Source organism: Denticeps clupeoides, chromosome 1, assembly GCF_900700375.1.
Source record: "Denticeps clupeoides chromosome 1, fDenClu1.1, whole genome shotgun sequence".
NCBI classification, from domain to species: Eukaryota; Metazoa; Chordata; class Actinopteri; order Clupeiformes; family Denticipitidae; genus Denticeps; species Denticeps clupeoides.
In genome coordinates, this window is record NC_041707.1 from 3,649,577 (window position 1) to 3,720,170 (window position 70,594).

Here is a 70,594-nt window from a genome sequence, read left to right on the forward strand (position 1 = left end):
TTGACTCGACGACCTCAGCGGTTACTGAACAGATTAGCAGATTTTTTTTTTTTAAATGTGATTTTTATATTTGTACCTACCTGATTTGTACCTACGGCAGGAAAAACGGGCCTTCCGGGCACCGCCTGGTTTGTCATTTTGCGAGTGCGCTCATCAAAGCCACAATTATGATGAAACGATTCGGCGTTCTTCTTATTCTTCTTCAGCAGTCAAGGTGCACTGAAGAACGGAATACGTTCATCTTTTTACGTCGTAAATTCCCGCTTTTATTTCAATATAAGTATAATTTGTAAGGCAGTTTCAGGTTTGGAGTGAGCGGAGAGGGTGGAGATTTAAATTTATGCTGATTATTTACCAGTCACCTTGGTCTTTGCCTCAGTGAGAAATTTGTTTAGACTAAAATGAAAATAAAAGGGCAGAACGATGGCTTTTATATATATATATATGTAAATTAGTACAGCCTATATGATGACAGTATATATGGCAGTATATGACAATGAAGAAGTATTAAAGACACTTTTTTTTTTTTTTTTGTGTCACTGGATGGAATTAAGAATGTCACTCTTGCGATGTTCTCCGATCGTGCTGGGAGAAGATGGATCATCGAATCTTTTGGGTGATTTCATTTGACCATATAAATGGAAGTTGCACATTTACTTATAGCTGCATACTTTATAATGTTTGAATAGTGTGAATATTTTGGAGGAGCGGATGGAAAAATTTGCTTTACACTGCAGTTACATGTAATAAGTAAGGGATTTGTTACCTCACTTCATGCAAAGCAAACCAAGTTCGACCTTTCACCCAGAAGTTTTTCATAATGTAATTTGTTATTAATACATTTTGCTGGAAGCCTGCCTGCAATTTTTCTAGATCATATATCTTAATTCCTTCGGTGAGAAACAATTCTCCATTCAGTGACATGAAGGGTTACGAATTTAATACGTTTCTAAAAAACCCACTCAGTGCTGTGTGTGTGTGTGTGTGTGTGTGTTTAAATTCCCTCAGTCACCAGAACCGTAGAGAAACGGCCCGGCTTTCGAATCGCATTCGGAACAGGGGTCCTCCAGGGTTTTACTACGTCTTTTTATTCTCTCTGCGAGATTCACTAAACAAACCCCGCTTGCCACGTTGTAATGATCTCCGGGCCGTCCGACGAGCCAAATGCCAGTATTTACAGACCCGAATGAATGAATTTGCCAAGGTGAGATCGCGGTACGCTGCTCTTCTGCACGCCCGGTTCGCACCGGTTTTTGCCCGAATCCGCTCGTGTATTTTTATTTGTAATCACATCAGATTTGAATGGCATCATCACCTTTGAATCCTCAGCATCACCAGCTGTGGGGGGGGGGGGAACATGCATGCATGCATCCTTACAGCGGGTGTTAATGGTAAAAATGCAACGTTTCAAAGACATTGCAATTCCATTGCTGTGTAACTCATTAATTCATGTTTTTAGTGATCATTTCGTACTGCAACGTACCACGATGCCTGGAGCTCGATCTTGGGCCTGCAATTGATCTGTCCTGATCATTTACTTTGCGAACGCACACGTGAAGCCCATTTCGATTTGCAGAGAGCTAATGTATTCTTCCAATTAACCCCAACCTTAGAATGCATTTATTAGCCGAAGAAGCGAACAAAGAAGCACACCTAGTCCTGCTACCCACACAGATGCGATGGGGGCGGGAGCTGATTTACATGCCGACCGGCGATCTTAATGTGGATATTTATTTTAATTTCATTTCTGCGCCGCGCACAGGCGGCTTTTGTGCCGAAGTCATATTAACCCCCGGCTCATTAATATTCTGGCCTTGACGTGGCGCGTGTACCCGATGAATATTCATGAGGCTACCACGCCCCCCCGCCCTGCCACGCCCCGGCCGTTATGTCGGCCGAAGAGCGCAAAAACTAAGACTGGCACGGAAATGCCCTCAAAACACTGCCTTTACACTGAAGAATTATACAGCGGTACGCTTATTGTTTTGAATGATCAGTGTCGTGCCGTGTGTGACATCGTGGGCCTGGGAAATGTGTTGCTTTGAAGCAAATTGCTCCATCGGTTTAGTTCGTTAAACTCATTATTAAATTCATCAGTGCTTGGAATAATCTGTTCACTTTTCACGTATCTGCAAACTATTCTAACATATTAAAGTTTGCAGCGACCTTCATAAATATCTTCTAAGCTTACTGGACATCAGCAGCAGCCCTTTTCATAGTTATGTAAAAAAAAAAAAAAAAAAACTTGCACGTTTATTTGTTTACTCTTTAAGGTGTATTATTTGGTACATTAAATCAGCAAATGTTAGAGGTGTCCACTCCAGTAAATTACACCAATTACCGGTAATCTGATTACAGTAACATTGTGTGTTTTTGTTCAAATCTGCCCTTGATTTGCATGTGATTTTACGAAAGTAGAGGTTTCGAAACATGGCTTGTCGGATGCATGTGGATTCCTGACATATTTGTGCATGTTGTAGGTTGTGGGCCGTGGCGTATTGCATTTCTCCCCCTTATGTCCTCCACTTGCACAAAAGCACGTCGATATAGACACAGCAGTACACAGCATGACGGTCACATATTAAATACATTCAGTCCGTCTCCATTTCTCTGGTCTTTCCGGTGGGACGCCGTGGCTGCTCCTCTCCGTCCCAGCCCAGGGCAGCGCCTGGTCCTCTGTGCTGCCGATACAGCGTCCAGGGGGCCATCTGTGCATTATGCGCATGAAAGCTCCGCCCCCATCGTAAATTCCCCGGCCGTCTGTCGCGGCAGCACGGGGACGCTGCGTGCCGGTGGGTTCTGCCACTCCGGAGCTGTGGGTGGCGCGCCGGGCTTTTTTCGGCACTTTGTGGCGGCTCTGTGGGCGTCGTCCCGCAACCCTCCGTTTTGTTCTCAGAGCAGGTGGCCCCGTACAGCGCTGGGCCAATAACTGCCGCCGTGAGGTCGGAATGGGAGGAGTGAGCGCGCTCGGGAAGTGCGCATGCAGTACGCAAAGACATCCTAGGAACATCTTACCAAACATCCGGCCAGAACACCGTCGTGGCGGAGAGACGCCGGGTTGGTCCGCACTTCCCGCGCCCGTCGGGCCTACAGGCGTCACTGTGTTAAAAACGCTGCCGGAATTCCTGAGGTGGCTCCATCTTGCTCACCGTTGTGCCGGAGGGGGAAAAAAAAAAAAAAAAGGAGGGGCTTGGGGGGGGGTTCTCTCCATAGCAACCGGAAATGGTTGCTTGGATACGGCGTTGAATAGCGAGGGAGGGATGCATGCTTTAACGCCGTCTCGTTCAGCCTTTTTGTCTCCCAGGACTAATTCAGGCACTTGACCTTGTCTGTGACGGGTGCCCGACGCGACGAAGGTGATCGCACGCTCTTGACGGCTTTTTTATTTTATTTTATTTTTTATTTTTTTATTACGGCTCTGCCAGGTAGAATTCCATGAGCACCTACCATGTTTGCCCCCAAGCGGACGTTCCGAGTTGACCGACTGTCACTTGCTCTCCGTCCCCAGAATTCCTTCTCTCCCATGATCCCCCACAGCACACAGTGCGTCCGTGCCAGTGTTATGTAAAGCAGCCCAACGTTGGCAGCAGAGGTGAGGCACATGGCGAGGGGTGTGGACCGTGAGCCTCTGTTGTCAGGTGGCCATCTCCAGGACCTGGCTTTGGTTTCCGTGTCCTGAAGGACCTGGTGTTGGGTGGAGGGGACGCCAAACCCAAGACTGTGGCGAGCGAGCGTGGGGGGATAAATAAATAAACGTTTGCTGAAATTGTCACTTTTTGAACTAGGCGAGTCTGCTGATTGGAACGTTCCGGCGTGTTGGTCCATCCAAGAAAAGGTGCTTGTGTTCCAGAAGCATTTCGACGTGAAAAGTGCCAGAATTCGGAATTAAGTTCCCACCAAAAAAGTAAATTTTAAGCAAGCTAAGTCCGCTGTGACTTCTCGCGCTCTTCCGTTATCGGGCTCCGCCACTCCCACTTTTTTTTTTTCCCCCTTTTCTCCGATTTTCACCCGGTCCGTTTTTTTGGCAGTGCAGCATGTAAGGTGTTGCGTTTTTGGCGAAGGCGGCTGCTGGCAGGGGAACAGTGAGCCAGCCTGGTACCATCTGGACCTCTGCCAGAGCTCCATGGGAGAGAGACCCACACTGGAGGTCGGTGTGAACAGGGACGCGTGTGTGTGTGTGTGACAGAGAGAGATGGGCATGATGGGAAATTAGCAGGAGGAGGGGAAACGGAGCGATACTGTAGGTTGGCACAAACCTGACTTCTGTGGATGCTGGTATGTGTCTGCATGGTTTTGGCTTCCTGTATTTTCCCCGCTATTTGTTTGTTTTTCCTCCCCACTTTTTTCATTTTTTTTATTCTTTTGGACCGAGGGCTTGTGCGTTCATCTGCTGCCCAAAGGCATCACCGTATGAAAGCCAAAGAGAATCTGCCTATCCCTCTGCCACAGTCATCTGTTGCATCGCTCTCTCGCTCCTCCACCCACTCCTCCTTCGCGGCCGCCTTTTCTGACCTTCGTTGTCAGGTTTTTTTTTTTTTTTCAAGTTTGGGTTTTCAAGTTTATTTAAATAAAATAAATTTATCTTGGAAATAAAATAAAGCAGCTGATGAACAATTCTCTACGTGAGGCACGGGACATTTTAATTACACAAAGTTGCTTTATCCCCATAACTAGTGGTCAGAACTATGAACAAGTGTGGCGTGTATGTAGTACTTGTCGTGCCTTATTACCAGGTACTTCAATATAAAGTTATGTTAAAAGAACAAAACAGGAAAAAAAACTATTGCACCAAATATTTCAATGTATAATAGGTGTAAAAACCGTGCAATAAATAAAATGATGTTTATGCAAAACCAATATATTCAACTAAAATGACCAAGATGGTGTGATGCACAAGACTATTAATAAACTGAACTAACCCTAACCCTGAACAGACAGGGTTGCAATAATAATTTGCTTTGAATTTCATTGAAATTTGTAAAAATTTTACATCACGAGAGGTAACCGTGTTTCTGATACCTGCAGAACCTTCAGTTTTTTTTAATACATTGAAATTAAAATTCCACATTATTTGAGTACCCATCTTAAATATTAGGACATGTAAAAGTGCTATTTTGTTTGATTTTTCAGAGAATTGCTCTTATGCCAGCTCTGATCTGAAGTGTGTGTGTGTGTGTGTGTGTGTGTGTGTGTTTGGACCATGTGCTAATACCAGCTGGTACATGCAGTGAAATGGCACGGGTTTGAAAGTGCTCAGGAACTTTGATGCATGTTCGCCTGCCCGCTCTTGTGTCGTCCTCTGGCTTTTCAGAAATAAATTCTGGTTCATTCACGCTGGGATTAAGAACTAATATGCGCTATTTATATACAAGTGTAGCTATGATGGGATCTTGCAATTTAAATTTAAAAAAATGTGCGTAGTCCGATGGCTGAATTGCTAAGAAATCTTATTCTCATCGTCATGACACTCATTTTAACACTGGTATGCATGCAAAAGTTTGTGCTTTGTTGCTTAAAAATGTTCCTTGATCAGCCGAATGTGTGAAATGGTCGCCCTGTGAATGCCATACGCCATTGGGGGCAGTGGTGGCCTAGTGGTTAAAGAAGGGGCCCCGTAATCAGAAGGTTGCCGGTTCGAATACCGATCCGCCAAGGTGCCACTGAGCAGAGCACCGTCCCCACACACTGCTCCCCGGGCGCCTGTCATGGCTGCCCACTGCTCACCAAGGGTGATGGTTAAAAGCAGAGGACACATTTTGTTGTGTGCAGTGTATCACTTCACTTTCACTTTCTCTTCACTTTCCTTTCATACAATCAGCCAAACAAACACTGGTCTTGAACGGCCATGTTGCCGCTTTGATTTGCTCCAATGAGCGGAGAAATGGGGCGGAGTTACAACATGAACGTGTACGAGACCTTAACTCCTGCATTTGAAAACATCGTGTGACCTTTACAAAATTTATGGGATTCATCGATATTGAGGCACAGATAATCGTAATCGTAGTTGTGAGACTGGTGGAGGTTCACACCTGTAATGTTTTACCAACACACATGTCCAGGCACTCGCCTATGAACCAGAAGAACCAGATTCAAATCCCAATTACTACCATTGTGTCCCTGAGCAAGACACTTAACCCTGAGTGTCTCCAGGGGGGGACTGTCCCTGTAAATACTGATTGTAAGTCGCTCTGGATAAGGGCATCTGGTAAATGTAAGATTCAGGTGCAGAAGTCGTACGACAAGTTCAACGTGTGATTCGCATATACAATCAGTTGGGAGGTGATGCGGCTGGAAACGGAGGCAAAATAGCATTTCTGCACCACATCTCTACACTGCATGCATGACCTGAGACCTCACCATTTAAGACTGAAGAGGGGGTCCGAGTTGCATGTTTCAAATACCAGAAACCATTTACATTTTACATTTACAGCATTTATCAGACGCCCTTATCCAGAGCGATTTACAATCAGTAGTTACAGGGACAGTCTCCCTGGAGCAATTTAGGGTTAAGTGTCTTGCTCAGGGACACAATGGTAGTAAGTGGGATTCGAACCCGGGTCTTCTGGTTCATAGGCGAGTGTGTTACCCACTAGGCTACTACCACCCAGGCCGCTCTGGTCTCCAGAGCATCCAGAACGTGCGTTTGGCCATGAATTCTGCAGCCGCCTCGAAGATCCGTACTCTCTGGTGCCACCTCGGTGACTGAAATATAAAATCCTGCGACTTTTTTTTTTTTTTTTTTTTTTTTTTGCAATTTTGGCTGCTTGTTGCAGGTTTCTGGCAGATTATAAGTGCATTTTCCCGCTTTACATTGAGAGTCTGTGTGCAATTTGTGTGCATGAGTGTGTGTGTGTTTAATCCACAGACTAATATTAGTCTGCCATGTAAACCACTATCCTTGCTTGGCAGAGATTTACTCTGTAAATCACTTCAGTCCTCTTAGTCCTAATCCGTCACTCACATCTGTGTGAGTGTGTGTGCTTCTTTCTTCCCTTATTCCTGCGTTTTGTTTCCAATGTCCCTCAGCCTGAAGGATCCCGCTCCACCAGTGTTTTATTTATTTATTTATTAATTTTTGTCTTGGATCCCTGAAAACCTGCCGAGTTGTGGGGTTCACCCCCGAACCTGGTTATTTCGGGCCCAGATGGCGTGCGTTGTGTGTAGACGCTGTGTGGGTTTGTTATTTTGAGGGATCGGCAGAGAGAGAGAGAGAGAGAGACTAGCGGGGGTGGGGTTGGGCTGAAACAATTTAATCTTCTAAGTGTCTCCCGATGCAGAGACACCAGCGTTGATCCCGCTTAGCAAGAACAGACCAGGCAAAGCTGTGCTAATCCGCACACTACTGTCTCATTTACCTGGGAAAAGCAGGATGCCAGAGGCACTTCTGGAACACTGCCCCCTAGTGTTGAACTCCGCATTCCGACCAGCTCAACCCCAACAGGAGCGTTTTTATTCTTATAGGACGTCCAGCCATTAACAAGCTAACAAAAAATTAATACGTAGATCAAGATGCCACCAGTGTTTGGGTTGCATTTGAAAGGCCTCGTGCAAAGTCCTTCTGAAATTAATGCTTAAACTAATTAAATATCGTGAGATGTTGGTGTGACATTATTTTGCATTTTTAACGGTTGTTTCTTTCACCTCATCTCCACTCTGTACAGAGCATCGTGCAGCAAACGGGAACCCTGTGGTGGAACCTTTCCCAGAAGGGCTGGACATGATCATGTTCGGTAAGCTCCATCTCATCCCGGCATCCAGTCCGGCTGTGTTCGGCACTTCGGCTCTTTTTTTTTTTTTTTTCCCCTCTTTTCTCCATGCAGGCATGGGTCTGCTACGCCGACGCGGTCACCCCCAACCCCGACTACCAGGAGGTGTGCTCAGGTGACCCGGCCTTTGGGAGGGGACAAAAAGTCGTCCGGTCCTTCCTGGCTACAATCACCGAAACCGAATCAGATCTCTCACTGCCGCCCCTGCATCTGCAGTAAACTACCCAGGGTGCACCAGTTGGGCTGTAGCTGCGGATCCCCTCCCCCGCCCCTTCCCTTCTGTGACCTACTTGTGTGTGGAGCTTGTGCTGCAGCGTGGCAGCAGACAAGTTCTGCTGCCCCTCCCTTCCTATCTCGTCGTAGGACGGCGAAGGCTCCAACGCGCAGAAACTCTGAACGTTGCGTTCCGGGTTCCGGCCGAGACGTGAGAAGCGCTCTGGCCGTGCGGTCAGGGTTTAATATAAAACATTCAGGTCTGAACGAGGCCCTTGGGGGCCTTTCAGCGGCACGGCACTCAACCCTGCCGGTGTCAGCAGCTTCTGTCCTTCACTGCGAAGGAAAGCTGGCATTACATGCAGGCTGCTTTCCGGCTTCATCTACTATCTTCAGAATCGACTGTTCCGTCACACAGTGCGTCACAGCCGTGACTTAAAGGCGTTTGTGTCGAAAGAGGAACATTTTCCTAATTTTCCATTCTTCTCTCTGATCGTAAGAAAACCGAACCTGTCTAAAGGCTGAATTATTTGTCATGTATAAAAAAAATAAATCTCACGTCATAAAAAACAAGCCTAAATATATACATAATAATCATATGAAAATATACTAACATATACAATGTTGCATAGCTTGTTAGTGTAAGAATTCCAGTTGAATATTTAAATTCATAAGCAGCTCTAGTAGACATGTAAAGATAAAGATAAATGTTATGAGTGCATTTTGTCTGTATTGCCATGTTTCAGCGCATTGTGCTTTGCTTAGTGGACAGTGAAATGCATTGTGGGAATTCATTTTAAGCCTCTGTGTGGAGCTGGAAAGCAGCAAGATTGACCGACACTGGATTTAGTGTCCAAAATTACAGGCTGGTCCCATGTGTGATCATGATGCATTTTTTTTGTATACTGGTCCACCAGATAATGCTGCATGGGCCACTGGAAATGCAGTTAATTGCTCTTGTCCATCAAATTTGTTGCACACTATGGTGAATATTGCGAAGAATATTTTGATATATGGTTATCTCCCCAACCCACTCAGATTCGCCGCCTGACACCTCGTGCACTAGTCATGATGCTGTAGGCTAGACTTCAACTTTTCTGTTTTTATGTCTTTCCAGGTCTGAAGATGATTGGAGCTAGTCCGGTTGGAGCAGCTTCTCAAAGTGTTGTGGAAAGCCAGGACCCCACTCAGGGTAGAGCGTGCACACACACACACACACACACACACACACACACACACACAGCAGCAGCAGCAGACCCATGAAGAGTGTAGTCGTCCATGTTTCTGGTCATCCAGAAACATGATGTGTACTCTGTGTGTGTGTGTGTGTGTGTGTGTGTGTGTGTGTGTGTGTGTGTGTGTGTGTGTGTGTGTATATCCCTGGAGATAAGGGCGCGACAGACTCTGCACTAATGTGTCTGAAACAAAAACAGCTGTGAGTGCAAGTGGGGGGGGGGGGGTACGCCGAATTCACTAACAGAAATGTGCAAATATTCGGTTACCAACACACATACGACCCTCTCCAGGTGGGGTGGCCGGGCGGAGGATGCGCATCTGTGCTGAAATGCCAGGTTTTCCTGAAGGCTTAAAAAAAAAAAAAAAAAAAAAACCCGAGTCAGCCGTTCTCACCAGCATTTGGCTGTTAGGGTGTTTGCACACTTGGTCCGTTTTATCCTTTAAAGTGATTAGTCAGCTTTTTTCATATACAGTACAGTCCAAAAGTTTGGACACACCTTCTCATTCAATGTGGTTTCTTTATTTTAATGACTCACTGAAGGCATCAAAACTATGAATGAACACATGTGGAGTTATGTACTGAACAAAAAAGGTGAAATAAGTGAAAACATGTTTTATATTCTAGTTTCTTTGCTCTGATTACTGCTTTACACACTCTTGGCATTCTCTCGATGAGCTTCAAGAGGTCGTCACCTGAAATGCTTCTCCAACAGTCTTGAAGGAGTTCCCAGAGGTGTTTAGCACTTGTTGGTCCAGCTCACCCAAAACCATCTGGATTGGGTTCAGGTCCGGTGACTGTGGAGGTCAGGTCTCCACTTTTTGTTAAGTACAGAACTCCACATGTGTTCATTCATAGTTTTGATGCCTTCAGTGAGGATCTACCAACGTAAATGGTCCTGAAAATAAAGAAAACGCATTGAATGAGAAGGTGCATCCAAAGTTTTGCCTGTACTGCATGTGAACATGGCACAAAAAAAGAGAGAAAGAGTCGGGACTGAGAACACATCAGTAGATTCATTTAACTGCATTACGAACACAAAGCACTCCTGGTCTCCTTGATGCTTCTCAACGTATTGTACAGTAGGACGGGGACTGGGAATTTCCTACAAATATATTCTAAATCCACATTCTGAAAAAAACTGGCTGTGCTGCTCGGTTACAATAAAGCAAAACCTACTGATGAACCACTGCCTGTTTATTTGTTGCCATCTTTTCAGCTCAAAGATAATTCAAGTGGGATCTTCTGTGACCAAAATATCAATTTCCCAACAGCTGAATCTGCCTCACCAATCGCTGCTGTATGTTTCTGGCCGAGTATGGTATGTGCAGGGCTAACAGCATTCAGCCGCCAAGACGTACCGGTGTGGCTGCGAAAATACAACATATCTAAAGCAGCTGTCCGAGCAATGCAGCACACCTCACGTTAGAGCTGTAAATTTTGGCTGGTTCAGGCTAAATTCCAATCATTTTGCTGGATCTCGCACGTTAAATGATCGGGCAGCAAACACGAACTTCCGGTCTATAGTACCTATCCTGTCCGTGTGACTTGTTTTAAAGCATATGCGTAATTTGAAGGTTGCCGGTTCAAATCCCGACCCGCCAAGGTAACACTGAGGTCCCCTTGATGAAGGTACCGTCCCCACACGCTGCTCCCCGGGCGCCTGTCATGGTGCCCACTGCTCACCAAGGGTGACGGTTAAATACAGAGGACACCCTTCGTTCTGTCACCGTGTGCTGTGCATCACAATGAAATCACTTCACTTTCTTCTAAGTTTAACCGGGCATTTAAAATAGCTGTAGTTGTCGGGCCTAAAAAAAAAAAAGTTCTACCTTATGTAACAGGGCAACAGGCATGGCAAATATTCCAGCCCTGTGACCAAACGTGTGGCTTATTGAAACCCGCCCTTGCACATCTGTCTGTCTGGAGGCAGCATGGGAGCATTCTTGTTATATGCATCAACTCGCCAGAGTTAGAAAAGCTATAGTAAGCTTCTTTTTAGTTTTCTATCATTTGTTTAAACAGCTATTTGTTTTGAATAAACTTAAGTGTTGTACTGTACTTTGGAGTACTATAGTTGCCACCTACTGAGCTTTCTTGGTATGCCCACAGTATAAGTGGGCAGAAAGTGACTGAACAGGTTTACCAGGCCCAGGGTCTGAATTTCTCATTTCGAGAGAGAAAAATTCTCACAGGGGAGATGATCAGGGTTATAATATCACTGTTTATCTAACAGTGTGTTGCTCCTCACCTTTTCTTTTCCCAGTTCCCATTCTGTTGGTCCGAGTTTGGGTGCTTTTAAAGAGCGCCGTATGTGAAAACAGCCTTTTCCACATGGAGCTAAAAGGTTTAATTCCCCTTGGCCTGTGCTTTTTTCCTTCCTCACTCAGCTGTTAACACTAAAGCCCCTTCCCTGTGACTCTCTAAGGTGCCCGGTACGGCCCCCAACCTCTCTCCGCCCCCCTCGCTCCCGCTCTTCTGGGAGGGTGATGTAACGGCATTAATTCGGCATGAGACGGGAAGGCACTCTGCTCAGCCACGCAGAAGAGAGCGATGGCAGGAGGGTTTGCTCAAACATTCATGAGCTCCATCCCACAAGGCTCTTCCAGCACGAACCGCGCCCCGTCCGTCTGCACCGTCCGCCCACACCTGCTGGAGCTCCGTTGCTGAGGCCCCACCCACTTCCTTCTCTGCTCTCTTGTGTCCGAACGCCAAAGTCCAAGTTTTTGGAAATGTAGACATGCATTATACGTTGTAATGTCATCACTGTTGTGTAGAATGTGTTACCTTGGTGACCTACCTGCACCCCCCCTCAATACATGAGAACTATTGGCATCAGGGTCAAAGGTCTGAAGCACTATGTTTTACCGCAGTCTCATCGCTTGTATTCATGGCTCTAGTTCTGGGATTTAGATGTAGGGAGCGCGTTCTACAGCTGCAGTATAAAAACCCTAAAGCTTCTACAGCTGCATGTTATTCATTCCGCACTCCAACTCTGACCTTTCCCGAAACTTCGTTTGCCGCTGTGATTTCGTCTGACGTGGTGCTGATTTGTCTTGAGCTCTGTCATCGCTTCGCTGTGATTCAGAGACGTCGGAGGTAGATTATCATGCGCCCGGCGCATCAGGAACGCCGGGGACGTTCGGGGGTTGTCTCCGGTCGCACGGGTTTCAGATTTTGGCTCGGCCGCACGTGCGCCGCTGTGACGACCTCGGCGGACGCGGTGCAGGGATCCGGAAAGCCTCCGTGGGCTGCTCCGCCATGCATGCCTGAAACCGCACTTTACGCTCCTCCTCTCTCCCCCCCTTCTTCCCTCGCCGGCCCCGGTTGGGGTCTAGGCGCAGGGACGATGTCCCGGAGAAGAGGAGGGCGCTTTGATGCGTGACAGATGCGTGCGGGGACCTCTGCCTTGCACCTCTGCCACAGTTCAAAGGGACCTGGTCACAACCGTACGATGTCGGGCTCGGCCAATCGCAACTGGGATAGCAACATCCGCAGCCAACCAGAAGCTCCCAGCATGCTCTGCTTCAGCAACACCCAGCGTGTCAGATTCTCCAGGCTGTGGCATAGGAGTGAGGCTTTTCCCGTAAAGCCGCGTGTGCGGTACCACGGAGTACCGTGTGAACGTCACCCGCGTGCCGCGCCGTGCTCGGTGGCACATGGGGCCGCTCGTTGGAGAGGGACGTACCCCCGGTTTCCCAGAGGAGCCCGGGGCGCTCGATTAGTCTGGATAAGAGCGTCTCCCCTGCTCTTCCTCCTCCCCCCTTCCCACATCCGCAGTGCCGGAGCCGACCACTCCCCGAGGCCGCTCGCTCGTCCTTCTCTTCCTTTTTATCTCTTAGTCACTCTGTGCTACCCCGCCCGCTTCCTTCTCTCTTTTTCTTCCCCCTCTTCTACATCTCTACATTTTTTTTTTTTTTTTTTAATATATGCAGTATTCATGTCACCACAGATGCGTCAGACAGAGAGCCACGTGAGCGGCTGTCTCCAAAATGGCCGACGCGCCCCGGGCCGCCCTGCGCCGTGGGCCCACGGAGCGTCCTGCTGCCTCAGCTGCTCGCGTCCCCGCCGATTTGTCTGTCGGAGGGAGGCCGGCCTGGCGTGGCGCGTTCGGCTCCGCCTTCTTTTTGGTTCTTTCCACTCACGCCCGTCCGGCCTTGCGCTCGGTAACCTTGACCCTCCCCCTCCCCTGGAAATGGCCGCCTTGTTAGCGCGGCTCAGTTCATTAGAGTGCCACCGTTGACGGGGTCTAATTTATGGAGATTGTCTGTGGAGTGGTTTGGTAGGGGTCCTACCGAGGCTTACCAAGCAAGAGGGCTTTTTTTTTTTTTTTTTTTTTAATAGGTTAAGCTACGTTGCCGTGGTGATTTAGGGAGATCCCAGTGACAAGAATATGAATTGCCCTATGATGAAACGCATACAGGCTTTTGTATAATTTGTATGCAATTATGCCCTTTTATGTCATTTTAAGTTGTGATGGAGAATTAATGAAATGTCTTACTCGACAGTTCCGTTGCTTGTCGTCATTTGGTCCATATCAGGTGAGGTTAAGGTGGAGCCCAGCAACCCGTCAAGCTTTTCCCTCCACAGAGAGTGGTGGTAGGTAGGTAGGGTAGGTGGTAGTAGCCTAGCGGGTAAACACACTCGCCTATGAACCAGAAGACCCAGGTTCAAATCCCACTTACTACCATTGTGTCCCTGAGCAAGACACTTAACCCTGAGTGTCTCTAGGGGGGGACTGTCCCTGTAACTACTGACTGTAAGTCGCTCTGGTAAATGCCGTAAATGTAAATGCAAATGCAGAGAGAAAAGATGGAGTACACGTATTTGGGATCTGACCTGCGGCTGTGCTGAGCCCAAAGCAGCAAGAAAGCATCTGATTACCAAAAAGGGCCTAAATCTGACCAACGTTTCTTTATAAATATCCCTAACGTGGAACATAATTCGGGACGATGCCTAGCTCTCCTGCAGATTATTCTGTTTTTCTTTCTGTGACGGTTGGTTGCTTTTGAGAAAGGGTCGAAGGTTGGGTGGGGTGTCACCTGTAGCCGATTTACTAAAATAAACCCACTGGTTTTTATGAAATCTGTGCTTACAAGAGTGCTCGGTATGTGATTTCAGATGCCGTCACCTCTTGCAGTGTGATGCCGGTGAGCATGCCCTGTGCATGTTCTATTAAAACGCATGCGGTGCAAATTGTGTGTGTGTGTGTGTGTGTGTGTGTGTGTGGGGGCACGTGCGTGCCAGTGTTTGGTGTGTGCGTGTGTATATCTGGTGAGGCTCTCTCCCAGCCACTCTGCCCCAGCACATCAGTGGCTTACATAAGAGCAGCAAAAATAGCAGCAGTGCCGCAGTACCCAGCACAGCGGCCCACGTTGGTGCATGCACGCTCACACACACACACACGTTCTTACACTCACACACCCTGCCGGCCACAGGGCAGCTCCTTCTTGGGGCCTGAAGAAGCTTCGCTCTACACTGCATGTTGCAGAACTCTGCTTTCGGCCCCTTTTTCTTTTCTTTTTTTTTTGGGAAGAGGCAGTGTTCTCCTGGCCACTGAGCTGCTGGAAGCTCCAGGCTCGCGGTGAGCATCGTCCCTGACTGCTCACCAGCTGGTGCCCTCAGGAAATATCCAATCAGACGACTGGAACTGTGCCCTGGATGAAGGATGCGTGCATAGGAACTCCAGGGGTCGTTCTTGCCATGTTGGGTTTTTTTTTTTCCCCCCTTTCCTTTGGTCCCTGCTTTCGCGTGTTCTCCACTGGGGTTTGGACAAGCTTGACCACTACATTTCGCTGTGTCGAGAACCCTGACCAGCTTCTCTCAAGGGGGGGGGTTAAAGCTAGAGTGACACTAAAACTCATATCTGCCTGTTTTTGGAGGATTGTTACACCCTTAATATCAACTATGTTAGTAAGTGGAGGGCTTGACCTTCCACCTTAACAGGCAGTGGGCATGTCTAATGAGCCCTTAGTAAAGACTTTGGGGCATGTGAGTGCGTGTGTTTAGCATGATGGATTAATCTGAATTGGGCAAAACCCCAGGCCTGTAGAGGTGCGAACAGTGGTGTCCTAGCGGTTAAGGAAGCGGCCCCGTAATCAGAAGGTTGCCAGATCGAATCCTGATCAGCCAAGGTGCCACTGAGCAAAGCACCGTCCCCACACACTGCTCCCCGGAAGCCTGTCATGGCTGCCCACTGCTCACCAAGGGTGATGGACAAATTTCACTGTGTGCACCGTGTGCTGTGCTGCTGTGTATCACAAGTGACAGTCACTTCACTTTAACATTCACTGGTCCCACAATTCCATTCGATTTGATTACGATTATCAGTGCCTCTATTATCAATGCATCACAAGGCATCCCATAATTTTTTTCTACATTGCTTCACATTATATTTTCAAACACGTCAGTGAGATGAGCGGTAAGGCCTCGTTCAAACCAGGCGTTTCTCTGGCGCCAGGTGAGTGCAACCGTTTTTCTGCTCATTGGAGCAAATCAAAGCGTCCACACGGGCGTTCATTCGGTTGGCTGCGTGTTCAGATGGCATCAAAAAACAGTGCAACGTTTTTCTGCCACACATTTCTGTTGAAATCATGATTAACGTTGAACAGTGATGAATGAACAGCAATGAAACACCAACTGGACGCAGCTACAAAAGACATACTGTACAGGCCAAAAGTTTGGACACACCAGTGTGTTTTCAATGGGTTGGAGAAGCATTTCAGGTGACGACCTCTGGAAGCTCATCGAGAGAATGCTAAGAGTGTGCAAAGCAGTAATCAGAGCAAAGAAACTAAAATATAAAACATGTTTTCACTTATTTCACCTTTTTTTGTTAAGTACAGAACTCCACATGTGTTCATTCATAGTTTTGATGCCTTCAGTGAGAATCTACCAACGTAAATGGTCATGAAAATAAAGAAAACACATTGAAGGAGAAGGTGTGTCCAAACTTTTGGCCTGTACTGTATGTACTGTCAAATGTTGGACTGTCTACGTGACAAACAAAATTAGAATTTGAATCCCAGGAAAACGCCTGGTTCACACGACCATGTCAACAAGGCCTTAACTCTCATCTCACGTGTTTGAAATTGTATTGTAAAATTGATGGGATGCATAATGGAGGCATTGATCATTAGAATCAAACTGAATAGAATGGTGAGTCCGGTAAAGGTTTCCAGCTCTACTGCACATCCACAGGCAGCGCATGCTAAGTGGACATGCTAATATGGACATCTTAATATCTTTCAGTAGTTTTAGCCATTTTCACAGTTTTAAACTGAAGACTGTTCATGCATTTCCTTTAGTAGAACTCTCCGCAGTAGCCAACAGGCAGAAGACAAGGATCATGTTGGTGTAAATGGTGTAGAATTTGGCAGATTGTGGTAAAATGAAGTACATGGCCTTATGGTCTGTGTTGGTGTCAAACAAAAAAAAAATTCTCTGGGAAAAAAAAATAGTCCAGATTTTCGCCTTTTTTAGTTTGGTTTTTGTCTTTTTTATTATTATTATTTTTTTTTTTTCCTGTCTGCTCGTGGCAAAGTTAAGATTAGAGCAAGTGTGTGTGTGTGTGTGTGTGTGTGTGTGTGTCGCGGGCGAGCTGTTTAAACGGATGGCATTTCCGAACTGAGGGCGTCGTAATTACCGAGAGCGGGTCAGCGCCACGCCCGCCCCGAGCGGCCCTCTCGCACCCCGCCCCGCCCCTTTTCTGTTTTTCGGCGGCAGGCTCCGATGACTAATTCAGCGGGAACAGCGAGGCTCTCGTTAATAATTACTGAGAGATTTAATGGATGCTGAAAGAAGTCTGCTGCTTAAAGAGACGCTAGGAAGCGTAGCCGGGGTTTGTGGTTTTACTTTGGCGCCTAACGGCGTGGATTTTATTAGCAATAAATAAATAAAACGTTTTTGCGTCCTTTTTTTTTTTTTTTTTTTTTTTTTTATAACAATCGTAGAATTAGAAGCCGGAATGTTTCCAGCCCCTCACCCGTCTTTGCGAGGCACGAGGTCGCCACGGCAGCCGGCCAAGGCCCTGAGGTCGGAAAGGAAGGTCACCGGCGGTGGCTGCCGGAGCGTTGAAGGCCGGCCAATCGGAGATGAGCGCCGTGCCCTTTGATGAAGTGCCCTCCGTGCGGCTGGAGGGGCGATGGCCGTGGTCCAGCACTGCAGAGAGCGAGGCGGAGACCGGTCCGGCACCGGACAGTCCACCAGCGCTGCTGAGGCTCTGATCTTTCTAGAACTTCAAACTTCATTTGAACAGCAAATGATTCATGTTGTTTCACCTACTTCCTGGATTTCAGTTATTTTCATCCCAGCACGTCGTTCCCGCTGACCCGACATTCGCCATTTTTTTTGTTCTCCACCATAAATGAACCATTTTAAGAAGGTGTGGTGACATTGCTTTGGCTTCGAGGCACCAGTTCCAGCAGCTCCTTTTATGTTGGATTGGGTGGTAGTAGCCTAGTGGGTAACACACTCGCCTATGAACCAGAAGACCCGGGTTTGAATCCCACTTATTACCATTGTGTCTCTGAGCAGGACACTTAACTCTGAGTGTCTCCAGGGGGGGACTGTCCCTGTAACTACTGATTATAAGTCGCTCTGGATAAGGGCGTCTGATAAATGCTGTAAATGTAAATGGATTTATTTAGCATTTCCTCCAGGAATTCACGATGTTGCGGTCGCAGCAACTAACGCACGTTGAGCCAATCACCCCAACTTGGACCTATCGCCGCACGTCCTACATTTTACGCCACACAAACGTAATCAGTTTTACTTCTGTGTTACCGAACATGCAGACGTGCGACAGGAATGCCCTTCATTTACCCTCAAAAATTCTCGCCAAGGATCGTACAGTTTCCAAGTGTCCTACACGAAAGTGTCCCTTTTCCTTATAATGGCTGCTCCGGCTAGGCCGATATTCGCTGGGCTTACCGGGCGGTCGTAAGGCCGTACTAACGCCACTGTGTCGGCGTGGAAAGAGACCGGGCCAGTGGTGGCCTAGCGCTTAAGGAAGCGGCCACGTAATCAGAAGGTTGGCGGTTCGAATCCCGATCCGCCGAGGTGCCACCGAGCAAAGCATCGTCCCCACACACTCCTCCCCGGGTGCCAGTCATGGCCGCCCACTGCTCACCAAGAGTGACGGTTAAATAAAGAGGATAAATGCTGTGCACCGTGTGCTGTGCTGCAGCGTTTCACAATGACAATCACTCCACTTTTGCACGACCACAACTTCGCCTTTACGGGGACTGTCTAGCTCCGACATCTGAGCTCAGGTTCGATGCCAGGGGCCGTCACGAGAAAAGGGAACTATTTCTACTGGACGGCCAGCATCACTCTCGCACTTTTGTACCGCATGCGAGGTTGTGGTGGAACACAAACGGAAGTCGCCGACTGAAAAACCTTTTTCTACCACGAAGCCCTCGTGGAGAGTTGCAGACGTGCAAATCGTCCTGATGGAGGCTCACTTAGGGACTGTATTAGACTGATTTAGGATTAAGTTTTAGGCTCAAGCAACTTTGTCGCAGAAGCCGGCCTCCGGGGCGGCTGTTAAAGTATTGATGAGTGCTGTGTGCGTTAACGGGAACGGCTCAGGGGAACGGCAGAGGAGCGGCTGGATCCGGCCAGCAGGTACAGGCCTGCAGGCGCCCGTCCCAGCGCCCTCTCTCCTTTATTCTTCTTCTTGTACGGTGAACAGCGGTGTCCGGAAGGGCGCTGGTGATGAACGGCCCGTGAAGTGGATGCCGGGTTCATGTTCCGGTGAAATTGCACAGATTTACGCCGCTAGCGTCCGTGTATCATTCCTGGTGAAATGTCTTAAAGACGAAGCTTTAAACAGCCATTAAATCCTGGATTTGGTGATTTAGTTGTATTAGTGAAAGTGAAGTGATTGTCACTTGTGATGCACAGCACACAGTGAAATTTGTCCTCTGCATTTAACCATCACCCTTGGTGAGCAGTGGACGGCCATGACAGGCGCCCGGGGAGCAGTGTGGGGGGACGTTGCTTTGCTCGGTGGCACCTTGGCGGATCGGCATTCGAACCGGCAACTTTCTGATTACGGGGCCGCTTCCTTAACGGGGCCACCACTGCCCCCGCTAGGCCACCATGTTGTGTATGAAATTTGTCCAGGTTGAAGCCACCTTTTCTTTTGCAAATCGCAACGGTCATTTGCTCTTTGGTGACCCGCGGGCGTCCCCTCTCCATTGTGCTGTGAGGGGGTGTGTTTCCAGCCCCAATGAGATTCGTGGCAAACAGCATCATTGCCATGGTGACTGATCACTCCCGGGGTCAGCGGTCACTCGTTGCAGGCTGAGATGGGGGGGCGGCTGTCAGGTTTCCATGACGCCAGGAGCCCTGGTCCCCAACCTCGGCCTTGGCCCCGGTGGGGGTGGAAGGTCAAGCGCATGGGGGGGGTGGCAGCTGGAATCGAGGGGACCAGAGACCCGAGAGGGGCGACCTGGCAAAGGCCGGGCCCCGCCCCCTTCAACGTCCCCACTGAGCTGGAAATGGTGGCGAGGAGGGAGGGGCGTCCCTCTGCTGCCCGGGTCAGACCCTCAGGTGTCGGTGGGAGGCGGAGCCTCTGGCAGCGAGCGTCACGTGTCGGGGCGATTCCGAGAAGGGGTGAAATCGCCGTTTGCTCGTTAGGAAATTGAGGCAAATGTTTGATTGGATTGCTTTTGATGGATGGATGGAGGGACGCTTTGAAGGTGCATGTGAAAGCCTCACGTGGATGGACACACGGTTGAGCCCCAGCTGAATAATGAATCCGTGCAGGGACGTTCCCGCCGTTTCAGCGTGAAGCGATGGGGAAGGGGGGAGGAGTCTGGCTTTTTAAGCGGGGGGGGGGGGGGGGGGCTGAAGCCTGTAATGAAATTTTGAAATTTGCAGAACATCAAAGGCTCTCCGTTTCTGCCCCTCCGTCTCTCTCTCTCTTTCCATCTTGCGTCCTTCCTTTTCATCCACTTCTTTCTCTTCTTCATCTGTCCATCTCACGCTTTCTTTCTTTCTCCCTTTCTCTCTCGCTCGCGCTCACACCGTTTCGTCCTTGCCGTGTACATAACCGTGTGTCTCTCACTCCGTTGCAACATTTCTACCCCCGAGTCTCTTTCTTCCTCGTCCACCCTCCTCCTCCTCCTCCTCCCTTGCTCACTGCTCTCGTGCGGCACTTCATATACGCCGCCTCCACCTCCTCCTCCGGCCCGCCGCTGCTACGGGGCGTCTCCGCAGAGCGTTCCAGGACGGTCTCGGGGCGGCGGAGGGCGGGGCCGGCCCCGCTCGGCACAGAACAATGGCGTTATCAACGCGGCCAGAGAGCGGCGCGCGTCTGCGGGCCCGGGCCGAGCGGGTGCAGCCTCCGATAAGGCAGAGCCACTTAATGAGCTGCCAGAGACGGGGGGACGGTGGGGGACGGGGGCTCGCGGGGTCTTTAATACCCCCATATATCTCCTGCATGACCGCCTTACTCGGCCACGGCCTGCAGGAGCCAACCCGGGCTCCGTCGCGGGGCCCTCGAGCCCTCCCGCCGACCTCCTTTTAACATGCGGCATCACGGTCTTTACTCCACACGCGTCTCAAACGGCGAGGACGTGATCAAAAAGACACTCGTCTCGCGTACCTGAAAATGATTCGATATTAGCTGCCGTCACCCCGATCCCAATTTCTTCCCACTTTGGACATGCACGTTAATGTCAGCTTCATTTTTTTAGCCGATTTCCACACCAAATTAGAAAATTAAAATATTGTACTTAATATTCATGCATTTATTTGTGTTTTGCTTATCTGACCTCAGCAACCCCAATAGCAGCAGTAGAGTTCAGATGTGTGTGTGTGTGTGTGTGTGTGTGTTTAGAGTTTTGATGCGGTTTGATGTGCTGCCCTCACAAAATGTAGGAGCGGCACTGCAGTCGCAAAATGGCTGCCTGACCTCGTCTGCAAGCAGGATGTGTGAAGACGCCCTCTCCCTGCCTGCCGCGCGTACACGTCTCACACACACACACACACACACACACACACAAACACACACACACACACACACCTGGCCTCAACACACACTTCCTTCAGGCGCTCTGCTGATGCTGGCGTGGAAAATGCGTCCGAGTTTTGCATCTTTGCGCTGATGGTGTAGCCGTACGCGCTGGATTTTTTTGCAGAATGTGTGTGTGTGTGTGTGTGTGTGTGTGTCTTTATCGTAGCACTCACACACCCTGCTGTGATATAAAAAATAGAGGGGGGGGGGGTTTAAAATTTGGCCTCTCGGAACATTGGGATCCAATCGCAAGTCCCACCGTCAGAGGAGGTTTGAAACACTTTGCCAACAAGTTTCTCTCTGGCCGCACGTTTTAACGCGTCGCTCGCCGCCTCCCGAAGACGCTAAAGGAAAAGTCAACGTTCGGTTTGCCACTCGCCCGAACGCAGAATTTCATTCTGCCGAGACGAGACAAAAGAAGGAAGGAGGGAGGACTCTCGTGCTCCATCTTCCTCCCCTCCTCGACCCCCTCGCCTGTGATGTGTGTGTGTGTGTGATGTGTGTGTGTGTGTGTGTGTGTGTTTGAAGTGTCTCCGCGGAGCCGCTTCTGAAATGAAGTTGTAACGGAGGCGAGTGTTTGGGCCTGGCACTGCTGGGTTGGCGCTGAATCCCTCTGCCCCGCCCCGCCCTGCCCTTTATCTTCCGTTGAATGTAATTTATAAAATATATTTACTTTTTTTTTTTTTTTTTTTTTTTTGTCTACAGGCCCGACTCATCATTTCCTAAAATTCCATTTTACTGGGCAGTCGATTCCCAATACATGCGTGCATGGTAATTAATGGCATTTTACCACCCCAACAAGTACAAATGCTGGGTGTAATACTTTCATTCATTCCATATTTCATAGATCATTGACTAAAGGCCTGGTCTTCTGTGGTTTTTAAATTACTATCATTAAATGTATTGATTTTTGCTTAGTGTTGCCAAGGTGGCGTTTTATCGTGTGTATTATGGTACTGTACTGGCGGTGCTGCGCGGCGGTGACTCGCTCCCGGGGCCCCGCTTCCTCGCCACGTCACGTCGGATCTGTGTCCGGGGGACCTCTCTGCGCCGGCCCGCTCTCTCGCTTGGCTGGCCAGTGCAGCGCGGTGGCGCTGGGGAGATGCAGTCGGCTGGGCTTTGACAGCGGAGCCTTTCTGACAGGCGTGAAGGGCTGAGCTCACCCCAAACTCCCCGAGAAGTCTTCTCGCAAACACTCAAAAGCCCTCAAAGCTGTGTGGCCCGCGGCTCCCTGTGGATGAAGACGACCCTGCGGAGGGGAGGAGGAGGGCCGCTTTCTCGGCGTGCGACGTGAAAGGCTGATGTTCGGATTCATCGTACGCCGAGCGGTGGGAGTTGCGTTGCGATAATGGCCCTCGGCGTGTCACCGGTCATGATGTTGCAGACACCGTCTGCCTGAGAAGTGCGGCTTTGATGCAGCAGCTTGGCTCAGATGCTCCGCTGCCTCCTTGTGGCCGTGCCGTGCGAGTGCTCAGGCCGTCCCAGTCCCGGCCGTTTTTCAACATCCTTCCTTCCTCATCATCCTTATTAAAACTCCCACATAACAGCATTTACCAGACGCCCTTATCCAGAGCGACTTACAGCCAGTAGTTACAGGGACAGTCCCCCCCTGGAGACACTCAGGGTTAAGTGTCTTGCTCAGGGACACGATGGTAGTAAGTGGGGTTTCAACCTGGGTCTTCTGGTTCATAGGCGAGTGTGAAATGAAGTTGTAACGGAGGCGAGTGTTTGGGCCTGGCACTGCTGGGTTGGCGCTGAATCCCTCTGCCCCGCCCGCCCTGCCCTTTATCTTCCGTTGAATGTAATTTAAAAAATATATTTACTTTTTTTTGGGGGGGGGAATTGTCTACAGGCCCGACTCATTTGCTAAAATGCTATTTTACATGCGTGCATGGTAATTAATGGCATTTTACCACCACCACAAGTACAAATGCTGGTGTAACACTTTCATTCATTCCATATTTCATAGATCATTAACTAAAGGCTTGTACTTTGGCTTTTAAATTATTATTTTAAGTGTCTTGTTCAGGGACACAATGGCAGTAAGTGGGATTTGAACCTGGGTCTTCTGGTTCATAAGCGAGTGTGTTACACAGTAGGCTACAACTACCCCCACAGTCCTGAATCTTTACAAAGACCGAAGGAGTCTGTTGTGGGGTCAGGCGGCTCACTTTTCTTTGGTGGAGACGCCGAGGACTTCCACCAGCAGGACCTTCACAAGGCGGCGAGAGTGGTGGCCTAGCGGTTAAGGAAGCGGCCCCGTAATCAGAAGGTTGTCGGTTCGAATTCCGATCTGCCAAGGTGCCACTGAGCAAAGCACCGTCCCCACACACTGCTCCCCGGGCGCCTGTCATGGCTGCACACTGCTCACCAAGGGTGATGAGTTAAATGCAGAGGACAAATTTCACTATGTGCACTGTGTGCTGTGTATCACATGTGTCCAATCACTTTTTTTCTTTTTTAACCGAAGGGCCCAGGCGTGGCCTGTCCACCATGGAGCAGTGGCAGGGATGAACTCTGAGGGCGTCCTGTACTGGGACTTAACACGGATTTCATTTATGAAAGAAAAAATGCGCCGTTGAGTGCCATTGTTCGCTTTATTTAGCACAAAATATGACTGGTGCAGGAACGCCTGAGCCACTCGGAATTACCGATGTAACACAAACGGAATTAAGTTTTTTTCTGTAACATTTTGTGTGGTATCATTTTTTTACAGATTCGAAATGGAAGATCAGAGCAATGTGAAGGAGAGAATGTTTTACAAGCAGATCTTTTTATACGTTAAATTTTGTGTTTGTTTTTTTTTTAAATCAATATTTCAGGATAATTTAGATGAAATTTAGTTATATGAATGAAAGCCCTTGATCAACTATATGGGCAAAAAATGTATCATCTTAGAGCTTTAAAATAAAAAACAAATGACTTAACGCTGAATTCAAAGGCTTTAAATAAAGTAGAAAAATAAACTGCGTAACATATAAATAATTATACAAATTATTACATACAGTGAACACACGCTTACACCCATGTGGTCCAATTGATCTGATATGCTGTTAAATTACTACTGCTTCCATGTTCAAGTAAATTCATATCCAAATATACATTTCCTTCAATAGTGAATTTGTTTTCCATCGTTCCGTCGGGATTTGATTCAATTTTTTATTTTTTTTCTTTCTGCCTGGACCACTAGATGGCAGCATACATTTAAACTCCGGCCTCTTCATCAGAGCCACTTTGAGGTTTTGTTCCTCACAAGTCGCCCTGCCGGAGGTGAAGTGCTGTCCCCTCTCCCGATGACGGTGGGGGGCGGAGCCATGGCTCCAGTCACTCAGCACGCCTTCCTGCGTTCGATATTCATCAACACCTCCGCCAGTGGGCCTGGCGGATTAAGACCCAATTACGCCGCCCGTTATCGAGTCCTAATGAAATAACGAAGGTGCTAATGAAGTATGTACAAATGGAGCCAATAAGATCCTGAGCACCGCTAGAGGCCTCCATTATTTAGCTGACACTTGCGCAAAGTGACGCTTCTCGGGTCACTTGGGTCATGACCCACCCCATCAGCACCCCGTAAAACTTGGTGTGAAAATCCTACGTAGCCTGGTTAGAACCCAGGCTTATGTGGAAAGTGCCGCGGTTTAGTCTGCGGGTCAGACGCCATCACCGTTTCCATCCCGCCGTGGGATGGGCCGCCTGCTCGGAAGCTTCCAGAACGTTTGGGTTGAGCGTGAATCACCGCGTCCCCTTCCGAGGCGAGATTTCGCAGAAATTCGTCTGAAGTAAATATGTATTTATACACACACAGACACACACACGCTTGCATGTTGAGACAATGCTCACATATACAGACAGGAATGCATCAGAACAATACAGATGTGACAGCTACACACACACACACACACACACACTGAAATCTAGAAAAAGCTGCTTTTTTTGTCAACCACAGTAGTCTGATTTCCCTCGCTCTACTTTCTCTCTCTCTTTTCTTTTTTCTCTTTGTGTCTGTCATTTCCTGACACCTGTGTGTAGGTGTGGACCGTGCTGCAGGTGCGCGCTGCCTCTCTCTCTCTCTCTCTCTCTCTCTCTCTGAGGTTATTTCGGTATCGCCGCAGATATTTTTGCATGTGTCTGCATGTGGCACTTTCTCCAGCATGCAGGCGCCTGCAGCGGCAGTAGCCGCCGAAGGAGGAGCCCCGCGGCCTTGACGCGGTGGCCGCTGCCAGCAGAGGAGCCACCGGGTCCCCCGAATGAAATAATCACGAATAAATTATAACAGGCAGGGGCACAACGGAGGATATTGTCTCCGGCAGAGTGGGTAACACACTATGAACTAAAAGAGCACAAAGTCCTGGGTTCAAACCCCACTTATTACCATTGTGTCCCTGAGAAGGACACTTAACCCTGAGTCTCCAGGAGGGGACTGTCCCTGTCACTGCTGATTTTAAAGCGCTCTGGATGAATTTGAATATAAATTTAGTGGGAAGTGCTCAGATCAGACGTAACATTGACCAGTTGAGTGGAATAATATTGATTATCTGGACGCAGTGGCGCTTGCCGTTGGGTGGGATGTATTGGGCAGCAAGTGAACATTCTGTTCGTGAAGGATTTCGGTGACTTTGACAACGGGCTAGACAGCTGGGCCGTTGCATCGTCAAAACTGCAGCTCTTGTGGGATGTTCCTGGTCGGCAGTGGTCCAAGGAACCCGCCGAGATCCAGTAGAACAGCTACTGTGGCTTAAACAACCGGAAAAGTTTCATGCTCTTTCTGGAAAAACGGGTTCTCAGCCAAAAGCTCCTACAATGGGCAGGAAATCGTCAGGACTAGAGCACGAGTGCATGTGCACCACTGAACCTGGTGAACAAATGGCACCAACATGCACTATGAGCACAAGGCAAGCTGGCAAGGGTCCTTCTGGGGTTCTTCTCTAGGGGAGAGCCCCTAGTCCTAGACTGAAACTTCATTGAAGGACTAGGCTTAATCCATGAGCGCAAAACCTAAAAGGACCTGCTACAGACTGCTTCGAGTGAGACTCCTTCAGATGTCCTAATGAGGTCAGGGTGGACTCGCTCAACATAAGGTGTTATTGGGTCATAATGTCATGGCCAAGGAGCTGTGGAACCATATCCAATTATAAATACCTAAAGATGCCTCCTGCGGTGGTCTGTCATAATTTTTTAACTGTAATTTACATTTACAGCATTTATCAGATGCCCTTATCCAGAGCGACTTACAATCAGTAGTTACAGGGACAGTCTCCCTGGAGCAATTTAGGGTTAAGTGTCTTGCTCAGGGACACAATGGTAGTAAGTGGGATTCGAACCCGGGTCTTCTGGTTCATAGGCGAGTGTGTTACCCACTAGGCTACTAACATCCCAATTTGCAGTGTTGAATATGTCACGTTCCTAAGTTTAGGGGTCTAAGAAATGCGACAAGGGTGTGGAGAGGAGGACGTCCACTGCTTTTATTTACAGGGTGCTAACGGGTACAATAAAACAGCGGACTCAGCACAGCCAACCAACATCAGTACAGCCTAAAGGAAGGGATGGTCCAGCGGGGACAACTCAAACATGCACAAAAGTTAACAATAAGGGCACATAAAGTTAACAGGCTAACAACAAAGGGGTCTATCACACAAAGCAACAAGACACATGAATGTGAACGGAGCTCCTTGGACCCTGGGAACCTCCCAAAAGAGTAAGGGCCAAGCAGACCCTGGGGACCTCCTGAACACCATCTGAAGTCTCTTCATATAGGTGGAGGTGACCAATATGCTGATGGTAGGTGGAGCTGGTTGGATTCAACTCCTCCCACAAAGTCAACCTAAAAGAGGCAGGATACAAAAACACAGCCGGACACGTGGGAGCATACGTCCAGGGACGCAACAGAACACGTGGGAGCGTATGTCCAGGACGTAACAGAATATTACTGTAGAATATGACGTGGCTGCCAGGTCTGGGAAATAGTGTCATTATTGTAATGACGCAGGAGAGGGTGCTGGGCTAATGTTGGTGTAGGTTCAGGAGGACAATGACAATTCTCACTGACCAGTCTGACTCATGAATGACCCCGCCCACCTCTTATCCGCCCCTGTCTGTCTTTCTTTCTTTAATTCTGTCCTTCATTCTCTCTCTCTCTGTGGGATTGGTGGCAGAGTGGGACTGTGAAGGCAGCGAGTGTGACGGAGCCAAACTGTCCAGGTGCAGGTGGCTCTGTGTTTCTCCCCTCCCTCCTTCCCTCCATTCTTTCTGCATCTCTCTCTCTCTCTCTCTCTCTGGCCCATGCATGCAGCTCGAGGGGTGAAGACACTCGGCAGTTATTTCTGTGTTTCCTGCCCCTGCCTGCTCTAACAGGTGCAGCGGCGTGTGGGCCGGCCGCCAGTCCGCCACACGTGCCAGCGGGCCGGGAGGGGAGTGGCTCGGGGCTCGCCGGGGCGGGGCGCCACGCCGGGTCAGAGTTCACGTGCGGTCCCCCCACCCCCCCGCCAAGCAAGAGGGCGGGCCGAGGGCTGCAGATGCGCGACCCGGACAACGGCGAGCTTCTCCGGCCAGCACAGAGACCCATGTGTTGCCCCGGCGACCACATCTGGCGGATAAACGCACACGCGCCGGCACAAGTCCCCTTCGCCACTGGAAACCCCCGAGGGCGACCTCGCAGCGCGCCGTGACCCCTGTAAGAGGGCCGAGTGGCAGGAAACGTACCCCGTAAGCGAGGCCTCGCGTCTGCGTTCGACTGAATCCGTCGATATCTTCGCGCCACTCTGTGTGTGGGCGGGGAAGGGTGCAGAGACGGGGAGAGAGAGGATGCACCTCCAAAAATGCACAGAGTGACTCACGCGTGCCTCGCAGAACTTTATTCTACAACCACGGCCTCCACCTCCAAAAGTGGCTTCGGTGACGTCACAGGGACCAAAAAATCCATGTGAGAAGTCACCAAAGCTGCGTAGTTATAGTGGCGCCTAGCAACAAAGTGACTAAAGCAGGCACAGATGTAGCAGGTGTCATCGGTCAGGTCTCAGTTCGAGGCCCAGATCCTCTAGATGACGTCTTGACCACAAGTTCTTAAAATGAGACACTCCTGCCTACGGACAGTTGGCAGCGCCGACGTTTTCGCGTCACGATGTGTGGCCGTTCCACATTCTACCCGGGTCACATTACTCACAGTTTCAATGGCGCACAAAGCAGCCATTTTCCACTTGTTTGGATTTTTTTTTTTTTTTTTTTTTTTTGCTGCGACAGCCATGTTCTGGGGGGAACAAAATCACGCGGTGAATTATGAGGGGTGGCGATGCCGGCTGGTTTGTCAAGTATCCCGTATCTTTCGTTTCGACTTTCAAACTCTCTAAATGTGACAAAATGGATTTTGGAAAGAAAGCAGAAGGACGGTGTCCACAGTTCCTAAACCTGTCAGCTGAGTGAATGTAACGCGTCCATTTTTATCATAAAGGTTTTCGTTCTTGTACAGGATCGTCTCTGGTCACACAGCGAACTGGCTCGTACGTTTTTATTTCCTGAAAATCGATGTGAAAGTGAAAGCGTGAATCCCAGTCAACAAAATAAAAAAAATAAAAAAGTGAAGTGATCGTCACATGTGATGCACAGCACACGGTGCACACAGTGAAATTTGTCCTCTGCATTTAACCATCACCCTTGGTGAGCAGTGGGCAGCCATGACAGTGGGGCAGTGGTGGCCTAGCGGTTAAGGAAGCAGCCCCGTAATCAGAAGGTTGCTGGTTTGAATCCAGATCCACCAAGGTGCCACTGAGCAAAGCACCGTCCCCACACACTGCTCCCCAGGCGCCTGTCATGGCTGCCCACTGCTCAGTTAGGGTGATGGGTTAAATGCAGAGGACAAATTTCACTGTGTGCACTGTGCTGCTGTGTATCACATGTGACAATCACTTCACTTTATTTCACTTTATTTATGACAGGCGCCCGGGGAGCAGTTAGTGGGGACGGTGCTTTGTTCAGTGGCAGATCGGGATTCGAACCGGCAACCTTCTGATTACGCGGCCGCTTCCTTAACTGCTAGGCCACCACCGCCCCAACTGTGATGATGATGATGATGATGAGGTGGTGGCTCTTCCTTCTCCGCTCTGCCTGACTCGTGTTCGCTTCAACATGAATTTAAATAGAATTGCTCAGTTAACATTATACCCTCTGTTGTAATCAGGCTGTGGGTCCAACTTCGCCGAGACGTTCCCGTCATACGGTACGCATCGAAGTATTTCATGCATGGTTCGCATCAACGGAGAGCACGACACCTTTTTACATTTTTTTTCCGAATCACCAGCCACAAGATAACCTTCCCGCTTGTGCGTCTTTGCGACTTCGATGGTATCGCACAGCCACTCTTTGCTCACGTCGTGCCAAAGTTCCCTTCTTGTCCAACAGGAAGCCGCAGATCGGCCGCTCTCGCAAAAAATTCTGAAAATGTTAGTGAACTGTAAAGATGCCGTTCGGTTCCGATTATCACACGCGGCGTTGTGCCGCTGGTGCATGTCGGTTTTAGCGATGGCGCCGCCGTTCAGTGCCACGCGCCAGGCCCAGCTGACCCGGTGCGGTCGGGTTCACGTCGTGCTGCAGATTTCAATCTTCTCGACGTTCTCACGCCGCTATCTGTCTTCGCAGTGATGGGTGATACACGCAGTGAGGAGGCTGTGTGTGTGTGTGTGTGTGTGTGTGTAGGCTTACTTCATCAGGAGGAAACCACATTTGACGTTTCTCCCTAGCAGCTGCTCCCAAACACCCACTCTCTTCCTGTTGGAGTAAGTGTCTGCTTGCACCCGCGTGTGTGTGTGTGTGTGTGTCTGTCTATATGTTGTCTACCTTCACAACATATGAATCCAGCTTGCAGCTCCCCAGTGTTCTCTGCTTTATTTGTAGGCCACCTTATACAAACACGCTGGACAAAAGATAATAAAATACATAAAAGACAATAAATGCTCCACAAGGCATATGATATGCATGAAATAGAAATGAAATAAAACAAAGAACGGCAGCCATTCAAAAAAATGTAAAAAAAAAAAAAAAGAATAATAGCTTTTTTATATATCGTTACCTGTACTAAAGGTACTACAAGGTACTAAATAAGTATGAAGTATTCCACGATGTGGAATACTGATGTGGAGGTGCCCTGGTGCGTCGTACACAGCGCCCACCGGAGGACGGATGAGGGAGGTGAGAACAGCCTACGCTCCTTTTTTTTTTTTTATTTAAATTCGACCTCAAAAAACATCCGGTGGTTTTTGATCTGGACTGGCAGGCTGCGGGTGGAAAACTGCGAGGCGAGTGCGTGACCACACGGCGCAGAGTGTTGCGGCGGGCCGCGCCGAAGTTTCCATTCCGACGAAGCTGCCGGCGGCCCAGCTGACAGCTCTGGGGAGGTCAAAGGCCACGTGGGATTTTTCGCCCGCCCCTGCTCGGCGGCGGGCGGCCTTGGGCGGCGCGCCCCGCGTGGAACGGCGCGTTCTGCACGCCGAGCGTCGGGAGATAGCTGAGGCCCGTGGCCTCCACCGCCCGCGGGCCCTGGAGTGTTTAGAGGAAGGCCTGCGGTCTCGCTTTGACAGGAAGGCCGCGTTGGGGGTCCGCAGGTGGGACTCCGCCCCCTTCCCCGCCTCTCGGGCCTGTGAGAACAGGCCTCTGTCTACGGCAGGCATGGCGTGTGTTGTGGTGAGCCACAGACAGAAATAGCAGAAAAACGGCACTGGGGGGGTCCTGCTGCCGGCGTGAAGCATTTTTTATTTGATTTTATTTTTTTGTGGCTACCGATGCCTGAGCTAAATGTTCTGAAATCAGCATCGGTGCTTTTAAAGAACATCAGGGTGCCGATTTAGCCATTTTTTTTTGCTCTTTTGTGAGGGTGGTAGCAGCCTAGTGGGTAACACACTCGCCTGTGAACCAGAAGACCCAGGTTCAAATCCCACTTACTACCATCGTGTCCCTGAGCAAGACACTTAACCCTGAGTGTCTCCAGGGGGGGACTGTCCCTGTAACTACTGATTGTAAGTCGCTGTGGATAAGAACGTCTGAAAAATACTGTAAAATGTAAAATGTAAGAAAGAGAGCAAATGCAGGCTGTGCATGCAGGCTTTACCGAATCGGCCCTTCAGGTCCCGAGTCAGGCTGCGCCAGGGGTGAAGGCCACCGGTGCGTTTGTGACCTGTCGGCTCGTAAAACGGCCTCTGGCACGAGGTGGGCGGCGGCCGGTCGCCGCTGCTGGGCTGAATGGCCTATTTTCACCGCGACCACAGCACCTGGCGGGGCCGACCGCATGGTTGGAGGAAGCCGGGGGCCGGGAACACCTGCCAGCCAGTCGACGGGGGCCAGAGAGCGGCGGAGAGAGAGAGAGAGAGAGAGAGAGAAGAAGCATGACAATAAAAACACCCTTCATTCGCCAGGCGGCCGCGCGCGCACACGTACAGTACCGCCATATTCCACGCCTCCATTATTCAGGGGCTGAGAGAGGAGGCAGTGTTAACGACCCCGAGCCGGCGGAGTGGCCATCGCTCTGAAACGGGTATTAGCCGCTTCCTGCTGTTGCTTGGCGGGTGTGTCTCGCTGTCTCTGTCTCTGTGTGTGTGTGTGTGTGTGTGTGTGTGTCGGGCAGAACGCACCTGGCACGCGCAGCTGTGGGGACCGCGAGCGAGGCGAATGGAGCCCTGTGTGCTCAGGGCCCGGGCAACGATTGGCTCCGGGTCTGCGGCGCCGTACATTCATCCAGACGCCTCCTCGTCCCCGCGGTCGTATGACGGGGAAAAACAAAGATAAAAAAAAAAAAAAAAAAGGCGGGCGTGAAGCCCCTCAAAAACAGGCCGTGGAAAATTCTGGAGAAAGCAACAATGACACATTAACCAGAAAGCGACTTCCACCACCGTGTTTCCCTATTCTCGAAAATGACCGATATTTCACCACCAAGACGGAATCTTGTGTTTTTTTTGCTTTGTTTTGGGTTTTTTTGCCGTGTCGCCTTGTGACCTCATGTTCACAGCACACACCGTCACCGCCACAGCGGCGACCGTCACGTCATGGAATCGTACCGCTTGTGTGAGACACACGTCAAAGAATTCATGGATTTGGGATTCGGGTCATTGGGTGGCCTAGCGGTTAAGGAAACGGCCCCGTAATCAGAAGGTTGCCGGTTCGAATCCCCGAACCGCCAAGGTGCCACTGAGCAAAGCACCGCCCCCACACGCTGCTCCCCGGGCGCCTGTCATGGCCGCCCACTGCTCACCAAGGGTGATGGTTAAATACAGAGGACATGTTTCCCGGTGTCACCATGTGCTGTGCTGCAGTGTTTCACAATGACAAGCGCTTCACTTTCACTTTTATTTACAGCGCTAGCCAGACCGGGGGCCTTTGGCATTTAAATGAACCAGGCCTGGCGTTTGGCTCTTCCTTGTTCTGGACAATATAACCCCCCCCCCCCCCCCCCCCCCCCCCCCCCCCCCCCCCCCCCCCCCCCCTCTCAATACGTCACAAGGCCAGGTGTATCGCAGCGTCCATCTCCTCCTTTTCTCCTCCGTTTCCCTCTGTTCTCTACACTCCTAATACCCCTTGTACGCAGGTGTCTGACGTCAGTGGATGTCACAAACATGGGACCACACCCACATGCAGACAGTCAGTGCTTAAATTCTGAACCATGTAGTGAAAGTGAAGTGATTGTCATTGTGAAACACTGCAGCACAGCACACGGTGACACAACGAATTGTGTCCTCTGCATTGCATTGGTGAGCAGTGGGCAGCCATGACAGGGGAGCAGTGTGTGGGGACGGTACCTTGATCAAGGGGACCTAAGTGGCACCTTGGAGCTTTGATAGTTGAACCCTCAACTTTCCCATGTGTGGTCATTTATTCTCCAGCGGCAGGGAAGTAATGACTTGCCTTCCTATCGAAAAACCCGACTTCCCCGGGAGGCTTCTCCTATTTCCTGTCATCTAAGTCACTTCAGAGCCGCCATGCAAGGTCTAATTTCACAGCCGGGCGACCGACAAGTCATTATGACCAGGTCACCTGACTGGGTCAAAGGTCAGGCCGGACCATCGGAGCGGAGAAATCACTCCTCTGACACGGTGGAAAACCGGAGCGGCTCATCAGGCGCTCTAATGCCTCCTCACGCCCGCGTCCAGAACCTCGTGACCTGGACCCGGCCGCTGCTGGGTTGTTCATCCGACTGTTCAGAGGCTCCCTTCTGAACGGAGTCTGCAGGCGCTGCCGCCTCTGCTCACTGTAGTTTCTCGCGCTCAACCACTTCCTCGCGGTGTTTTTCTCGCTCGAGGCGGCGAGGACGTCGCATTGCCGTGTTGTTTTTCTTGGTGTGGTGCGCTGCAATTAACCGAACCCTGCACCCTGCACCTAAACTCCTTATCAGCAGCGCAACGCCTCGCCGCTCGCGGAGACCGGCATTCTGAAGCCAACCGTCCGGCCGGCTGCGGCGGCTTTGATGACCGGGAGCGACGTGATGGATGGGCACGAAGATGTGGAGATAAGCTTAAAGTAACACCTAGACCTCTGACCCCCCCGGAGGGCCTTACCCAGGGGGCATTGCGTCACTCGTTTCCTGTGAACAGGCACGGAATATTGCTGAATATGGAATTTGGTGAATATGGAGTGTGTGCATGTTGCCAAGTGACAACTACAGAGGGAGCGAAATTTCACTAAATTTCTTTGGGGAGAACATTTACATTTACAGCATTTACCAGACGCCCTTATCCAGAGCGACTTACAGTCCATAGTTACAGGGACAGTCCCCCCCTGGAGACACTCAGGGTTAAGTGTCCTGCTCGGGGACACGATGGTAGTAAGCGGGATTTGAACCTGGGTCTTCTGGTTCATAGGCGAGTGTGTTACCCACTAGGCTACTACCACCGGCGTATCTTATTACTAAATCATTTGAGGTCTATATGTCCCCATTTCACCTCATACCTTGAGATATTTATACTCTCCGCATTCAGTTTTCTGCCTGCATGTTGTACAGATCAACTTGTGTGTCCCTGTACCTGCATGCAGCACTGCTCTATAAGGAATTAAACGGTCCATTGAAGGTTAGTTTTAGCGCGAGGGCAGAGATGCTGGGTCTGAATCGCGTGTGCTTTCCTGTGCAGATAAGAAAAAAATAAGCATGGTTCCATCTCACTGTGTGTACTGATCATCACAAATTGTGCGTCCCCCCTCGATTCTCACGTTGATGTGAAAGGGGATCATAATTCTAAAATTCTCCCAGGAAACATGATTTCATATATAGGTAGGGTAATTAATAACACTGTATGCTTCCGTTAAATGAATGTTATAAAAGTTCATGTACAAAGGTTATGGCCACCGACCCTGGCGTTTGGCTCCTCCCACTCGGCCCCTCTGCCCGCCCTGTCTCCAGCCAGTCTGCCTCAACATCTGGAGCTCACATCAGGCCTCCAGAGACAGGGGGAGGACTGTACCCATCACTGCCAGACTGCCTGGGTCAAGCAAACACTCCAGCTTCCATTTATCATTCTATCAAAACACACACACACACACACACAGACACACACACTGACCGGCGTGGTGAGTTCCCACACGGAGGCTCTCCGCGCCGGCGATAGGAACCGCTTCATGCCGGAATCCTCGGCACGGGCTGTGGGTGTGGCGCGGGGAAAGGTGCCTGGCCCTTCGCGGGGCTCTCAGCTGCGGCCCGCCGCGTCTCCGCCCCCACGGCGCGCAGGCCAGTGAAAGGGACTGTGTGCGTACGCATCTGCCTCGCCGCGGCCCTCATTAGCACAGCGTGGGCCGGTGTGTGTGGCCCCGCCGACGGAAGCGGCCGAAGAGGGAGGAAGCCCGGCAAACCGGCCGGCCCAGAGAAGCGCCTCTATTCTGTCTTCATTAGAGAGGGGCAGGCGTCCCCGGCGCAGCCCCGCACAGCTGCTCGGCGCTGGGGTGAGGGAGGGGGCACTGGCAAGCGCTCATATCCTGGGAGGGGGGCGGGGCCTTTTATTATCCCCTCCGCCGCTTGTTACCGTACGGCTACTGGAGACGCTCTCTTTCTGGCACCACGTCTCCGGGCCTTTAACGGGCGGAGAACGTTGCACGGCTGTCTGTTCGTCCGCTGCAGAGGAAATTGAGCTAAACACGAAGAAGAAGAAAGTGTGTGTGTGTGTGTGTGTGTGTGTTATTAATACCCAGAAGGCTTTTAGCAGAGAGAGCAGATACTGGTGCGGTTGCAAACGTCTCTGTGGCAGGAAACACCACAACCTGTGATCTGCACACGCTAATGGAAAAAATTCACTCAGACAGAAAAGTAGTCTCTCTCTCTCCCTCTCTCTCTCTCTCTATCTCAGGGTTGTGTGTGTGTGTGTGAGAGAGAGTGAGTGTGAAAGATACAGATCTGTTTTTTTTTTTTTTTTTTCTCCTTTTTCTACACGGCATCTAAAAATAAAGCCGTGCTCTGGAAAGGACGTGCGCCTTTTAATCGAACCCCCGATCGGTCCGAGTCTTTCACCAGCGGCGCATTAAAACGTGAATCTGAACGGAAGAGTCAGGTTAGAGAGTTCTCTATAAACAGCAGGCGTCGGGGTATAAATAGACCGAGGGTCCATCATTTTTCAGAGCTCCACGTCGGTGACCAGCGTCCGATGGAGCGTTATGAGCAGCGAAGCGCCCTTCTCCTTGACTCCGATTGGCTGCTCGGGGTGTGTCGGCCCCCGAGGTTGTCCTCGGTGTAGCATCATCAGCAGCTGTTTTCCTGCTCTGCACCCCCCACCCCTCCCAACCCATCGTCTGCACAATGAAACCAATACAAAGGGACAGGAAGTGGCGCCCGTCTGCTAGGATCCAATCAAAGCCGCCATTATCCCCCCCCCCCCCCCCCCCCGCGTAACAATCCGACAGGAAATGGCATCTCAAAATATGCCAGCTGTGCGGGCGTGTGCTGCCATTATTCCCTGGCATTTTGTCCTCGTGGTAGACGCGTGACAAAGGGAGACGGGCAAATTGCCACCCTGCGCAGGGTCAGGGCCTCCCCCAGCCGTGACATGCACTCTTCTCCGCGGCCCCTTCCGCCTCGGGTTTCAGAGCGAGCTGCGATCCAGGTGACTCGTAACATCTTCCAGATGTTGGTGTGATGTCGCGGCGGGGTCACGGCCGGGCGTACGAAGGCGGCGATACCTGAACTCTTCAAACTGGAACGCTCCGCACGCGGCGTGGCACAAGTTCAACCACTGGAAAAAGGCGAAAAAAGAGATGCTGAAACAATTCTCAATATGTCCCCTATCAGAAGCCACCAAGGTCACCTTGATCAAGGCTCCGTCCCCACACGCTGCTCCCCGGGCGCCTGTCATGGCTGCCCACCGCTCACCAAGGGTGATGGTTCAAAGCAGAGGACACGTTTCACCGTGTGCTGTGCTGCAGATTTTGACAGTGAAATTGTCCCACACAACGCGGCATCTTGTATGCAGCCTGGTTGATTTTTCGGGCCGTAAGGTGCTAGCGACTGGGTAAGACGTGCAGGATCTGAGCCAGAAGCAGACTCGTCTCAGTGGAGGGTGGACTGGTAAGAAGAGTAAAGCCTTAAGTGGGAGGATTCAAATTCGTGGGTCCGGAGTTCCAAAGTTTGACAGCAGACTTTTTCGGTGGCATATGGTGGCCTGCCAGCGTGAATATAACATTTACAGCATTTATTAGCGATTTACAACCAGTAGTCACAGGGACAGTCCCCCCCTGGAGACACTCAGGGTTAAGTTTCTTGCTCAGGGATACAATGGTAGTAAGTGGGGTTTGAACCTGGGTCTTCTGGGTCTTCTACCCGCTAGGCTACACCACTGTTATCACTGTTAATGCTAATTTCATTACTGACGAGTTTTTTAGCCCATTTAATTTTGTGTATTGACAGTAAAGCACTCCGTTATGATTTACCACCGTTTATTTTTCCGAATGGAATATGGCGACCCCGGCTACGACCTTTGTCTACCAAGCAGCCGATAGAAATATAATACCGCTACTTTAATTCACAGCTACCATGGCATGCTGGTGATGTTAAACTGCTAGCATGTGCTGCCATTTTTTTTTTCTATGCTAACTAGCCCAGCGGTGCGGAATATGGACACCGTGAGTGTCATCACCGTACAGGCTGCGTATCCGTTGGCGGATCCACGTTGCACGCTGGGATTTGTAACGATAATTGCGCCGCCTGCAGATCTGTAAGATCTGTCCCTTTAAGGTCTCGGATAAGGGTGGCATCTGTTTGTACCAAAAACTGCCCTTGCTTTATGGACACCGGTTAACCTGTCCCTTGGTCCCTCAAGTTCTACCCATGGCGTGGTTTTGCACCAAACGTCTCCGGCCGGCCTTCGCAGACGTCTGGGGGACAATAATTAACTCAGCGCGTTGACACAGGTGAGCTCCACCACAGTTATTTAACGTCCATTAGAAGACCATTGAGAGGTGGGGGGGGGGACAAACACACACACATCTGCAAACAGTGAGTGCGACACACACACACACACACACACTCTTACTGTGCCGGGCGATATCAGAGAGGATCTTCACACAGAGGAGCTCTCGCTGTTTCAACATTTGTCCTTCAGCAGCGGGAGCCTTATCTTTACGACCGCCCCCCATCACTCCTCAGTATGTTAAGGTCATCAGCTTTCTATCTCGTCTCTCGGCCGGGTGGAGGATATGCGTGGGGGGGGGGGGGGGTGGGGGGGGGGGGGGGGGTGGGGGGGGGCTAATTGAAGTGCCGTAGCGACGCGCTCTCAGGCCCACAGCTTGGGCGATCTGACGGAGCACGTCCGGAATTGGCGGGAATGTTGCGTCGGGAGCTTGACACTCGGACACGCAAACGAACATGGACATGCACCCAAGTACATATCAACCACCCCAAACACCACCCTGTCTTGTGTACATTTACATTTTACATTTACAGCAGTTACCAGACGCCCTTATCCAGAGCGACTTACAATCAGTAGTTACAGGGACAGTCCCCCCCTGGAGACACTCAGGGTTAAGTGTCCTTCTCAGGGACACGCTGGTAGTAAGTGGGGTTTGAACCTGGGTCTTCTGGTTCATAGTCTGGTTGTGGTGTAATCGTGGGAACCTGTTGCGTGAGGGGCGGGCACCGATAGCGCGTGTCTCGTCTGTCGCTTGTTCCACGTCCAAGCTCATTTGCATGTCGCGACTCCCTCGCCGCGAGTGGCCCGCGTGGGAGAATCGGGGCATGTTTTTTTTTTGGGGTTTTTTTCGGGGCGACTCCGAGGCCTGATTAGCTCGCCGGCTCGATTGCACGTCCGCGAAGGATCCCTAATCAGGTCAATTGGCGCCCCAGCCGACCCTGGATGTACGCAGCCATCTTGAGGAGCCGGGGCAGGGGGGCCATGACCTAGATTGGCAGGGGCAGGAAGGGGGGGGTAGATCAGCTGTGTCCTTCTCAATACCAAATTTACTTCATTAGCGGTTCCTGGAAGGGCTGAGGCCGGAGGAACATATGTGAGAGTATGATGTGTGTGTGTGTGTGTGTGTGTGTTGCCTTAAGGCACAAAGCTCAAGAAAGGATCCAAAGGGCTGCAGACAAGACAGCAGATTTTTATGATAAGAGACGCGCGTGACCCAGAAACTCCCACACAGGCCGGTAGACGCGGCGAACGCGGAGGAAGTCGGTCGGATCTGAATCCCGCGGTCGTAAACACACACGCGCAGGTGCAGAAAAACCCACCCGGCGGCCGCGTCTGACCATCTGAACCGCGGGCGGCAGCAGGAGGCATTCCCTCTGCCCCCGTGGCCCCGTCATTTACAGTCCACTGGTGAGTCTGGAGATGGGAGACCTGCCCGGACTCTGGGCCGTCTGGACGGAACCCGGGCCCCCCTGCACCGGCACCGGGGTAGCTGCTTTAAAACAGAAGGTGCGCGAGAGGCGCCGCGGCAAGCCTGCCGGCTTTGTCCAAGCGCGTGTGTGTGGTCACGCCACCACGTCTACAGGCTCGGTTCCCTCTGTAATGAAGACTGACCATTACATTTACATTTACATTTACGGCATTTTACATTTACGGCATTTGGCAGACGCCCTCATCCAGAGCAACGTGCTTTCAAGTCACCATCGATGAAGAGATCAATTCCGGTTCACTAGGACCCCAACTATGAATACATCTATTTTATTCACTCTGTTGTAGATTCTGTACACAAAGTTCGACAATAAGTAGTTTACAAGTTCATCTAAATATTCTCTAAAGAGGAAGGTCTTGAGCTGCCGTGTGAAGGTGCTCAGTGACTGAGCTGTTCTGACCTCGAGGGGAAGTTCATTCCACCACCGAGGGGCAAAGATGGAGAAGAGTCTAGATGAGCGTCTTCCTTTTACCTTCAGAGATGGAGGGACCAGGCGAGCAGTACTGGAGGCTCGGAGTATACGAGGTGCAGTGCGAGGTGTAATAAGGGCTGTGAGGTAGGATGGTGCTACTCCATGTTTGGCTTTGTAGGCCAGCATCAGTATTTTGAACCTGATGCGTGCAGCTACTGGGAGCCAGTGGAGGGAACGTAGCAGAGGGGCGGTGTGGAGAACTTGGGAAGGTTGAAGATCAGTCGTGCTGCTGCATTTTGTATGAGTTGTAGAGGTCGGATGGTGCATAGTGGTAGACCAGCCATTAACCAATCAATTCCTTAACATGCCGATCACTTATATACGGAAAGGATAAATAAGGAATATTGTGTGTTATATTAATAATACCGTTTCTACGCAGGTCTGTGTCTGTCTGTTCACAGTCATAATTACGTTATTTATGTATGTTGATATTTTTACTGTGTTGGCAGTTCTGGTCGAGTTACGGATTCCCAGTGGGATTAAAGGTGAGCAGTCAGGTTCCCCCCTGGAGATACTCGGGGTTCGAACCCGGGTCTTCTGGTCGCACCCCTCTTGTGGCCTCCAGCTTCTCCACATTTGTATTTGCGAGCGCATGGGTTGTATGGCGGGATAGAGGGCCTTTGTTGCCCGCCGCGTCCCCCCCGAAGACACTCGGGGTTCAGTGTCCCGCTCGGTAAGTGGGGTTCGAACCCGGGTCTTCTGGTCGCACCCCTCTGGTGGCCTCCAGCTTCTCCACATTTGTATTTGCGAGTGCATGGGGTCGTATGGCGGGATAGAGGGCCTTTGTTGCCCGCCGCGTCCCCCCCGAAGACACTCGGGGTTCAGTGTCCCGCTCGGTAAGTGGGGTTCGAACCCGGGTCTTCTGGTCGCACCCCTCGGAACCTCTGGCGGGCTCCAGCTTCTCCACGTTTGTATTTGCGAGTGCATGGGGTCGTATGGCGGGATAGAGGGCCTTTGTTGCCCGCCGCGTCCCCCCCGAAGACACTCGGGGTTCAGTGTCCCGCTCGGTAAGTGGGGTTCGAACCCGGGTCTTCTGGTCGCACCCCTCTGGTGGCCTCCAGCTTCTCCACATTTGTATTTGCGAGCGCATGGGGTCGTATGGCGGGATAGAGGGCCTTTGTTGCCCGCCGCGTCCCCCCCGAAGACACTCGGGGTTCAGTGTCCCGCTCGGTAAGTGGGGTTCGAACCCGGGTCTTCTGGTCGCACCCCTCGGAACCTCTGGCGGGCTCCAGCTTCTCCACGTTTATATTTGCGAGCGCATGGGGTCGTATGGCGGGATAGAGGGCCTTTGTTGCCCGCCGAGTCCCCCCCGAAGACACTCGGGGTTCAGTGTCCCGCTCGGTAAGTGGGGTTCGAACCCGGGTCTTCTGGTCGCACCCCTCTGGTGGCCTCCAGCTTCTCCACATTTGTATTTGCGAGCGCATGGGGTCGTATGGCGGGATAGAGGGCCTTTGTTGCGCGCCACGTCCCCCCCGAAGACACTCGGGGTTCAGTGTCCTGCTCGGTAAGTGGGGTTCGAACCCGGGTCTTCTGGTCGCACCCCTCGGAACCTCTGGCGGCCTCCAGCTTCTCCACATTTGTATTTGCGAGCGCATGGGGTCGTATGGCGGGATAGAGGGCCTTTGTTGCCCGCCGCGTCCCCCCCGAAGACACTCGGGGTTCAGTGTCCCGCTCGGTAAGTGGGGTTCGAACCCGGGTCTTCTGGTCGCACCCCTCTGGTGGCCTCCAGCTTCTCCACATTTGTATTTGCGAGCGCATGGGGTCGTATGGCGGGATAGAGGGCCTTTGTTGCGCGCCACTCGGGTGGGAGGAGGTGCACGGCGCTGCTGATTATGCATGGCGATTGTTGACGGCCTGATTGTCTGCGTCCAGCTGCACACAACCGGGGGCGCGGAGCGCCGCGCCGCAGACTCCCCGACGCCAGTCGCCAAATTCTCCCGTCCATTGGAAGAGAGAGGCGATTGTGTGGGCCGCGGAGCACCTGACCAGCCGGCAGGATCCGCGGTGTCACACGGTTACTGGAAGTCGGAGACTTCTGCAACGTAGATTGGGCCTGTTACCAAAATATCGCAGCAGTTTTTATTTAGGATTATGTACCAAAAAAAATGATTGCCAGCAATATTTTTAATTTAAAAGCAAAAAAATGTACATATCATCCGCCGGTTAAAATAGCATTATTACAGAACTGTGGACGTCGTGTGTGTGTGAACGTTGACCGTGACTTTATTTCTTTGTTTGTTTAGGCGTTATTATTTCGGGTCAGAACGCCCGTCTGGAAGGCAGTCGAGCGCGGGTTTGAAAGGGAAGCTTCGTTCCACGCAGCTGCGCCGCCGCTAATGGGGCCTTCACTGAAACTCAACACCGAAGGGCAGCCCCGGTCCCCGGGTTCCCCGCACAGGGACCCGCTAAATATCATCATATAACTTAACGCAAAATAGACCGACGGTGCCCAGAATAATACAACCCATGGCTTTATAATAAGGCACCATCAGGGAAGGGATATTCCAGGCCTTTCCGATGAGACAGTAGCTCAGATTAACCCATCTAAGGTACATTATTAAATGTATTCTATACAGATTGGGTCACACGGGCCGCCTGAAGGAAATGTGAGTTCAAAACGACCTATACGCACAAGCGGCCGCGCTGCCCCGTTCCTGTAAAGGCGCCCAGGTGTTTGCCGATAAATCGAGGGGGCGGGGCGGGCCCTTAGCCCCGTGACGGACGGGTCCAGTAGCCAATAGGCGCGCCGGCTGCTCGGGGCGGGCCGCCCGCCGGTGGGATGAGCTGGAGCGGGTGAATGGATGTGACGTCGGGACACTGGCGCCAGGCTGTCTGGGACTGGCGCGTTAGATCAACACAGCTGGAGTGGAATAGGACACACAGCTGGCTGAAGGGTGCATTCCTGCACAAAAACAGGATTGTGAGAAAGAGAAAAATAAGACCGATTTGGAACGGAGGGGCCGAGCTATGATGCAGACTACAATTACGGGCGATCGCTCGAAACTTTCCCAAAGCAAGTTATTATAGTCTCTCTGTTTTGATAATCCAGCCAAAATGTGCCAGAGATTCGCGTTTTCACTGAGACTAACAAAACCAGAGTATATAGGTGTGATATATGCATATATGTATATCTGTATGTTTCTGTTTGGGTGTTGTTAAATGTTATAATAGAAAGTACTCGCAATTTCAGTCTGTTTTTGGGAGATTTTCTACACCAAAGCACTTCGGGAAATAGATATATTCCTTAATAATGGTACTCCGTTATTTGTGTGAGCACGTGTGGACAAAATTATAAATCGTCTTGTTTACTTTGTAAAGAACGGCGACTGAGAACTGTGGCCAGAATGTGCACTTTGAGCTCAGTTAAACGTGTTTCGTCGGCGCTTCCTTGTTCCACCGGCTCCCGCCCCCTCGACTTTCGCGGCCAATCATAAGTGGCGGGCTCTCGTAACGCCCGCCCCCGCGCGTCGAACGCGCCTCGGATTGGTTCACGTCGGCGCGGGGGCGGGCGCCACGGCGTCTATAAACCGGCCCTCCCACTCGCTCCGCAGGTACAGCTCGCTTGGCAGCGGAGAGTCGCGGACGGTCGCCGCCATGAAGGCCATCAGTCCCGTGCGCTCCGTGCGGGGCTGCTACGAGGCCGTGTGCTGCATCTCGGAGCAGAGCCTCGCCATCTCCCGGAGCAAGACGCCCACGGAGGACATGAACGACTGCTACTCGCGGCTGAAGGAGCTGGTGCCCAGCATACCGCAGAACAGGTCCGTCAGCCAGGTGGAGATCCTGCAGCACGTCATCGACTACATCTTCGACCTGCAGATCGCGCTGGAGGAGGAGGAGGCGTCGCCGGACGTGCTCCTGTCGCTAAAGGTGAAGGTCCCCACGACAAAACGACATCTTTGTCGCTCGTCGTTTCTTTTACAAGTCTGTTAAAATCCGTTTTTTTTTTTTTTTTGTAGTCGTCGGAGATCCCCAAAGACGAAGGACGGATGTGCCACTAGGAGACCGAGACGCCCGAACGGTGAGTTGCTTCTCATCGTGGACAGATGCGTGGCCCCGCCCACTCGCGGCGGCCCGAGGTTACGGAGAGTTCCTCCGCTGGCGCCAGCCGGTCTGCAGGAGGGAATGTGCAGATGTGATTCCCTAATTCGTCTCTCTTATCCCTGCCGCAGGTGGGAAGCAAAGTAAAGGCTTTTTTTGTGGGGGGGGGCTGCTGTTGGGAAATGGACCCCACCACCACCACCACCCCCTGTCATTCCGTTTTTTTGTTTTTTTTTGGTCTCTGGACTCTGGACACCAAAGCAGCAGAACATTACCGAGGGAGGGGCGGAGAAGGAGAAGCCCCACCGCGGCGGACGCTCTCTTCCTTTCCTCTTTCGATTGTGCGCTTGCAATCACCGCCGCTCTCTCGTTACATTCCGGAAAGGAGGCTTGCGAGGTTCGATTTCTGGCCTGTCCACCATGTCCCCCTTCCCCTCCGTCCCCCGGGTCGCGAAGGCCCTGTGCACTTCATGTGCACACATCCTGTTTGTGAGCGGGGTTTAGACGGAGGGGTGAGTTCTGTCTGTCTTCTCTTTTTTTTTTTTTTTCTTTTTCTTATTTCTAACGGAGCGGCTGAAAGATCATCGTCGAAACTCAATACTACGGAGTTGTTTTTTTGTGGACGTTTGTAGGGATTGTTTTTTCTACAGACTGCTGATTCGCTGAGTTTTATAAACTTTTTATGAAAAGTGTGCTTTGTATGTACCTTTTTACACAATAAAAAAAAATGCACAACCTGCTTGTGTGTCTGTATAGTTGCATTTCTTCGTGTTAATACGAATTAGGCGGGGTTCCGTTCCAAGCCCCGCCGGATCCAGGCTGTTATCATATCCATGTATGGCATATAACTGTATAATGGTCGCACCTTCATGTACGTTATCCCACAACCCGCAGAGACATACATGAGCAACCCAAACACTTGGTCGGCCTAGTGGGTGGCCAGAAGTCCCAGGTTCAAACCCTGTGCAGGACACTGAACCCTGAGTGTCCCTGTAACTGCTGATTGGACAAGGGGCGTCCGATAAACACCGTAAACAGTGAGCACTGAAAGTGGAGTGATTGTCATTGTGATACACCGCAGCACAGCACACGGTGACACGCTGAAATGTCTCCTCTGCATTTAACCATCACCCTTGGTGAAGGTCCGCAGTGGGCAGCCATGACAGGCGCCCGGGGAGCAGTGTGTGGGGACGGTGCTTTGCTCAGTGGCACCTCGGCGGATCAGGATTCGAACCTTCTGATTACGGGGCCGCTTCCTTAAGCCCCCACTGTTAATGTATGTGATCTGTACATTTGAAAAAGTCCTTTTAGGATTCAACATATTGTATTGACATGTCTTCTGACCGCTTCACAGACGGGATCAGGAAATCACCCCCTCCCCCTAAAGAAAACCTGGGCCACCATTCAAATGTGTCATGGTTGGTATCAACTGACTCGATGGGATTTATGTGGCCCCATATTTTTCTGAACTGTGTTACAGCGCCCCCCAGCGGCGAGCACGTTGCACCTCCGCTTTCTCAGGTCGCCTTTCAATAACCGGTACCGCCGCAGTTAAGACGCCGGGAACTCAGATGCCATGTCCCCGGGCTTCTGGAGACAGACTTTCATCGGACGGCCTCGCGTTTAGCAGTTTGTTAGCGCCATCTGGTGGAGATGTCACATGCCAGAAGACCCAGGTTCAAATCCCACTTACTACCATCGTGTCCCTGAGCAAGACACTTAACCCTGAGTGTCTCTAGGAGGGGACTGTCCCTGTAACTACTGACTGTAATTCGCTCTGGATAAGGAGCATCTGATAAATGTAAATGACACTTAATTATTGTAATTATTGTAAATTATTAATAGTGAGCAAATGCCTTGGAGTGAATGGTTTATTTTTCCACAGTTGCACAATTCCGAACAATCTATTGGTCTGTTTACCAGCTTCTGCTGCGACCGGGGAGTCGAACGTCTGAGCCTTACGCCATCGATAGTGCTGAGCAAGCGTGACACATGCGCATGATGTTCAGCTGAGCTCCAAAGTAACACCCAACTACGAATGGAACTCGGCGCTGAGGACACTCACCAAATCTGTTGCACCTTGTTTTCTCAACAGGAGGCGCAATGGCTGTTTGGAGCAACCAGGGCGGGTGGTTGTAGTTTGCTGTAGTTTGCATGCCATCTGTATGCCACTGAATCATTGTTCATTTATTGTGTAACGCCACAAGCATTTGTGGAAAGATCTCTAAAAAAAAAAAAAAAAGGAATGCTTTTAGTAGGGGTGGTAGTGGCCTAGTGGGTAACACACTCGCCTATGAACCGGAAGACCCAGGTTCAAATCCCACTTACTACCATCGTGTCCCTGCGCAAGACACTTGTCCCTGTAACTACTGATTGTAAGTCACTCTGGATAAGTACGTCTGGTAAATGCTGTAAATGTAAAATGGACACCCAGCCTAGGACTCCTCAGATTCATGTCCTTTACATTTACGGTGTTTACCAGACGCCCTTATGCAGAGCGCCTTACAATCAGTAGTTACAGGGACAGTCCCCCCCAGGAGACACTCAGAGTTAAGTGTCTGGCTCAGGGACACAATGGCAGTAAGTGGGGTTCGAACCTGGGTCTTCTGGTTCATCTGTGAGCCTCTTTGCTGCGACCCAGGGGGAGCTGAAATACTGAAGTCTAAATAAAATGGAGGAACCTCTGCTGCAGTTCACTAGAGAACTGGGATCAAAGGACAGGACAAAGACCAGGTGGCTCCTAATTTCATTCAGAATCTGTTTCATTTCAGTACGTTTACCTACAAAAATCTGTTTAAATCGATTTTAAACAGCCATTTCGAAGTCGGTTTAAAGCGGCCGTGGACGTAACGCGAGTCTTTGTTCTCCGCTTGAAAACGGCCGCTGGCCCTTTAAGTAAAAAAAAAAAAAACGCGCCAACCGCCTGCCTCTAATTTATGCGCGCGGCGCGTCGCCAGCCAATCAGAAGGCGCCGCGGAGCGCGGGAGATCCGAATTTCGCGGGACGCGATTTGGCGCTAAAAGCAGTCGGGCGTTCCTGCTGATGTCAAAGGGGGCCGAGAGGCGCGGGATCTGCGGGGAGAAACATCCAGAAAGGGAATATTTACATCCGGGCTTTTTTTTTTTTAATTATTATATTAAACAATATAACGCAGATTACGCAGAAGCTAAAAACGCGTTTGGGTTTATTTATTGCCGTTGCGCCGTGGACAAAGCGGCCTCGTCTCGTCGGTGCCGTTTATTTGCCCCGCGTAACGTGCTTTCCCGGAGGATTTGCCCCCTTTTTTTTTTTTTTTTTTTTTTTTTAAAGGAAGATGATGCGGATCCCCCAAGTCGCCCCTTCCCCCGCGATCGCCCTCTCGCTGCCGCAGAAGAGGACGGACTTCTTCGGGCCCGGCCTCGCCAGCCCGCCGGGACGGTTCGCCCAGCTCTGCCTGTACGCGACCCCCCACGGACCCGAGGCGAAGGCCGCCCGGCCGGCGGCGGCGGGGAGGCTGCCGGTAAGGATGCGGGTCTGTTGAGTGAATGGGGGGTCACCCATTTGTGGTCCGGGTGTCCCCTGTGTGTGTGCGTTTGGGGGGGGGGGTCGGTGTTTTGGGGTGACGCTCCTCTGTACTGCGCCAGAACCCGGGGGCCCAAATCCAGGCCCCAGGGCAGATAAAGTCCTGCCGGGCTGCTTCTGGGTGTCGACCTGCAGTGTGCCACCGATAAGCAGGGCTGTGTGTGATGTCATCGTCATCGCCTGTCCCAGCTCGGCGTACCCTGGCCTTCGTCCTGTCAAGGTTTTGTTTAAAACATTTACATTTGCAGCGTTTACCAGATGTCCTTATCCAGAGCGACTTACAATCTGTAGTGACAGGGACAGTCCACCCCTGGAGACACTCAGAGTTAAGTGTCCTGCTCAGAGACATGATGGTAGTACGTGGGGTTTGAACCTGGGTCGAGTGTGTTACCCTCGCCTATGAACCAGAAGACCCAGGTTCAAATCCCACTTACTACCATTGTGTCCCTGAGTAAGACACTTAACCCTGAGTCACTCCAGGGGGGGACTGTCCCTGTCACTACTGGTTGTAAGTCGCTCTGGATAAGGGCGTCTGGTAAATGCTCACCACGTGCTAATAAAAGCGTAATTCATGTTATTTCTGGCCAGTTTTGAATTCCTCAGAATTTGTCTCCTTCATGATGGAACGTCTGAAGCTCCTCATAGGAGGTCAGATCAGATGATCCTCCCACAAGTGGTAAACTTCCTTCCTGCTAAAACGCCGAAGGGCGGAGTTAGGTGTTCCACGCGCGAAACGTGACGTTTACCGCCGGAGAGCTGAGCTGAGTGACATTTGGCCCCCGGGGGGGGGGTCACAGGGGCCATTCACGCAGGGCCACTCGGCTGCCTCAGGCACTTTTACATTTCAAAGGCCCGTTCACGCCTGGCATGGACGTCGGGGGTCCAGATTCCCTAAATCGTGTCAACGCCGGCTGCGGTGAAACCGGTAAAGACCGTAGCTGTCGTTTTAACAGCAGTTTAAAAAACATCCGTTTGCTCTATTAAATTAAGATGTCTAATTTATGCTTATGAATAAATTATTTTCTACTGACAGCCGTTCTTTTTTTTGTGGTTTTGTCACATTACGGCAACGCTGAAATATTGGGCGTGGCAGATTACATCGAATGATCTATTGCATTTATGGCATTTACCAGACGCCCTCATCCAGAACGACTTACAATCAGTAGTGACAGGGACAGTCCCCCCCCTGGAGACACTCAGGGTTAAGTGTCTTGCTCAGGGACACGATGGTAGTAAGAGGGGTTTGGTTCTTAGGCGAGTGTGTTTATTTATTAATGTAAGCTCAAAAAAAGCTCTTTGAACTGTTAACAAAGTCATGAATCGAACCAACGTTCATCGGCGTCCCTCACTCGGGTTTTTGTAAAGTTTAGCTGCAGTATTTGAGTCTTGCTAACCTGACTGGTGCAGATGATGAAAGTTCACAGACTGGGGCGTGGCCCGACCCAGGAACGTCCCGGCCACTTCTGTGTGATGAGGGGGCCTGGACGTAAAACAGCGCTACCTTGTTCCGCCCCGTCCCACAAACCTTTGCTACGGCCCGCGTCTCAGGGCCGACCTGTGCGGTTTAAAGATTATAGGTATTCTGGGAAGGAAAGTGACAACTTTTGTCATTGTGGTGACGCACAACGAAATGTGTCCTCTGCACCTCACCCTTAGTGAACAGTGGGCAGCCATGACAGGCACACAGGGAGCGGTGGGTGGGGACGGCACCTTGATCAAGGCGCTTCGGGGCTCGAACCCGCTTCCTCTGCGTCGGTTTTTGTGCACATACTAACGGAACGTATACGGATACGGATGCAATACCTCCGTAATTTTAGAGTGCGGCCTCGACACTGACCCCTAGTGGTAAGGAGTACACACTACAGATTACGATGCGCATGCAAGTACATCAGCAGAAACGTTAACAACGCAACTGTGTGCCATTCGTAGCTCACAGCAAGTATATTTCTGGCTCTACCCGCTAGGCAACCCCTGCATGGTCTAGGCTGTTTGTGGTGCTTCATGCCTCTTTTCTCCGGTCAGGTACTCGAGACAACGAGTCCAATTCAAGTGCGTTTCCCGCAGACCGGCTGTTAAATTCTGCAAGCTGTCGTTTCCCGAGTCTTAAACTGACCGTGTAGGTACTAATGTTCTTTAACCAGAACACGTCTCCTTCTCGACTCACATCAGCAACCTTTCCCGCTCCTGTAGATTCCTTCTCTACAATATCAGACGAATCCGCCCTTATCTGTCAACACAGGCCACCCAGATCCTGGTTCAGTCCTTAGTAATCTCACGACTGGACTACTGTAACTCCCTTCTAGCTGGTCTACATCTATGTACCATCCGACCTCTACAACTAATACAAAATGCAGCAGCACGACTAATCTTCAACCTTCCCAAGTTCTCCACACCACCCCTCTGCTACGTTCCCTCCACTGGCTCCCAGTAGCTGCACGCATCAGGTTCAAAATACTGATGCTGGCCTACAAAGCCAAACATGGAGTAGCACCATCCTACCTCACAGCCCTTATTACACCTCGCACTGCACCTCGTATACTCCGAGCCTCCAGTACTGCTCGCCTGGTCCCTCCATCTCTGAAAGTAAAAGGAAGACATTCATCTAGACTCTTCTCCGTCTTGGCCCCTCGGTGGTGGAATGAACTTCCCCTCGAGGTCAGAACAGCTCAGTCACTGAGCACCTTCACACGGCAGCTCAAGACCTTCCTCTTTAAAGAATATTTAGATTAAAGTGTAACCTTCTTCTTGTCTGTATAGAAACTAGAACAGAGTGAATAAAAAGATTGTATTTATAGTTGGGGGTCCTAGTGAACCAGAACTGGTCTCTTCATCGATGGTAACATGGAAGCACGTTGTAAGGAGCTCTGGATACGGCCGTCTGCCGAATGCCTTAAATGTAAATGTGAATGTCATGCAACATAGTGTGTCGTCCACAGGCGAAGAGGAAGTTGGACCTTGAGGACCCTTCATACCTCCCAGAGTTCCGCACCCCGAAAAGAAAAGGCAGCCTGACCACCGTGAGGATCCCAAGTCCAAGAAGTGAGTGCCGTCATGTGACCAGAGCAAAACCAGCTGAACACGATTGTGAAAGAATGCTGGGTATCATTGGCAGAAATGATAAAAAGCTTGGCAATGCCGTCCAACCAAGGATTCTGGAGGCCTGGTTGGTCAAATTGGTCGATTATTGACGATTATTTTTCGAGTATCGTGGTCAACGTTTAGGTTTAATTTACGGTGTTTATTTATGATTCGCCATTGTTACAGTATTTAATTCAGAGCACCTTACAGAAGGGCGGTCCTGCAGCACCACTGGCGCAATGCTGGAAAAGTGGAGTTTCATATGTTAATAGACCGTTTATTATCTCCGTCATATAATGCCGTCAAGTTCCGTTTTTGCGTCCGTTTACAGTCCTTTCAAAATAAAATATCCGTTTTCACAGGAACGTACAAAATAAAGGCGCATAAATAGTTACCACAGCAAAACAACGTAATAACCAGACAGCGTTTTAAGGTCATTTACACGTTGGTCCCAAGCTAGTACTGGCAGCGGCTTAACTGTAGGATTTAAACGGTGACGCAGCCCCCAAGTCCCCCGGAGAGCGGACGCGCTACGACACGTCCCTGGGCCTCCTGACCAAGAAGTTCATCGGCCTGCTGAGCGAGTCCGCCAACGGGGTTCTGGACCTGAACTGGGCCACGGAGGTGCTGGAGGTGCAGAAGAGACGCATTTATGACATCACCAACGTCCTGGAGGGCGTCCAGCTCATCCGCAAGAAGTCCAAGAACAACATTCAGTGGATGTGAGTACAGCGCACCGCAGCGCGGGCCAGTCAAGGCTCTTCGGGTCCTACACAACTTTGGTGTCGAACCGAGGGTGCAGACTCCTCGTCTGTCCCCCCCCCCCTCCCTGTTCCTCATTATCTGACTGTGAAGGCGCCCCCCCCCAGGGTCGGTGGTGTGTTTGAGGGCTCGCCGGCAGCGGGGGAGAGGAGCCACGCCCTCAGGAGGGAGCTGGTCCTGCTCGAGCGCGAGGAGAAGGTCCTGGATGACCTGATCACGTCCAGCGCAGCCCAGTTACGCGACGTGACGGAGAACCGGGACAACCAAACATATCCTTTTCGCTGCCAATATAGGAGGGAACAAATTTTTTATTGACTTTTAAGCAAAAGAAAAGACAACAACAAAGGAAGACGAAATTAAACTAAAAATAAAAAGTACAAAGTACTCAACATAAAAAAAGATCTCACTGAGTAAATCAAGTCTGTAAGCGTTACATACAAAGATCGGGTAACATTGCAGTAGAGTATTATGGGACAAATGGCAATTTAGTCATAATAATAATAACGTGTGCCATTCTAAACAACAACCTTTCCACTTAATAATAACCCCGTCCTCATGCCAGATTGGTTAATTAAAAAGAACACGACGAGAACATCGTTTCTGGAACTTTACTGGCTGATAGGGGGTGGTAGTAGCCTAGCGGGTAACACACTCGCCTATGAACCAGAAGACCCAGGTTCAAACCCCACTAACTACCATCGTGTCCCTGAGCAAGACACTTAACCCTGAGTGTCTCCAGGGGGGGACCGTCCCTGTAACTACTGATTGTAAGTCGCTCTGGATAAGAGCGTCTGATAAATGCCGTAAATGTAAGTGATACTAATAGTCGGATTCTGGGACTGAAGGCTTGTAAAATAGTCCAGGAAGGCCCCCCACACCTTGTGAAATTCTTTGTTGGCCTCACTAATCGAGTAGCGTATCTTTTCGAGGCCCAGACAGGACATAAGGTCCCTCATCCATTGAGCATGGGTGCGAGGAGCAGCACCTTTCCATCTCAGTAAGACTTCACGTCTGGCTAAAAGGGAAGCAAGAGCTAGTGTCCGTCATTTTACCGGGGTCAGACGTGCATCATCACTGATGCCAAAAAGCGCAGGATTGGGTTGTATACGCCCGTTTGAAAGATCTCCCTCCAATATTTTTCCAGGCTAGGACACGACCACATTCTCACTTAAAAACTTATCACAGCAGGGATCCACATTTGGCTCAACATGCAATAGTTTGACTTTGGACATTTACACAAAGGTTGGGTTGGTTAAGACGGTTAACTAGTCCTTAACGCTGAAGTACGTTAGGCTATGTGACCTACCAGGACATTCGCTCCATCGGCAGCCTGCAGGACCAGACTGTGATTGCAGTCAAAGCTCCTTCAGAAACCAAGCTGGAGGTCCCAGAGTCCTCAGGGGTCAGTGCAGATTTCACGGCGCCCGTAAAAAGTTCTTATTTCGTCACCGCCCACGTGTGAGCTGTCCTCACGCTGTCCTACCCACTCCGCCAGGGCTCCCTGCAGATCTACCTGAAGAGCACGAACGGCCCCATCGAGGTCTACCTCTGTCCCGAGGAGGTGCTGGAGGATTTGAGTCCGGTGAAGAGCGCCACGCCCAGGAAGGACTGCAGCCACCCCGCTGTCCCTGCCGGTCCCCACGCACCCAAACAGGCTCCAGAAGCAGGTATGCGGCGTCTGGTCCTAGTGTAAAGTTTGGACACGCCTACTTTATAGACACTGAGTCCGTTTGGAAGATTCTTCGATCATGTTTAAATCAGGTCGTCCGAAGGCGCCTATCTGCACACGTTTGGTCATGAGAACATATAGCAGCGATCCGTCACATTTACGGCACTTCGCGGGCGCCCTTTATCCAGAGTGCCTTACGATCGGTATTGACAGGGACAGTCCCCCGGTACTGAGTGGGGTTTGAACCTGGGACGTTACAGGCTACAACCACCCTGGCCTGATTATAAGTGAAAATAAGATAAGAATAATTAATAATGCAGCCTCGAGTTTCTGTGGTGTTAGTGGTTATCAGGTACGCCTAACACGCGAAAGGTCCTCGGTTCGACACCGAGCAGAATCAGACACACTGCTCCCCGGGCTGCCCACTGCTCACCAAGGGTGATGGTTAAATGCAGAGGACACACTTCGTTGTGCCACCGTGTGCTGTGCTGCTGTGTTTCACAATGACAATCACTTCACTTCATGTCTGCTGGACGGGGCGTGTTCGTGTCAGAAGGGATCATTCTTATTGACCCTTGTCCTTTTTTAGGGGCAGCGGTGGCCTAGCGGCTGAGGAGGCGGACTCGTAATCGATGGGTTGCGGGTTCAAGTCCCCACACGCTGCTCCCCGGGCGCCTGTCATGGTGCCCACTGCTCACTCAGGGTGATGGGTTTTAATGCAGAGGACACATTTCACTGTGCGCACCGTGTGCTGTTGTGTATCACAATGACAATCACTTCACTTTGTTATCTCGTCTCGGGTATCGAGGTTAAATTCATTATGTTCATTTCTAAAGTCGCGTGACATGAAGCCACATAAAGCCACGTTTGTGCAGAGACCTGCGGCTCGCTGCTGGACGTGGAGGGTCTGCTGGACCTGCCCCCCAGCCTGCTCCAGATCACCGAGGACCAACTCCCGGGCGTGGCCCTCGCCTCGGACCCGGCGGCCCCCCTTCGTCAGCTTCTCCCCGCCCCTGGACCACGACGACTACCTCTGGAGCCTGGAGGACGGGGAGGGCGTCTCCGACTTCTTCGACACCTACGACCTGGGCGACCTCCTCAGGAGCTGAAGCCGGGGAGGAATCTGCTGTTACACAATGAAGCCGTGACTTGTCATCTCGTAGCCATATTAGCGCTAGTTTTTCTTTTCTGCTAAATTTAATACAAAATATTTTGTATTCTGATGTCAGGCAGCTGCTTGTGCAAACAATTTAATATCATTTCTCTCCCTTTGTCACACGACCTCAGGAAATTTTTGAAACTTCTCTGCACCTTGGTGCCTGAATAGTTTTGCCAGCAGGTGGCAGCACCCGTCTCAGCATGAACTTTTTTCCTTTTCCACCTGAAGAAATCAAGAAAATGGGGGTCGTCCTGCCATTTTTATCACCTGGGGACATCTGGTCTGGTCACTCTACCTCAAACTTCACGCTTTATCACGAGTCTGGTGCCGTGAAGGGCCCAAGAACAGTGTTGCATTGTGGGAACTGGCAGCTAGATTTCACTTTTCATGTGAATTTGATTCGTTCCCCTGTGACCTTTTGGAAAATATGATCTCTTCTTCTTTAGCATGGCTTCTGCACGGAACGTTCCATTGTTCCATTTCTTTTTTTTTTTCCTCTTAAAGGAACATTTTATTATCTCGAAGTTGTGTTGTGCTGTTCCTACATTTGATGTGTATTTTGTAAGGTTTCGGGTTTCCTTTTACTCTGTACTGGTACTGGTCCGTCGTGGGGATCTAGTTCATTGTCCTGTCCTAACATACTTGAAATGTGTGCGTATGGTTTTATAGGTTTGTGTGGGAGTTTGGGGGGGTTTAGGGTTTCTGTAGTTTTTTTTGTAAGAAGCATTATTTTTGTAATTGTACAGAATTGCTTTATTTATAAAGGTGTTTGTTTGAGTTGGATTTGTAATTGAAGGGCTTTACCATGTTAATTACTCTGGATCTGAAACATTGCAGCACTTAATGATGGTAATGTGGTGTTAAAATAAAGAATTCATGTTGTGGTTCTACCAGTGCATTAAAAAAAAAAAGTTCCCTCTTCCTGTTTGTTTTGTGAAATTCAATTGTTCTCCCACCAAACGAGTGGGACGAGGGTCTCTGAATCTGACACTGCTGACCGGTGAACCCTTAACTCATTCCGATTGGTGGACAAAAGCGCAAAGGGACCTTCCATTGACCGGAGCCTCACTGGAACGACACTAACAATGCTGCCCTCCGGTTGTAAGCGCGGGTCAAGGTGTCAGGGGTCAGAGTGCGATTCGGGGAAAACGGACGACCCCGGCCCTTCGGGGGGGTTTAACGTGCCCACGCCGACTGGCTCAGCGCCGTTTTCGCCTCTTGTTTGTCTTGATCTTTGCTAAGCGGCTACTGACAAATGTGCCTTGTCAACTCTGCACAATAGAAATGGGGGCGGGAGAAGAACTCAAGATGGCCCCCCCAGGTGGGTTTACCAACGTCGGCAGGGACATTTAACTCCAAAAATGGACGCGCAGGTCAACAATGTTGTAAATGAGTTGCAATGTTCTCAGATGAGTCGCCTGACCAAACTCGAGCCAGTCCTTTCCAAACGAAATCCGGATTACGTCCCGCCTTGACTTCTGTAATTCGTTGCTTTTTGGGGTCAGCCAGACATCTCTAGCTCGTCCACAATTAGCGCAAAAAGCACGTTTTCTCGCTGGTAAAAACAGGCGAGATCACGTGGCCCCGACCTCAGCCTCATTACTCCGGCTCCCTGTCTGTTTTAGAGTCCGTTTTAAAGTTCTTTTATTTGGTTTGAAATCGCTGAACGTCGCGGCTCCAGCCTATTTGTCAGACCTTCTCCGCTCTTACACTCCACCCCGTTCTCTCAGGTCTTCAGGCCAGGGCCTGCTGACCGTTCCTGGGTCACATTACAAGCACCGAGGCGACGGGGCCTTTGCAGTGGCCGCCCCACGTCTATGGTACGGCCTGCCAATCATGGTCAGACAGGCGCCGTCAATCACTGTGTTTAAATTCCCTTTAAAAACTCGCTTTTACACCCTGGCTTTTAACCCAGTGTGACGTGGTTCATATACGGTGTTCTTACGCAGTGTTTTATGGGGCTTCTTAGGCAATCCTTTCTGAACTCTTTTAATATGTTGTCTGTTTACATTTACATTTACATTTACGGCATTTGGCAGACGCCCTTATCCAGAGCGACTTACAACGTGCTTTCAAGTTACCATCGATGAAGAGATCAATTCCGGTTCACTAGGACCCCAACTATGAATACATCTATTTAATTCACTCTGTTGTAGATTCTGTACACAAAGTTTGACAACAAGAAAATTACAATTTAATCTAAATATTCTTTAAAGAGGAAGGTCTTGAGCTGCCGTTTGAAGGTGCTCAGTGACTGAGCTGTTCTGACCTCGAGGGGAAGTTCATTCCACCACCGAGGGGCCAAGACGGAGAAGAGTCTGGATGAATGTTTTCCTTTTACCTTCAGAGATGGAGGGACCAGGCGAGCAGTACTGGAGGCTCGGAGTATACGAGGTGCAGTACGAGGTGTAATAAGGGCTGTGAGGTAGGACGGTGCTGCTCCATGTTTGGCTTTGTAGGCCAGCATCAGTATTTTGAACCTGATGCGTGCAGCTACTGGGAGCCAGTGAAGGGAACGTAGCAGAGGGGTGGTATGGGAGAATTTGGGAAGGTTGAAGATCAGGTTGTTTAATTCAAATTACCGCATGTTTCTCTTATTTTATTTTATTCTTTATTTTTAATGAACTTTTTGCCCATGTCTGTCCTGTTCCTGGTAATTTCACTTATTATTATTCTATCGTACAGCACTCTGGTAGACGGACGGCCGATTTCCCCGACAGAGACACCCCTGCTTAGAAAACCGCTTGAGACGCGTTTCACCACCACCTTTTTACTCCACCAGCAGGTACCGTCCAAAACCTGGACTGGGTGGCTAAAAGCATGATGCAGAAGAAGCTGTTTTTTTGGTCGAGTTCTGTGGAGACGGCAGCACCACGACTCGTGGTTCCTGTCTGACATCGTCGGAGCGGGGGGATGTTTTCAGAATGGCGGCCTTATCTCCGTCCGCTCCGGCGGTCTGAGCGAGCTCGATCTTAACGGCAAAATCTGGGCGTGAGTCAACAGACGGGCAGATCTGCCGGGAATCTCTGCCTTTACCGGAAGGCGCCGAGCACGAGCTGCAACGTGAGACCGGCGGCCTTTTCCCGACACCTGATTGGTGGGCCGCGTGAGGGACGGGAGCCGAGGAAACCAAAGCGGGGCGCTCGCCCCAGTTGCCTCGGAGCGAAGGGGCACGTGACGTGCTTACGCCGCGACCTTCGCCACAAACGTGGCCGTCCCCGTCTGCCTGGCCGCGTCCCTTCCCGCTCCCCTGTCCCGCTGCTCCAGATGGGCCCAGGCGGGGTACTGGTCCCAGAGGGCCGCAGAGGAGGGGTGAAGGGGCGCATTGTCTCAGCACCGGGACGCTCTTGACAGCACGGGTCCCCGAACCGGGTTCACCGGGCCAGTACGGATGCAAGGGGGGAAAAGGGGAGCCCCCTTCCCGGCAAGGAGAAGAGGGGGGTGGGCGGAGAGACGCTTATAATTGCAAACAGATTCGTGCTGCAGAGAAAATGGCTTCACTTCTCCACTGGGTGCAATATTTCATCTGGGCTTTGGAGTCTTTCCTTTGAGGCTCGACTTCGGCAGAGTTCGCCCATAAAAACAGTTCTTACGTTCCTGTCGAGCTTCGTCCTCGTCCCTTCCATTATCAGACTGGACTCTTGTCCTTTACCAGAGGCTCCTGCCCTGGAGCAACGTGCGGTTTTGTTTTCACCCGTGAAAGTTGTCCATTGTGCCGTCGCCCGCTGGCAAAGTGCTGGAAATGCATTCTGGCATTCTGAGGACCAAACCCATCCAAACTACCAACATGTCCCTCGGTCACTGTACTTTTTGACACCAGTTGGTGGCTTGGTTCACTTTCACTTTCAATCCCTTCTGGTCTCAGTCCCCCCAGAAATCCTTTTTAACTCTTTTTAACTTGCACATTTTTAATTTTTTTTTTTTTTATACTTTATCACTTTATAGTTTGACTTCACCCATTTGCACACATTCACCCTACCTGTTACACATATTTTATGTTTTATGTTAAAGACATAAAAGTGTAATATTTGGTTATGACTGCCAATCATTGTTTACTTGCAATATTTGCAATACTGTGGTCTGTAGCAGTCGCTAAAAGCATTTCACCGCATATAATGCTGTATATGACGATGTATGTGACAAATAAAATTTGAAATTGGTAGTAGTGGGTTAGACAGTGGGGGACTGTCCCTGTCACTACTGGTTGTAAGGTTTCTGCGGTGCTGAGACCGAAATGGACGAGCTGCTTTTCTGTGGTTGGAGATTTGAAGCACAACTTCAGGTCTACCTGTGTTCAGGTGGGGCAGTGGTGGTGCAGCAGCTAAGGAAGCGTCCCCGTAATCAGAAGGTTGCTGGTTCGAATCCCGATCCGCCAAGTTGCCACTGAGGTGCCACTGAGCAAAGCGCCGTCCCCCACACACTGCTCCCCGGGCGCCTGTCATGGCCGCCCACTGCTCACTCAGGGTGATGTGGACAAATTTCACTGTGTGCACCATGTGCTGTGCTGCTGTGTATCACATGTGACAAATCACTTGACTTCAGTCGAGGACATTTTGGTTTTCAGCCCAGCCTCGAATGACGTGGCCAGACCAGCGGAGACACAAGGAGACACAGGGGACCCAACCACGGCATGACCGTCGCATCGGCTCTCGGTTCTGCTGTTAATGCAGATTTATTTCGCCCGTGTTTAATCTCAGGTCCCTCACAGGCGCCGTAGTGATACCGCGAAAATAAAAGGTACATTCATAGTAGCGTACTTATAAAAAACAACACGCGGATTGTGTGTTACACTAACACACACACACATGCACACACACACTGCACAAAATTAAAAAATAAAAACTTGTCTAGCACTTAACAATTCCCTGCATGTTCTTTTCCTGACAAGTTGGGCCTTATCAGGGCTCTCAGTTTTGTAACTCAAAATCTATAGAAACCGAACGAGAATTGCTGGTGTCTTCCTCCTGTAAGTTGATAAAAGCGTCTGGCAAGTAAAGTGAAGTGAAGTGAAGTAAAGTAAAGTAAAGTAAAGTAAAGTAAAGTAAAGTAAAGTGAAGTGAAGTGAAGTGAAGTGAAGTGAAGTGAAGTGAAGTGAAGTGAAGTAAAGTAAAGTAAAGTAAAGTAAAGTAAAGTAAAGTAAAGTAAAGTAAAGTGAAGTGAAGTGAAGTGAAGTGAAGTAAAGTAAAGTAAAGTAAAGTAAAGTAAAGTAAAGTAAAGTGAAGTGAAGTGAAGTGAAGTAAAGTAAAGTAAAGTAAAGTAAAGTAAAGTAAAGTAAAGTAAAGTAAAGTAAAGTAAAGTGAAGTGAAGTGAAGTGAAGTGAAGTGAAGTGAAGGTTGCATTTTATTGAGGAGTTAAAACTCATACAGGGACACAATAATCTTTGGAAAAAAGTAAAGACTGAGTATAGCACCGTCCTACCAGCTTTAAAATGTCCACCGAGTGGAGAAAATGACTGCTGGACGGAGCATCGTTTACACTTGTGGTTTTGTCTTCTGCGCCGCGTCTAGTCCTCCTGTGTTCCTGCGTGTATTCCACGGTCCTGGAGGAACTGGGCAACGGAAAATCTGACAGCTTGGGAATTCCACTTTGAAAACTGCCCGTCCTGCGGAGCCAGAACTCTTCCGGAACCCCTGACACAGAGGGGGCCAAGGGGCGCCCTAAATCGCTCGTGTTTTCGTCCAACGTGTAATACGTCGGCCTGGAAACCAAATGACAACGGCGTGAGGTTGAAGGACCAGCGGTGGCGTAGCGGTTAAGGAAGCGGCCCTGTAATCAGAAGGTTCGAATTGCGACACCCCAAGGTGTCACTGAGGTGCCACTGAGCAAAGCACTGCTCCCCGGGCGCCTGTCATTTGTGGCAGTGGTGGCCTAGCGGTTAAGGAAGTGGCCCCGTAATCAGAAGGTCGCCGGTACGAATCTTAACCCACCAATGTGCCACACTGCTCCCCCATGGGTGATGATTAAATTGAAATTTTTGAAAGTGAAGTGATTGTCACATGTGATACACAGCAGCACAGCACACAGTGTCCTCTGCATTTAACCCATAACCCTGAGTGAGCAGTGGGCAGCCATGACAGGCGCCCGGGGAGCAGTGTGTGGGGACGGCGCTTTGCTCAGTGGCACCTCAGTGGCACCTTGGTGGATCGGGATTTGAACCGGCAACCATCTGATTACGGGGCCGCTTCCTTAACCGCTAGGCCACCGCTGACCCTATACAGACACATTTCACACTTTCACTTTTTCACTTTAGGGAGATTAAACAACAGGACAGAAGAACAACATGAAAGGGACACGCAGACTTCAGGCAAAAGACATTGACCAAGAGAGCCATGTCAGGTTTTAGGGGCGTGCACACTTACGCAACCTTCTTATTGTACAGGGTGGTCCATTTATATGGACACACCATAATAAAATGGGAATGGTTGGTGATATTAACGTCCTGTTTGTGGCACATTAGTATATGTGAGGGGGCAAACTTTTCAAGAAAAACTTTTTCAAAACTTTTCATGTGACACATCAAATTTATTGGTAATTTCACAAGGAAAAACAATGGTTTTAACGTAACTTTATTCTTTCATGAGTTATTTACAAGTTTCTGACCACTTTTAAAATGTGTTCAATGTCACCAACCATTCCCATTTTATTAAGGTGTATCCATATAAATAGCCCACCCCTGTACAGATGTTTCTTATGAACTAGGTCAAAGGAACGTTTTGAAATGATTTAATCTGGTCAGATTTCGGGAATTCGGCTCCGCAGGTAAACCGCGCGCTGGAACGTCCCCACGTGACGGCGGAATTCCGCCCCTCCCTCCCGGCGGCGCGCGCACGCGGAGCTCGAGCGCGGCGGCGGCGCGCACTGTCGGACGCGCGCACACGGACGCGCGCAACGCCCCGAGTCCCGGACCGAGCGGCGCCGGGAGGACTTTTTTTTTTCTTCTTCTCTTCCCTCTTTCATGTAGGCGACGTCGTCGTGTGTCGCCATGCTGGAGCGACTCAGCGTGTCGGACTTCGTCTCCCTGGCCACCGAGGACATGACCTCGCCGGCCACGTCGCGCTTCCAGGCCCGGATCGGCGACAGCAGGAGCGCGGTGTCCGCGCTGGAGGAGGTGAGTCCACCTGCTCGCCCGGTCCCCGAGTCGGGGGACAGGTGCCGTGTTGTGGTGGAGGCTGGTAGTAGCCTATGAACCAGAAGACCCGGGTTCGAACCCCACTTACTACCACCGTGTCCCCGAATAAGACACTTAACCCTGAGTGTCTCCAGGGGGGACTGTCCCTGTAACTACTGATTGTAAGTCGCTCTGGATAAGGGCGTCTGGTAAATGCCGTAAATGTCCAGAGAACGATCTAGAAGTTCTGCAGGTCTAAATAAAGGGCCGTAGCTGCTCACACGCTTGTCCTTTTCGAACGAAGGATCGGGTTGGTCGGGAATATTTTGGTGGTTTTTGTGTCGTGTTTCGCGGAGAGGAACTCGGAATGCCAGAATGTTCCGTGTAACAGAATATTCCGTGACGAGAACGTGGCTGCGGGCTGCGACTCTGAAGGGGAGTTGGGTTTCGGGGACGACGCCGGTTCTGTGGTGGCCTGCTGCAGTCAGGAATGTGCCACCAGACGCTCTGGTCCAGAGCTGCAGTGACAGGGACGGTTCCCCTGGAGCAGCGGTGGCCTAGCGGTTAAGCGGCCCCGTGGTCAGAAGGTTGCCGGTTCGAATCCCGATCCGCCGAGGTGACACCGAGCAAAGCACCGTCCCCACACGCTGCTCCCCGGGTGCCTGTCATCACTGTGTGCACCGTGTGCTGTGCTGCTGTGTGTCACAAGAGACAATCGCTTCACTTTCACTGAACAGAAGGTTGCCGGTTCGAATCCCGATCCGCCGAGGTCCCACTGAGCAAAGCACCCCTGCTCCTGTCAAGACTGCATTTACATTTACGGCATTTACCAGACGCCCTTATCCAGAGCACCTTACAATCAGTATTGACAGGGACAGTCCCCCCCTGGAGACACTCAGGGTTAAGTGTCTTGCTCAGGGACATGATGGTAGTAAGTGGGGTTTGGACCTGGGTCTTCTGGTTCGTAGGCGAGTGTCTCGCCCACTAACACCCGGTCTTCCTTGTGGACAGAGGGGACGAGGTGTCTTCTGGGAGAGAAGCCGCTGGTGGGTCGTGGATCTCGTGTGTTTTAAATAAAAAACGATATTTATTTCTCGTCCCCGGTTTCAGCGAAAGGAAGCGGCACTGCGGGATTTGCGGTTGAGTTCCGGGTTTGTTGGGTCGATCGTCGGTGGCCTGCGCTGGACTGCGTGTGTGTGTGTGTGTGTGTGTGTGTGTGTGTGTGTGTGTGTGTGTGTGTGTGTGAAGGTCGCCACGTGTAAATACAGCCTCAAGGTCCTGTTTGGGTTTAAGCTTGTGTTTTTTATGGCGAAACCTCGTCATTCGCCGGTGGGCGGGCCCGTAGGGGGCGGAGCCGGAAAATGTCCCACGCCCGCGTGAAAGCTCCCTCCGAGTGTGGGGAAACGTGGGCGCTTCGGGGTCGCAGCCGACGTCCGTCTCCTCCCGCCTGGCGCAAGGTGGTCTGGTCCAGTTAAAAACAAGGCGGAGCCACGTGAGGCCGCGTTCCCATTGGCCGACGAGTCCCGGCCTTGCACGGTTTACTTATTAGTGCGTCTCTGAGGCGGGATCAATAAGGCCGCCGAAAGACAAACTGATAAGAGACATCGGCGCGCCGTTTATTGCCAACTCGCCGACTCCCGTGCAGTTTTCCAGCAGTAACGTGTGTGTGTCCTGCAGGGACCCGTCCTTCTCGTCAGTCCTGTCCCTCCGAGGGTTATGTCTAGACGCCGCTTTTCACCGTGTGGGGAGTGTAGTCAGCTACAAACAGGAAGTGGAACTAACCACCCGGCCAGCGCTTCATTGAACGTTAATGATGTCATGAACCGAGTTTAAAAGGGGGAGGAGCTTGATTGTAGGACGTGATTGACTGCTGTTCCTCATTCTGGACGATCTAAATCCTCTCCTGTCACCACGTCCAGGTGGTGCGTCCATGTTCGACACCCCTCGTACCCTGGGGACGTCACTGGACGCCACAGACCAATGGCCAGCGGTTAAGGAAGCGGCCCCGTAATCAGAAGTTTGCTGGTTCGAATCCCGATCCGTCCCCACACACTGCTCCCCGGGCGCCCGTCATGGTGCCCGCTGCTCACCAAGGGTGATGGTCAAAAGCAGAGGACACATTTCACCGTGTCACCGTGTGCTGTGCTGCTGTGTATCACCATGATGCAGGCGTTTTGATTGGTGCACTGGTCTTGTGTAAAGTGGCCTTGCTCTGTGTCGACTGCCACCCGTCACGGTTTGTCATCGCTGGTCCCCGTGGTGATAATCGCGCCTTTTCTCTTTGTGCCGCAGTCGCTGGAGACGGACCAGCACAACCTGCAGAAGCTGAAGAAGACGGTGAAGGGCATCCACCACTCCGGACTGAGTAAGCAAATGAAGGACGCGTCCCCGTAACCCGCCGAGCTGCCGCTGGCCGCACGGGACGGGTGACCGGCCGCGGTGGACAAAGGGCCCCAGTGAGGGCTGAAAGACGGGACTATGCGCTGCCAGAATGCGCAGTTTGTTGTGTGCGGTGAATGCCGGTGCTGTCGGGCTCCCACTTGCATTTACTTGCCCCCGTTCAAATGCTTCTATTGTGCTGCACGCACGCGGCCCCCGAAAACGCATTTTATTTTATTTATTTCTTTTTTTAAAATATCAAAACCAGAGGCGGTTAGAGTAGCCAAAACTTTTACATTTACGGCATTTACCGGACGCCCTTGTCCAGAGGGACTTACAGGGACAGTCCCCCCTGGAGACACTCAGGGTTAAGTGTCTTGCTCAGGGACACGATGGTAGTAAGTGGGATTTGAACCTGGGACTTCTGGTTCATAGGCGAGTGTGTGACCCGCTAGGCTACCACCACCTTAAACGTCTACTCAAGTAGCATCACTCCAAATAATAATCTAATAAAAAGTAAAAAGTGGCCATCCAGAAATGTACTCAAGTTAGAGTACAAAAGAACGTGGGGATAAAAACACTGAAGTACGGAGTAAAAGTACTTGTATTCGGACAGAAAATGTATAAATGTGCTAATTCTGGTACTTCCTAATAATATTAAAAACTTAATGGACTAAATCCGAGCATATGAAGTATATCTTATGTGTGTTTGCATCGATATATTAAATGTCCACTTCTTTCCTCTAGAACGTTTAGAGGTCCACTTTGCTTATGGCGCCATTTTACCAAATTTTGACGAATGTTGAAGGATCCGTATGAAAGACTGGGATTTGGTATTCTTTCTCTAAACCTTGGTTTTAGCACTGGAGACGGTCGCATCTGCCATTTTTCACACCCTGTTGGTTAGCACGTTCGGCTGTTAACCAAAAGGTTGGTGGTTCGAGCTCACCCAGGGACAAAAACTCTCTTTGTTTGGGGCAGTGGTGGCCTAGCGGTTAAGGAAGCGGCCCCGTAATCAGAAGGTTGCAGGTTCGAATCCCGACCCGCCAAGGTGCCACCGAGCAAATCACCGTCCCCACCCGGGCGCCTGTCATGGCTGCCCACTGCTCACCAAGGGTGATGGTTAAATGCAGAGGACATTTACATTTACATTTACAGCATTTATCAGACGCCCTTATCCAGAGCGACTTACAATCAGTATTACAGGGACAGTCCCCCCCTGGAGCAATTTAGGGTTAAGTGTCTTGCTCAGGGACACAATGGTAGTAAGTGGGATTCGAACCCGGGTCTTCTGGTTCATGTTTCACTGTGTGCTGCTGTGTATCACAGTGACAATCACTTCGCTTTGATGGGTTGTGTGGTCATGTGACTGCATGGCTACATCTGATTGGTGAAACATCTGAAAATGTGTGGAGTAAATGGTTTTAAAAATAACCCAGGTTCAAACCCCATCGTGTCCCTGAGCAAGACACTTAACCCTGAGTGTCCCCAGGGGGGGACTGTCCCTGTAACTACTGATTGTAAGTCGCTCTGGATAAGGGCGTCTGGTAAATGCCGTAAAGGTAAAAAGTATGGCGTTGTATACCCACTCAAAAAGTTACTGAGGTGTACGGGAGCAAATTGAACTCTTTACTACCCGCCCCTGATTAAAAGTAAAAGCTTCCGAGAAACGTATCTGGCCAGATGTGGTTGTGCAGCCTCGGTGCGGGTTGAGTCAGAACATTCCGGTAAAGCTGCGAGGGCCCGCCCCTTCCTGCCGCTCGGTTGACTTTGGAAGCCGGCGAACGCTCTGCCTGGAGTGACGTACGGCTGCGTGAGACCTCGGGGGGGTTTGGGGTGCACCACGGCCAACTCTGGGAGGCGTCTCATCAGCCTGTTTTGGATGTGCCAGGATCTTGTTTTGTGCATGTTGGCTCGCTGGGAGGGTTCGAGTGCTTATATGTCCGCAGAACCCGTAATTATCGCCGCGATGGTGCGTTTCCACGTCGACTTCGCCTATTCATTACTTCCACTGAGCCCAAGTGTGTAAAAAAAGAGGACTTTGTTACGCGCCTGGCGTAAAAGTGTATCGCTTGGTTGCTGTCGTAGACAAACATCCCCCATCGACTGGCTCATGTTGCCTCCTCCCCACACACACACACACACACACACACACACACGCTGCTCTCAAGCGCTGTTTGATGTGTTCCAGGCCCGCGCTCTTCGCTCGCTCTTCTATCCGTCGCCAGCGTCTCGGCCCCTCCGCGCTTTGATCAGCGCGAGGGGCGGAGTCACAGGAACGCAGCCGAGGACCAGCAACAGTGGGGGAAAAAAAGGGTTTCGGGTCCCGTTAAAATGGCGAGCGGATGCGAGTCACGCTGCAATGCATGCTGTCGTTACCCACAGCGCGTTAACATTACATTCACGGCATTCACCAGACGCCCTTATCCGGAGCGTCTCACAGTCAGTAGTGACTGGGACACTCCCCCTGGGGACGCTCAGGGTCAAGTGTCTCGCCCAGGGACACGATGCTGTATTAACCGCTCGGCCGCCGTCACCGTTCTACAGCAAAACATCCTTTTACACGCAGAGATGCGAGATGTCCATTGGGAATCGTAACTCTACGCCGTATTATAAATGGTGCAAATACTGCAACTTTAACATGGACGGGAAGTGAGATTTTATTCTCTTTTCTTTTTCATGGGAGATGTGCATGTACAGTACAGGCCAAAAGTTTATACACACCTTCTCAGTCAATGTGTTTTCTTTATGTTCATGACCATTTACGTTTGTAGATTCTCACTGAAGGCATCAAAACTATGAATGAACACATGTGGAGTTCTGTACTTAACAAAAAAAGGTGAAATAAGTGAAAACACGTTTTATATTCTAGTTTGTTTGCTCTGATTACTGCTTTACACACTCTTGGCATTCTCTCGATGAGCTTCAGGTCATCACCTGAAATGCTTCTCCAACAGTCTTGAAGGAGTTCCCAGAGGTGTTTAGCACTTGTTGGTCCAGCTCACCCCAAACCATCTGGATTGGGTTCAGGTCCGGTGACTGTGGAGGCCAGGTCTCCACTTTTTGTTAAGTACGTAACTCCACATGTGTTCATTCATAGTTTTGATGCCTTCAGTGAGAATCTACCAACGTAAATGGTCATGAAGATAAAGAAAACACTGAATGAGGAGGAGTGTCCAAACTTTTGGCATGAACTGTATATTTTCCAGTTCAATTATCAGATCTGATCAGCCTTAAAAATACTTCTAATATTGTGTGATTATCAATCAAATCCATTTGATTATGATTATCATGTCAATTAATCAATTCGATATCTCTATGCATCCCATCGATTTTTCGACTTTACTTCACATTAGGTTTTCATGTACGCTCGTGAGATGAGAGTGAAGGCCTCGATCACACAGACGTCTGAACCGGCTGTTTTTCTGGCGTTTGTAAAAACGCGTGTGGCGTTCAGAGGGCGCTCGTTTCAAACACCAAACTCCTACCTGGATCTGTACTCAGAAGTAAACATCGGAAGTAAAGTAAAGTAGAGGCTGGTAGTAGCCTAGTGGGTAACACACTCGCCTATGAACCAGAAGACCCAGGTTCAGGGTCTGTAAATGTGAATGTATTCACGTCAGTGAAATAGGCGGATTAAGTAAATGTCGTCTTTGCCATTTGCACTTTCAACCACCAATCAGATCTGTGGCCTAACATTTACATTTTTACATTTATGGCATTTACCAGACAACCTTATCCAGAGCGACATACAATCAGTGGTTACAGGGACAGTCCCCCCCTGGAGACACTCAGGGTTAAGTGTCTTGCTCAGGGACACAATGGTAGTAAGTGGGATTTGAACCTGGGTCTTCTGGTTCATAGGCGAGTGTGTTAAACACTAGGCTACCACCACCCACCAGCAGCTTGCGTCCTTCTTGCTGTGTCTCAGTCTGCCTGTGTTTCTGGCCCCGCAGCGCACGTGGAGTGTAAGGAGCAGTACATCGAGCTCCTGGAGAACCTGGGCAACAGCCACCTGTCGCAGGACGACAACGAGGTCTCCACGGGGTTCTTCAACCTGGCCGTGTTCACCAGGGAGGTCACCGCGCTCCTCAAGAGCCTGGTAGGTGCCGAGTGGCGGCGGGGATCTGGTGTCCTGCCGGATTTCGCGGGTGAATTCGCATGACGGGTGGCCGTGAGGAGCTGCTGCTGTGGTTGGAAACACAGCACAGCACACGGTGACACATCGAAACGTGTCCTCTGCTTTTAACCCATCACCCTTGGTTGAGCGGTGGGCAGCCATGACAGGCGCCCAATGAGCAGTGTGTGGGGACGATGCCTTGATCAAGAGGACCGCAGTGGCAATTCAGGATTCGAACCCTTCGACCCTTTGGCTACAGGTTCTTTTTCCTTACCCACTAGGCCACCGCGTTAATGACGAGCTGCCCCGAGATTTGGGTGTCCAGCCCAAATCCCGGACCTCAGTCCGATCGAAAACCTGTGTGGTGACACCGAAAATGCTGCTTCTGAGGCAAAACCAAGAAATGCAGAGGAGCTGTGGGTAATTCCACGGGTGCCAGGCGTCGGTCTACTCCATGCAACCCCAACGTGAAGCAGTTCTCAGAAACGGTGGTTAAATAGGGCCTGGGAGGGAGTGGAGATATGAAGAGGACTCCGGGACGATGCAGTTCAGACGAGGCTAAGCCGTGAATTAGCCGAGCAGTGATCTGACTGGTCTGGCGGCGTTTTAAACAGATCTGGTTACCTGCAGTGTGTGTGTGTGTGTATGTGTGTGTGTGTGTGATTTATGTCTAGAGCAGAGAAAGTGGTTCTGCTGCAGCTGGAGGGTCAGGGATCATGGGGGGGGGTACTTTCCAGCTCTGTCAGTGTGTGCGCTCAAATGTCTTCAAGTCGGAGTAATCCATGTTGTCGTCTTGACTACTTACACAGATATACAGCGAGACTGTGTGGCTCCACTTTAACACAGAGCACACATAATAAACACACACACACACACACACACAAAGTGCAAACAGAATGTGTCATTTGTGCACCAGGCTGTTGTGCAATTTTTCTAATTTTGCCTTAGGACCCCGTGTGTGTGTGTGTGTGTATATGTATATATATCATAGCTAGATGTATAGATCTATGGACTGAACACCAGAAGGTCGAGCCCTGCAGACCCGACCGCATGGTTCCTTTCTGCTGATTGTGTCCATGGCAACGCTTTGTTAAACACACAGTGTATGTCTGAGTGCCTTTCGTTCGGTTTAACTGGGTTCAAATCCTCACCTAGCATGGAAGGGCTGGAGATGAAGATTCAGGCTATGATGATGATGGTGCAGGGGGTTTCAGTTCTTTGCTCTGTGTGTGTGTCTGTGTCTGTGTGCTTGTGTTTACTGCTGTTTTAAACCATCAGCCATTTCAGCGCTGCTGGTTTCTGTGGGTCCTGACGCCCCAGACCTTCCAAACATCTCCTGGCTTCTAAAACTAGTAATTAGGTAGATGAGAACCCTTTATTGCTGTTGCAATTAACCATGTCAAAAGTACAAGTGCTACTGATACCTGGCCGTGGACCGGACCAGACATGAACACAAACACTTAGCTAATTAGCCCAGTCAAGTTCAGCCGGCTTGGAAGGGCTGCGCTCTGCATATTGGCCTTGAAGAAGACTCAGTCAGATCTTCTGGGTTGAAGCACAATTCACTTCGGATACATTTCTAAAGGAGCTTCTCATTTAAAGTTCTCCTAAGCACCAAGGAAGGACAGAACAAACAAAGGTGAAATGATAATTCCTACAATAGGAACATTTTGTTGCATCTCCACATGCTGTGCATCACAATGACGAAAACAATCACTTTCAATCACGTCTTCCCCGCCCCAAAGCTTGACTCGGCCTCAGACACTTTACTTTTTTTTTTTTTTTTAACTCACCGTCATGTCTTCTCTCTCGTGTTGAAGCTCGTGGAGTGATGGTCGCACCTTCGCTGAAATTGCTCTTTATTTGCGGTCTCGGAGGCCTTTTAGCCATCTGTGCTGGGATTGGACATTTTGAGTTCTTTACCAAGGCGAACTCGCAATATTATCAAGCGCCTTTTGTCGGGATTTCTTCAGCCTGGTCTTTTATTGATTCTCTGTTTTTTACATGTGATTTATTTATTTATTTATTTTTACAACAAAGCAGAGGCTAATGACCTTTTTTTAATTTTTTTTTTTTGGAGAGGCCTTTCTGACTGCATGTTTGTCTTCCACAGGTCCAGAACCTGAACAACATCATGTCTTTTCCACTGGAGAACATTTTGAAGAACGAGCTCAAAGACAGCAGGCTGGTAAGTGTGTTTAGTTAAGTTTGTGTGTGTGTGTGTGTATACAGTACCAGTCAAACGTTTGGACACACCTCCTCATGTTTTTCTTTGTTTTTCTAACAAATTGTAAATGGTTCGGGATTCGAACCGGCAACCTTCTGATTACGGGGCCGCTTCCTTAACCGCTAGGCCACCACCGCCCCATTGAGGAAATATTCTGCTTTAACTCGCCTTTTTTCTGCTCCCTGTGTGATCTTTCATAGTTTAGATTTTTTTTTTCTGTCTTCATCTACAGTGTAAGAAAGAAAAATAAACTGGTACTGTATACACAGATCGTCCGTCCTTTACACCGAACACGTCGGCGCACCACCGGCGGCCGGTGTTTTGGCAGTCGCCACCCTCAGCGGTTACCGCGGAGTTTTTGTCATTGCGAAAGGCCGGAGGAGTCTCGGGTCCGCTTCACGTCTGACCTCTCTTTCCATCGCCACACAGGAGCTGAGGAAACACATGGAGAGGAGCTGGAAGGACTACGACGTGAAAGTGTGAGTGTTGGCAGGCACCGTGCATGGCGTGGCGCGGCGCTGACGACGACGGCGTAATGCACGTCACGATTGGCATTTGTGCCATTCCTGTCTCTAATTAATTAACATCAGAACATGGCTGAAGTTTCTGAAGCGAGAGTGTCTGATGAGCACCAGAAACAAACCCTCTTAGTCCGTTCACATTTACAGCATTTACCTAGAGTTGCAGGGACAGTCCAGCCTGGAGACCCTCGGGGTTAAGTGTCTCGCTCAGGGTCACGATGGTAGGAAAGTTCGTGGTTGTCTGGTTCGTAGGCGAGGCCGCTACTAACGAATATGCAGTCTTTGCATTGCATAACTTTAATAACGTGTTTGAGCTAATAAAAAAAATAATAATTGCGGGCGTTGTCAGACATGAGAGTTTGTGTGTGAGAGTACCAGAAGGGCTGCTCATACTCGTAAATAAGCTTGGAAACAACAG

At 50.4% G+C, this 70,594-nt stretch overlaps 3 protein-coding genes across 5 annotated transcripts in view; all 3 read left to right on the plus strand.

The window, feature by feature from the left end:
* The first annotated feature begins 7,666 nt into the window (after positions 1-7,666).
* Positions 7,667-44,331, plus strand: id3 (inhibitor of DNA binding 3). 2 transcript variants are annotated; one of them, XM_028993763.1, is made up of 5 exons: positions 7,667-7,730; positions 9,097-9,171; positions 43,106-43,421; positions 43,511-43,572; positions 43,724-44,331. In XM_028993763.1, exons 3-4 carry the CDS (start codon positions 43,149-43,151, stop codon positions 43,550-43,552), a joined length of 315 nt encoding a protein of 104 aa, XP_028849596.1. In that variant the 5' UTR covers positions 7,667-7,730; positions 9,097-9,171; positions 43,106-43,148; the 3' UTR covers positions 43,553-43,572; positions 43,724-44,331. The 2 variants fall into 2 exon arrangements, with proteins under 2 accessions (XP_028849596.1, XP_028849605.1); XM_028993772.1 differs by lacking the exons at positions 7,667-7,730; positions 9,097-9,171 and adding an exon at positions 42,406-42,567.
* A 2,574-nt stretch (positions 44,332-46,905) lies between these two features.
* e2f2 (E2F transcription factor 2) lies at positions 46,906-54,431 on the plus strand. Its single transcript, XM_028989751.1, is given in 8 exon segments — positions 46,906-47,091; positions 50,090-50,192; positions 50,734-50,953; positions 51,101-51,262; positions 52,281-52,395; positions 52,489-52,669; positions 53,514-53,647; positions 53,649-54,431. Coding segments are annotated over 8 exon segments (1,224 nt in total). The 3' UTR covers positions 53,772-54,431.
* Positions 54,432-60,695: 6,264 nt separating this feature from the next.
* The window catches only part of asap3 (ArfGAP with SH3 domain, ankyrin repeat and PH domain 3), a 24,210-nt gene continuing 14,311 nt past the window's right edge, over positions 60,696-70,594 (plus strand). For both annotated transcript variants that reach the window (XM_028977463.1, XM_028977468.1), the window contains exons 1-5: positions 60,696-60,929; positions 63,222-63,294; positions 67,265-67,410; positions 69,542-69,616; positions 70,085-70,134. In XM_028977463.1, the coding sequence (XP_028833296.1) occupies positions 60,804-60,929; positions 63,222-63,294; positions 67,265-67,410; positions 69,542-69,616; positions 70,085-70,134 (470 nt within the window). In that variant the 5' untranslated portion in view covers positions 60,696-60,803. The remainder of the gene's footprint in view (positions 60,930-63,221; positions 63,295-67,264; positions 67,411-69,541; positions 69,617-70,084; positions 70,135-70,594) is intronic.

Coding starts and splice junctions, on each gene's coding strand:
- id3 (XM_028993763.1), top strand. CDS start 43,149: ATGAAGGCCATCAGTCCCGTGCGCTCCGTGCGGGGCTGCTACGAGGCC. Junction 43,422..43,510: donor ACGTGCTCCTGTCGCTAAAG/GTGAAGGTCCCC, acceptor TTTTTTTTGTAG/TCGTCGGAGATCCCCAAAGA.